The following is a 57377-nucleotide window of genomic DNA, read 5'->3' on the forward strand; positions in this document are numbered from 1 at the left end:
TCATATTAACCAAGGTCCAATATGGAAAGGCGCCAACATTGTTCTTGGTTCTAAAATAAAGCTGATGCTCTCTACGGTCATATCCATATTTCCGTATGATGATGAAACATGGATGCCCAGATGTGGTCTAAAAAGTTGGATGGAACCTTTGTAAATCAGATGCTACTGCAAGATCTTGTGCATCTCATACATTGACAACGTAACCAACAACGAAGTTCACAATATGATCCAAAGAGCCACGAGGACAAACGGAAACCTCCTTACCACTGTGAAGAAACGTAGACTGAATTGGTACGGTCATGTCTTACGATCGTCTGAACTGGCAATAGCAATATTGCAAGCACAGTAAGATGGCGCAAAAAAGGCGGCAGGCAGAAAAAGAGGTGGGAAGACAACGTTAAAGAGTAAACAGGCATGGTGGTTCGGATATTTCCGAAGACGAGTGGAAAACAGGGAAAGATGGAGAAAATTGGTGGTGAAGTCATCTGTGGTACCGCAACGACCTCTTGTGTTATGGGATTGATGATGATGATGATGATGATGATGATGATGATGATGATGATATTGAACAGAAATAAATTAGTCGTTGATCAAATCCCTTTTTATACACAATTTCACTTGTTATAGATTTGAATGATTCCAACCGAAAATTTCAATCGAATCGTAAACAATATTAGGCATTGAATGTACTGCACTCAAATGCTACCAAACCATTATTGCTAAAAACTCACTATCATGGACAAAATTGAAGCACACATATATAAATAAAATATAAATAACAATGTACAGTTTCAACTTATTCGAATCGACAGGAATTGGGAATATCTGACAGGCACACACTGAAATCCTATTAACCATCACCCATCATCCGGGTGACCTCTGACTTCTAATTGGTTAATTATTTATCTGACATAGATGGCGGCGAAGAACAACCGTATTAAGACAGAATCCATGGTGAATGTTCTTTCGCCACAATATACTAATTTATATCACTTGTGCCATGAGTAAAAAGTAATATCACCCTCAGGCAAGGATAATCTTACAGCTAAGGATAAAGCATTAATCAGTTCCAACTGATCTAGGCTTCACTGTACAGTAAATATCCATTTTTCTTGTTTGAGGTGATGCTGCTTTCCATTCATGCCAGGTAAGACACGAGTGTTCTGTTCTGACAGTGAATAATGCTACAAATTGGTTGTTACGAATGATATAATGTCATGGATGAATAGAAGAATGATTATACTTGTCGTCTGGATATCACATCGTTGTTCGAAATAAGTTTCATATTTAGCATCGAGTGGGTGAAGATTTTATCTTTCATTTTGGATCAGACTTTTGTCCACGAAACTGTGTCCAACTAAACCCCAATATTGAATGTACTGATTTGCATGTAGTCTCCAATGTTTCAGTGTACCAGTGGCCTGTAATGATGCAACATGTTAACAGTTTTTTCATTTATCACAAAAATACATTCCAAAATGTCATTTACCGAATTCGCTATAATTCCAAATTAATTAATGATTTAGTTGAAGAAGTATTGATGAGAACTTTGCAATTCTACTGAATAGTTTAAATAATTAAATCTACCGATAATAAAAGACGAACAGAACAATAAAACCAATTCCGCATGGGATGTTGAGATAGTATTGCGTAATGTTTCAAGTAAGCAACATCGATATCAAAAACTGAGATACAATATTAGAACCAGGATATAGGTCAGCTAGCTTTCTAAAGTATTGACAGTTGTCACTAAGTTTCGGAATTACCAAGTGAAAAGCCAAAGTCGGTGACTCAGATTCAGATAACCACGTTTACTGAGCCTAATATTTAATCTATACTCATAGCGAAGTATTAGCCAATAATTAGTTTGATAAAAAATAAATGTCACTAATCACTTACACTACGAACTTGATTTAAGATTAAGTTGAATTACTAAATACAAATATACATATCATATAATTATGGAGAAAGAAGCCAACGCACATTACAAATTAAATATACAAAACATCTGCCATCAGTCATATAAGATAAATATTAAAAAGAGTGAGAGAAAAATGTTGCCTTAGGAACAATGAAATATATATGCACAGTGACTGATAAAAAGTACACACAAAGTGTGACATATGCAGAACAAGGACTATTTAATTTTTGGCACAGAGGAGGTAAGCTACCATTGCTAATGAGAGGGTATACAGAAATACACAAATCTAGAAATGGATTATTATCCAGGAAGAAGGAAAATATGACTTGATGCAAACCATCTCCACAGTAGCGGTATCTTGTTTCAGGTGACCCTTATAGTTCGTTCCACATAGCATCATGACTTTTATCCTATCTGCACATCAGTAAATTTTCAGGTTAGTGTCGTCACATGCAGCTAAAAGTACCTCATTCGTTTCAAACGATATATTTAAAACCATGATGTTCTTTCATCTAATGACGCTGACTTCAAAATTTACTGAATTATATATGGTAAAGTTCACGATTATGTGTGAAACGAACTATAATTATCTAAATAATTGCGAAACAATCCTCTTTGGTATGGCGCAATCTATAACTTAACTTCCCGGATAACTTCCACTACGACAACAACAATAAGAAGCTATTTACATTAATAAGAATGGTGGTAGAATGTGCATATGCATATACCAGGATCCAACGATATGTCAGCACAATAGTTTGTACGTATCGCTGTTTATCGCTGTAAAAATGTACGTACGAAGAGAAGCCTGTGAAAATAAACCCTTTCAACTAAATGTACGTCAGCACAATAGAAGCGTTATGGAGGCAATTAACGATATATCCCTAAAAATGTAGATGCTGAGAATTTACAAAATAATAGAACATGGGAAACGAAACCAATGCAAACGTTCCAATCCCACTATCCGCTGAAAAAATTAAAAAAGTACTATGAAGAGAAACCTTCCAACGGTTTTCAATACAATTTAGTACCGTTTAACTCATTTGTTTTATCCACGAATAATCTGTCATAATCTCAATCACCTACTAATTCACTCTTTCTATTTGTTCCGTTACAACATGAACACCACATATCTCACTGCTGACTTTACGGTTACTGTCACTTCTACTGCCTATAAAATTTCAGCCACGACATATTTCCCTCATTCACCATACCAGGTAGTTTCCAAAGCCTTTTATTTTCATTCACACCATTATTTATTATACGCCGTAAGCGTGATATGGCCACGTTGCCCTCGTTCATGTAAACCAACAATACGTCAACGTAGCCTGCAAATATTTTGCACGTACCGAATTTGTATGCTAATGTCAGAATAGATAGTATCAGTGGGAAGAGCTAAATTAGTTAGTCACATAATGTGAACCACCTGCATAATCCAAAGGGAAAAGAGAGGAAATTTGAAAATATAACTAGTGCTTTTATTGAAGATAATCACGCCAAAGATGATGCGCTATTCGTTTTGAAAACGTTACAAGCAGAACAAGATTCTGATGTCGAAGATATCAATGAAGGCATTTAAAATCAGAGCCAAGTTTGGAATTGGTAATAAAAGTATCTTCAAAAGAAAGAAAACAAGAAAAACAACGCTTGTAACCAAAGGTCTCAAAACTCCCCGGCAAACTCTGTATGATCTGGTAAATAGAAAGATATATGATTGTACTGATGGACGATTACTTAAACGTTTACCCCAAATAAAAGATGTCGGAAGATATTTATACTGTATACCATTTTACTGAAGAAGAGAACCATTACTGTGACCTGAGCGGCTACGTATCTAAATGGTCCCTGGAGCGTAATTATGAACCTATATCTTCCAGCATTCGCCTTCTCTTCGGAGCGACATCATACCCCAGCGACATCATACCAAGAAACACGAAAGCTCCAGGCAATGATGACGCTTTCCAAAACAAAGATAAAGATGCTGATAGAATGAGCACAATATTTGCACAGCTAGAGACACCGAATGCGTATTCTAAAGAAAAATCGTTCCAGTTGGAAACGGGCTAGATCATATCGAAACAAAGAGAGAAAATGAGATTCAGATAATAAAGACTTAATTGAAAAATAAACAAAGAAACTTCAAGAAGCTGTCGCTCTATATGTACCAAAGAGAGGAAAAACTAATGAATGATAACCTGGAAATGTTTTTCGGATGTCGCCAATGGTACTACCGGAAAACCAGATAAAAGGAATCACTAAACATATACATCAACATCTGGATGCGATCCAGGAAATAATAGATTACAATGAGTGAAAGGTAGATACAATTTGTACAAGACAAAGCATTTACACGATCAGGCTAAATGAGAAAGTGGAAGAAACATAGACTTGCAACTGAAAAGTAAATCAGGAATTTTTAACATACAAAGAGGGTAGATAAAATACCTCTTCTATTATATATATATATATATATATATATATATATATATATATATATATATATATATATATATATATATATATATATATATATATATCGACTAAATGTTCCTGACGAAGATTATAATTTGGTGATGAACAATCCATCATTTAGAGGTTCTGGGATAAAATGGATATCAAACAGAAGGAGGAGAGAGGACTACCAATCTGATGTCCTAATTTTATATATATATATATATATATATATATATATATATATATATATAACGTTTCGGCTCTTAAATTTATTTCCCTAGAAAAAAACAATTTAAAAATAAGAAAAAGAATTTACGGGCTTACGAATCAAATCCAAGAAAAAATACAAGAATAATCCAAGAATTAAAAAATAGAAGTCCTAATAATAAAAAGCCTTAATGAAACTGTTTTCGAATCCCGATGTAATTCAAAATGGAAGGCGATGACGTATGCTGTGATCAGCGTCTCATTGATGTGTCAACAGTTATTTGTTGAATCACAGAAAATAATATTCCAGTTTTTGAATTCTGTGCAATTTCGATAACTGTCCTTGTCCAAGAATTAATTTAGGGAACAAGTATTTCCAAGGAAAAATAATCTCTTGTTATCCAAATAATTTGAAGAAAAGTTCAACTGGTCACAGAAAAGCACCTTAAAGTGTCAAAGGTTTAAAGCCCGACTGCCCAAATTCTCTATAGAAAACAGTTATACACTAATGTGAGACGCTAAACAGACTTCCGTATGAGGGTCACATAATCATGTTTCTAGAACAAGATAGAAGCTTTTTACATTCCTAACAGCATGTATGGCTTTGACTAAAACCAATGATTTTTAATCTGGGAAAGAATAAAAAAAAATAAAAATGTTGCTTACTTCCACTCTTACTTATTCTGAATCAAGGTCAGGAACTAGGTCATTATTAGATTCAAAGTTTCTATCATTACTGTTTACGAAAATCAGGTCAAACTGAACTGTACACACATGCAAACTGAGGTTTCATTGCTTCGCATGATGTACTGCGTATTGGAGGTTGAGTGAAATAAAGCTATTCTCATTTGTCAGTTTCAATGTTTACTTGCAAGATCTAAATTAGTGTGAGGAATTCTGTGAATCTTGGAGTCAATATACTTCAGTTTTCGACGTGGTTGCAATTGAGATGCATCAACAATACGTTACTGAGGTTGTCAGTATATTCAACAATACTGTCAGTAATAAATTACCCAATTGGTTTTAGGTAGCTGCTGTCGTAGAAGGGCATATTCTGCATCACTAGATTTTCCGATACGTATCAGGTAGATACATGGATTGCATTTAGGTAAATTAAATAGGAACAGTAAAAATAAATATATCTGGGTAAGGTTTTCGCTATTCCTTGAGACATATTCATTTTCGGGTTAATAGTAAGATCCATATAGGTGGTAGAGGTTTCCGTGAAATGCTTTGACTCATATATCTGTTGACTAGAAGATAGTAAACTTTCCATTCCACATATGTTTAGTTTAGACATGAAAACATAATTCTCATTTAAATTACCATTCATAATAATGCAAATGACATTTTTTCCTTAGACATTTCGATTGAATATATTCGATGAGACCCTATATTTAATTGCCGATGGAATGTATCGATTAATACTGATGTAGACTTGCAAATATATATATTTATACCAATTCTAAGCTGTTGATGTTTGTATCGTTTGTTCTAAGCGAATGTACGGTTTCATTTACACACACAGTTTCTTCTCTCCCATGAGTATGTCATTATCATCTGCATGCTTCCTAGTATCCTTTCAGCCGAATATCATAATTACGTAAGTTGTCACTTGGTCAAGACCTAGTGAACTTGAATACATTTAACTCTGCAAACAGTATCTCTGTCTTTTCAACAATATTTTGAAAGTTAAGAAAACAATAGGTATATTTCTCTCAAACTTGAGTACTTCCGAATTACGGCTGTTCTCTGATATTGATACATGAGACAAATGCTGTTTGGGTTGATTAGTTCACAATCATCTGTCCGTAATAGTAATTATATAAAAATATAAAACCATTTTTGAGAATTTCCTTTCGAATAAAATATATAATATTGTGCACAGTAGAGCGAACAGAGATACATTGGATTATGGACGTCGAAAGCACACTTGAGTTTCGACTCATTAGTACTGAGCTATGCAACGGAAATATCAAAACAAATAAGTTTTATAAATTCAACAATTTATTTCACTAGAATACAAATTGAAATTTTAAAAGGAACTTACAGTATTGTAAATTAAATTCCAAATAATCGTACATGTTCCATAACATGTCTACAAATATAGAATATTCCGCATGAATTCCAGTAGCCTTAAACATGCTGATGTACCATTAATCTTGAATGAATTTATATGGAAATAGTCTTGATGTACCACAATGATATAATCCAGAATGTCTTTAAATGAATCCTCATTTATCCAAAATTAGAGTTTAGGTCCAAAAAATAAATGTTCACTTTATAGTTTCAATAAATAATTTAAATAAATGACTACTCTAAAAAATTATAAATGAACTCAATTAAGAGTGATTCCATGGACTGCTAATAAAACAGGAATGATTAAATTTATTTACCACAACCTTATATAAAAACCCATGACGAAAAATGACCATGATTTGGATCACAATTTCGCCTCCTGAACATTCTACGTTTGCAAATAAGACAAGATATCACTAAACATTTCAGTTATTACTTACAAACATGGCAAACGTCATCTAGACAAAAACAAATTAGATCCTAACTACGGACAGAGGCCAAGCACTCAATATAAATTAAATATAAATAACACATGAAATCATGGAATATACGTATAGGTGTATTATATGTAATTGAGAACAGCACTAACATAAATTTGATTTTAAACATTTTACACTCAGCTATGGAGATGGAAAATATTAAACGAGCATATGCATAAAGTGAAAACATAAATCACTTGATTGATTGAATAAGAACATTACTATTCATTACATTCATATTAATTTAAAATAAGAAATGAATTGTCACCATTAAGAACTTGTGCCAGTGTATTTGTTGCTTTGGAGTCCAAATCAAAACAATCATCAGTTTTATCATGTTTGAATTTATAAAACTCAAGAAGAAATACATAACTTGGGAAAAAACGTACACCAAATACCGTTGCATTTTCGGTCCTCATGTGACACATGCCGAGGTCAAACCATCCTATACATGTAAATTCGTTTCTAATATTGGCACCAGAAGCCATACCGGTTGTTGTCCTTTACTACAATTTACACAGTAAACATACAAAGCAAACTTAAACTGCATCAATGTACTCCTTCGTTATACAACTGCATAATCTAAAGAATGTTCTACCGTTCCTATTCTACTTCAATAACATTACCGGTCTGATACTGTATTATTGACAAATAAATTCGTTCTGGGAGCTAAATTCAATACGGAGAGGAGATAGCTTAATCTTTGGCTGCTTACGATTTAAACATAAATATCAAAGCGCTAATCTGTTATCGTACAGAATTTGTTTAGATTGTCGTATTTGAGTTGGGATGCTTTTTGATATATGATTGTCCGTGGGAAGAATACATTATTGATATATGTGTGTTATCTTTGTAAAGATATTTTACCGACTGCTTAATTTATAAGATATCATTTCTGGCAGGAATCAGGTTCCAAAATGAAATTCAGGAAAGAAAATGCTGTCATTTTATAGAGCATATGTAGCTTATATTTATGTTAAAGTTCTTTCAGGGTTTTATAACCCGTCTCTTAAATTACCAAAAATTTGTTTACAATTACTAGTGTGCCCATGTAAATATTCTTGCAGCCTCATTCTTTACTTCGTCTGGACTATTCTTTTCTCCCTATTAGAACTGATACATACAATCTCTGCATACTCCAGAAATGATCTTGTGTATACTTTTCAGGGATTTTCATTGATAGTAGATCCATCTTACATTTTCAATTTCGTTAAGTTTTCAGTCGTATTCAAACTACATAAACATTATTCGTATGTACTTAGACCGGCGACTACTGTCTAAGAAAACTTAACCGAGATGTGTATGTAAACATGCTTTATTAAGTTAATTATTATCAGTTAGAAAAGAAAGCTGATGAGGTAGACTCGTCTTCCTCTATATTTTTATTGTTTCCATTTTATTACTGTTCAAGTCAATGAGCCATGTTTCGGACGAGGAAACAATAAGATAGCAGTTGGAAATCACGCAGTTCATGAAACATTAGGGACCTAGGTTTACATCCAACGATACCTAATACATCCATTCTTTTAACCTGATCAGATCTTTCTCACAAGGATGAAACTACTCTGATATATTATAGTGCAGTATAAAAATATACATAAAAGAGTAAAAGTCTATCTTGAAGTGGAAAATGCAGATATATTTATGCTTAATATAATATTTACAATAAAACAAGGTTCTTATCAAACGTTTAATAAAGGATAATGAAATAATGAGATACCATTAATAGATGAAACTGGGGAATTCTTTTATGGGCAATCTTATGTATGTTTATTTGTTGAAATTTAGAATATAGACCGTTCTTTATTGTCTCTTCAATGGCACCTATAGGAACCTTTCAGTCATATGAAAGAATGCATGAAAAGCAATATCGACCACACACACACACACACACACACACACACACACACGCACACACACACACGGGCGCATATATATACATGAAGGCCGAAACATTGTGTAGGATAAATTGCATGTCTTCATAATCCAACACTAATCAGCAACTAACAGCCTTGAGACTCAGCCTAGAGAAAGTCAAATCGATTAATACATACATATATAATAAAAAAATCAACGATTTGTGATTTAATTACAATCATTAGCATGAAATACTTGATCTGGAAATATATTCTTGAACAAGGTTGAAACTTACATATTACTGCCACTTGTATGGTATCTGGCTATGCCAGGACACAACACTTTTGCGTTCTGCCGTCATGCGACAAATGGAATCTCTATCAGCTGAGGCCTGAAGCTGAATCTTTATAAGGCATCCTAGTGTCGTTGTCATTTATGTCCATTGAAACGGCTTGACCTAATGATATTGTCATGAAAAAGATTTGTTCGGTAACGATCTACAAACAATTTTGCAGTTAAACAGACATCGTGATTTTGTTATAACCATCTGGTTCCTTTGAATTTCCGAACCTGTAATCAATTAATGCAAACTAAGTCGTAGGATGTCAATGACGCTTACTTATACTTACTACTCTGTCGCACACGTCTTCAATTAATACATACATTAATGGCACTGAGCCACTGAACTTTGAAATTAACGCCTTAAGAGGAAATACTATACAAACTATTCCATGATCTATCTATCTATCTATAATATATATATATATATATATATATATATATATATATATATATATATATATATATATATATATATATACATAAGTAGTTCGGAAATTAATTTAGACTTATCCTCCTTGCACGTGTCTTGCATTTGAGCAGAATTTATGTCAAGATGCGTACTTGTTGTAGGCAATTGTCGTCTTGAATTCTTTTCGTGTATTTTTATCAATCGCCTCCACCCCCAATTCCGTGCCTCCGTATATCATTGTCACTTCAATTTTTCTGCTGTATCCACCAGTCGTGTTGGGCATTTCAACGATTAGGGTTCCCAGTTTTGTGCATCCTTCGTCAGTGACATAGATCGGATTTTGTGATTCAGACTGATATATCTCAATTTTAGCATTGGTTTGATGTTCTTGATGTGGATGGGCTATCATTGCTGGCTGTTCCACATTCAGTGACACTATCTGATCTCTTTTTACATGAACGTCGAATATATCGCTACACCAATACGTGCCATCTGCCCTTCGTGTCTTTTTGTTCTCATCGTGCTTTGAAGGATCGAACGGATTCAGTACACATACACCGTACGTAAATCGACAGATCCTGCTCTTGAAGATGTCAGGATTATGACCATACAGAACGGCTCCTCTCAAAACGGCGTAAAAAGGATTTGTCGGTACAAATATACGCCTTCCTGACAAACCTTCCTGGATCTTTTCACGCACGATTGGTGCCTCCGCAAAACCTCCCACCAACACAATTTTCCTGATATCTTGCACTGATGTCTCACGAAATACCGCCTGAAGATGTTTGACTATCAAGACCATCGTCTCGCCAAATAATTCTTTGGCAATAACTTCTGGTTTGAAGAACAAGCCCGTCCTTTGCTTGTCAAAGTATTTAGAATACTTGGTTGGGTTAACTTTGATGTGATCTTTAACTTCATCCCAGATGTCGTCCGGTAGGGGAAGTTTGATCCATTCTTCACCTCGTGGTGTTTCCACCTGTATATTAACTTTCTGTTGCTCGAATTCTTGCTCCATTTTCAAGAGATCAGCTCGTTTGCAGTTTTCAAAAACTGAATTCCCATCTTCCGTTTGAAAGACATCTCTGATCAATTGGGAAAAGGAGTCATTTATTCTCTGCCCACCCCACGGTCCGCCATTTGCTCTCTTAATCTGCTTCAGACAACCATTATCAATAACTTCAACCGCAGTTATATCAACTGTGCCACCTTCAATAGAAGAGAATATGTCATAAGTTATAGTCTTCTTTTCTTACATACGATAGTAGTAAGGTGGGATACCCTGGCGACAAGGGGACTTTAATGTTAAAATAGGGGGGTTGTACCCTGGCGACAATGGGGAATGGGGACTGTTGGAAAGAATATCGTCCAATATTTCACATCAGTGCATTGGAATCTGGCATAAGCCTTTACCCAGCCTTCCCACGATGAGTCATATTTAGTTTAATGTGGGTTATAAAATAACACTTTAATATGCTATGATTTTCGTATGCTTTTACTTATTACTGAGAACATTTTTCTGTTTCATGTATCACTAGAAGTAGCACTCGAATTTTTTGATAGTGTTTACATTTACCAACCTCCCAAATCTACAACCATGAATTTGTCTCCTACATCCCCCAGAGAATCCATACTGGCCTTCTCTTGTGGAGAGAGGTACATACAGTGAACGGCTGCAGCTTCTGGTTCTAGTGCCAAGATCAGCCGGTCGTCTGGGATTCCGGCCTGCAGGTAAGAATAAAAACAAGTAATGCTAGTTCCAGACCGAAAATTGTATTCTTGCTACTAATATCAAAATAAATCATGTGTAATTAAAAATCAATTTTACACACACACACACACACACACACACAGAGTGCTATGCATATTTAATTTATATTGTGTAATCACAAACACACACACACACAGACATCTGAGTTCAAGACCTGACATTATGTACAAGTTAGTGGGTTTTAACGTTTAAAATTTATAACGTTTTAGTTCAAGTGAAATATGTATATAAAGGGTTCGGTTAATTATTATTCATTCCTGTTTAATATTAGTCTTTGGGAATATATGAACGAGTTTATAGTTGGGTTCATATATTGCTGAAATGAATTATTTGAATGATTCTTTGGAATATCTAAGTGCTCACTGACATTGGATTAACACCTTATTTGAAATTATTGTGAATTGATTCAAATTTATTCTGGATTGCATCATTTGTTTATCAGGACATTCTAGACTACTGGAATTCTGTCGGAACATTCTATGCTTTTGGACTTGTGATGGGACATCGTGGGTTATTTTGGATTTAATTCACAACACTGTAAGTATCTCTTAAATTTTCGTTTGGTATTCTAGGGAAATAAACTATTTTCACAGTACGTGTTTGTTTTGCTTTGCTCGCTTACATAGTTTAAAAGTCGTAAGAATATATATATATATATATATATATATATATATATATATATGTGTGTGTGTGTGTGTGTGTGTGTGTGTGTGTGTGTGTGTGAAAATATAACATTACCCATCATGCCACACGATGACTGTGTGTCTACAAAAAATTGTATCTGTAGCAATTAAACTGAGTACATTGAACGCTAGAACAAATAAACAAACAACCTTACATTTCAGACATGGAAATTAATCTTTAATAAAGAAATTTGACCAGACGTATTCCGCGTCTCTCTGAAATGATTTCCCCTTACCTCCCTGACAATAATGATAAACTAGCTGTGATGCATTACTGAATCGGACTTGCATTTCTTTCAGATAGGGTCAAATAGTTTACATAATGACCATAATGTAATTTTCTGTATTAGATTCTACCACTTTCTTAAGTTGGATATATTTATGTGAAGGTTAGGTGAATTGTCGAAAACGGGGTGGCGGCGAGCGTGTTGTGCCAAAGAATGGGTTTATTCTTCGAAAACGTCGATTCTGGAGTACGTGTGGTATTTAATAAAAAGAATATTATCTTTTTCCTACGTTAATATCGGATATATTTCATCTCATGGTACCAAAACCGATATATTTTAACTCGTGCCTTCTCTACTTCTTAAAATATCACGTTTTGGTACCACGCGATAAAATATATTCGGTATTAACGTGGAAACAATATCACACACACACACACACACACACACACACACACACTTAAACAATATAGCATTTCAAATGTGACCTTTGTATATAGCCCATAGCCCAAGTAGCTTCTTTGAAAACGAGATTTTTGCATGATAAAATAGAAATCAAAGTGGCAGTTGATCGAAAGGAAAATGGACTAAATCTTCCATTTCTCAAATTTGATTCAGAGAAAGAATCTCTCAGATAACTGGGTGTTAAGGCCGACGGGACAGATACATAAATGTTGAAACTATTGAATATGTAAATTATTACATATTTATGAGGACAGTCTTTGCTTACTGTTTTAGTTCAATCGTTTTGTAGAGTTGATGAACATTACTGGATATTTCACCTGTGTGATCTGGGAATGAATACCATTGTTTGTGTAATTGTCATTTTTTGACAGTGGAATGGAAACTATTCCTCTAGTATGAATACTTTTACATACCTAATATTTGAGTGATTATAAGCTCACATTCTGTAAAACTTAATCAACCGTCAATTTTTTAATTTTCATTTTTTGTAATTTGTATGTTGGTTTGTTTGTTTATATTGTTGCTGGCCTTGGGTTTGCACTCACAATCATACACTAGTCAGATAATGAAATAAACTATTGAAATATTGTAACTAATTTCAGTATCTATATACAGCAAGAACACCCATATATTATACACTGAATGTCTTGTATGACTGTCATTACACGGCTCCTCATTCAAACAATATTCAAGAGCATAGAGCTTAAAACTAACCCTTTGATACATTGATCGACCTTTCGAGCTAAGCCCTTGATACATTCATTGATCTATCGAGCTAACCCATTGATCAACCTTTCGTATCTGATCACTGCTCAATGACAATAAAAAATTAATATGAACAATCGAAAGAAGCCAAGGTTGTAATATGCCCCACGAGGTGATTAAAGCGAGATTCTCCACCTTGATATTCACACAAGGGCGTCCATGAAAAGCTGTTATTAAACTGATATATTACACGATATATCTTTAAATAACTTTGAAAATCTTAATTTTTTTAACACAACTTTACATTTTATTTGAGGTGTAAGGCTTGCTTCGAGAACAAGGACAGTTGTTTCTACTCAGCGTGATAATTGCAACCAACAAGTTGACTTGAAACACAATAAAGTATTTTAGCAATAACCTGGATGACTTTTCAGAGTTAGTTCGCAAATACAGGTGAAAAAACTCACTTTGACTGCTGATATTCTCATCGCGTTCTTTGCGTCATCATTCCAGATCGCAGGGATGGTTAGCACCCATCTAATATTTTCTTCTGGTATCGTCAGATTTCTAGAGTCTTTAAACTTTTTAAAGCAATCCTCCTTGAGACCTTCAATAAACTTTGACATGACGAATGTAATAGGTTCATGCCTTCCAAAGTAATCCTCTGCACTTCCCTTTTTGCCTTCGTCATCTTTGAAAGTCTGCAAAAATCAAAGTTATAGACATATCAAAGAACAAGTTAAACACCATGAGAAATTATAGCATGAGGTCGTAGCTCCTTGTCTCCTTTCTTTAATGCTTTGATATCTTGATCGATCTGGTCCCTCTATCCCCCAGCTCGCCTAATCAAATTACATTAGACTTCGACTTCCAAACATCAAATTTTTACGTTTCTTCTGCTGATATATTTAATTCTTATTTCTACATTGTCCATTTTCGTTGGTCAATTTCCGTAATGTCTTTCTTGAGGAGGGTAAATGCTCATCCTGTTTTATCACTGAAGCACATATTTGCGTATGAAATCGAAATCGAATCTATATTTTCACCAATTTGTCCAAGTCAGTTGTTTATGTTCGACGGACCAACAGAAAAGAGAATGGTTATTACTTAGTAGCCTCTTCTTTTGTTACTAAACGATCTTAGTTGCTGTCGCTATGTTGTTGCGGATGCTGATTTAGGCTTGAATGCATGCAAACACACACGTTTCCCACGTCGTCCTAGGAAAAATATACGTTCTATTTTAGTTTTTGTCTTTGTAACAAACAAATTTGTTTTACATGCATATGACCGATACAGTTAGCATAGGATACTGTAGCCAACATTGTTTTAGAGACTATGCCTAATTGTGCGGTGTACGCTCGAAAGTAGGATAAACGTTGTGTTAACATGAAGTCTGGGTCATATCTCTGTCACAATCCAGAATACAAAAATGCACAGGCCTTCTCCATAAACATATATTATGTAAACAGCAAACATAGATAACAGAATTCGGCATATTTAAAATTGATGTCAATGTGCATCATCCTTTGTTAAAGGAGTAACCGAGCCCCTCCCCATTAGACACAGATAAAGGATTAACTGATCCCCTCCCCACTAGACACAGTTAAAGAAGTAACCGAGGCCCTCCACATTAGATACAGTTAAAGGAATAACCGATCCCTTCCCAATTAGACACAGTTAAAAGGGTAACCGAGGCCCTTCCGATTAGACACAGTTTGTAACCGAGCCCCTCCCCATTAGACACAGTTAAAGGCGTAACCGAGCCCATCCCCATTAGACATAGTTAAAGGATTACCCTAGTCTCTTCCCTTAGACGTTGTGTTCTCAAGGGAATCTAGTGAAACTCCCGTTGGTGACTTAGTGTTACTTTTCGGGTATTTGTCTTATTATTTCATTTGTGACTGAATTTGAAGACACATTATTACTGACCTCGTCATATAGGATCATCTTGAAGTTCTTGAAGAAAAAGTAGTCACGTGCTTTGTTTTCGTCATGAAGTTTAAAGAACTTCATTTCTGCATTGTCTCCAATAGCAACACGCTCTTTGCCAATAACCTTGATAAGGACGCAAGTGGTCGTTTTGCTGGTGGTGTTGTTGGTAGTGCCCCATCTGTTATTCATCCAGATCTCATTGGGGTTAGTTTCAAAATTACCCCGAAACTGGCATGCATAACCCGAGTAGGTGCTACCTATGTCAAGGGCTATAACTACGTCCGGCTTCATCGTGAATTGAGTTGTAGGATTAACGGATCACTTCCAATGCAAGTATGGACTACATCTATGTCAATTACAAATGCAAGCTGCAACCTGCAAAATATACAATATTAAATTGGATTTATTTCCCTAAACCAGTCTTGTTCCATCATATCACGTAATTGTCGTGAAAGATATGTCCAGACATGATCATTTGATTATTATTATTATTATTATTATTATTATTAAGCCTTTTGTAAGCCTACCAATTAGCAGTAAAAATTAGATTTCAAATCAGAAATTTCTATAGAAATCGGCGCTATATATTTTGTGTGAGACATTTGGGGGGTGGGGGAGGCGAGTGATCTAAGGAGCTCGCTTTTACAGATTACTGACATCTCACCTCTGTCCGCGTTAGTTGGAATCTCGGGTTCGGCCAACGTGGGTATGCAAAAGGGCTTTCCTGTGTTCTTCCTGCACTAATTATACTGGTCACCATGTATAGCCTATTATGTGTTGAAAAATGGCGATAAACCCATAACAACAACATGTATTCTATTGCGATGTTATGTAAAACGTAAAACTTAACGTTCTTGGAATGTTTATTTTCAGCACTTTTTTCCTCAGTCTTTTAAACCTGTTTATGTCGAGTACACTATCAAGTCATTTGTATCATCCAAAATACGTTTTGAGTATTCCACGAAGTACTTTCTTTCTAATATACAATCTGCGAAATCACTTTAGTCAATGACTGTTTAACTCCTTTCCAATGACCCAAACTGCAGGCATTATCATTCATTTATTACCATGTCATACATGAAGAAATAAAAATAAAGAATTTAAAATCCAGGAACATTGTCTGATAACAATGATTTATATGCTATTCATTCACATAAGCATTCAAAATATTCAGAGGAAAAATGTTTTCTCTTTAAAATCAAGGACACGATTATCACTCTAAAAGTTAAATATATTAGTAAAACAACTGATGTCGGCTAAAATAGACATACAGAACAAAAGTCACTTAATTATTTTTCTATTAAGTTTTAAAATTAGCGCCAAAATTTCAAGATTCCAACAATACTCATTTGAAGCAATGGAAATTAAATTTTTGTACAGAAACATTTCTCAATGAAACCGTGCAGTGTGAGTGATACATTAAGTTAAGGAACGTGACAGTTCTAGAGACATGTTTTAGTAATATGATTTTTCGTAGTGCGTCCTACTACACTGAAATCAATGATTAGTCTTAACTGCTGCTATATCGTCGTTTCATCGGGCCCTGCTGTTTATCTTGGATTCGCTAGACGATATATGTTTTCATACAGAAAGACACAAGATCCCATGTTACCCAGAGTTATTAAACTCCAAAATGACATAATGACTATCAGCTAGAACATCATCTCATGTGGCTTGTACTTAAACGGGTCAAAGTTTATTGTCAACATGGGGTCCTCCTAAATACTTATTCTTTTTATAAGTTTCTTGAATAATTAGACCTGTGTTATTCATTGGGTATGGTGCAACTGTCACATACACGTCATTGTCTGTGCTTGCTCATGTTATTCTGCCATCGATAAGCATCCTTGATTATAATCCAATATACACTGGCTATCGTGTAGTTGTAACAAATACAAGTATGAACATTTCTTTGACTGAACATATTTGGTGTCAGATCTCAACTCATTGGTGCATGACGTAATAATCGTTTAGTAGTAATATTAATACCCCTCTCACCTTTGTCGACCTTTCGAGGTTATTACACGGGGTGTTATATTGAAATTTTATACTTTATTTAGTAAAGTATAGTTGCCAAGATGGCAGAATTTGTAATACGGCGTAGGTTAGTAGCTACAGTATGACAGTTCCAAGACCAATGACATTCGCGCTTTGATGTTCTCTAATCCCTATATAAGAAAATTAGAAACGCAGAACTGAAAATCACTGGGCTAGTACTACCTGTAGTATTTTGAAAATTAATAATAGTTACTAAGCAACACTGAAAAATAATTTGAGGCCATATGATATTTTTTTTAGGTCAATGACCCCTAACAATTGTGGTCTCGGTGGCAGAAATATCAGATATAGATACTTATTGTTAAACCCATGTACATTTTTGTCCGTGCCAAATTTCCATAGACACCTCTAATCCACAGACCCTATTTAACATAGGATTCACGTTTGGGTCTTAATGCCACCCCATCCCACATACACACACACACACACACTTTCGCGAAAGGTCTCTCTCGAATTCGCGTTATCGAGACTCGAGGTCGAGTAAAGCTTTCACATTATGGCCACAATGGATCTCCATGCACGCTATGGAAACGCTCGTTACAATGCAAATGCTTTGATTGTTTGGCTATCAAATTTAACGTGTCAACACATTAAAATGGTTTTTGACCAGCCATTTTGGATACCGAATACAATAATTTTTTTAAAAAAAAACCCTCAGTAAAACATCATATTAACAGGGATGAGTCTTATTTTAGATAGGCGATTCTGGTTAGATCTATCAACACTGTTGAAAATTAGACCCCAGAAAGGTCCATATCAGTATATAATATTATCCCCAGGTTGTTAAATGAATTGATTGCCTAACTGTTTTTCTCCATTAGATAAATCACGGTTCTGAGTACGAATTTTCTCCATTAGATAAATCACGGTTCTGAGTACGAATTTTCTCCATTAGATGAATCACGGTTCTGAGTAAAAAATTTCTCCATTAGATGAATCACGGTTCTCAGTACGAATTTTCTCCATTAGATAAATCACGGTTCTGAGTAAAAAATTCCTCCATTAGATGAATCACGGTTCTGAGTACGAATTTTCTCCATTAGATAAATCACGGTTCTGAGTACAAATTTTCTCCATTAGATAAATCACGGTTCTGAGTACAAATTTGATTTCTATCAGATGCAGTATTAGACTATTTTCGACCTTTAACAAATAAAGAAAATTTAACCCTTCTTGATGACACAGTAAACTCTCGTTATACATCAGATAATATGATCCACACCCAGTTCGCAGATCACAGTGACTGTTGAGGACATATGTTAAGTGGGGTTTTTAAATCAGAAAGTGAAGGTTTACTTTTAAATATAATTCAGAAATGAGCTAAATTATGTTCCACAGACAAAGAAAACGTCATCAGTGTTAGATACATCCATTTATCCCGAATATATTCATCCATAATAACAATGTACTTATTTTGCACTGGATTCAGTACACTGTAAAGTGTACTCTGCGAATTGCACTACACGTATTTGCTTCTACGTAACTGAGTTCATAACTAGTTTCAATTACACGAATTGTCCATCAGTTAATATTAAATTATTTGAAACATTCTTCACATTAAGAATCCATTTAATGTGACCAAAATAAAACACTTTCCGCAAGAACCGTTACTCTTTATTTACTGTTCAGAGTGTATTCATTGCCGGAATCTTGTTCTTAAATTCACACCCGCATTGAGTACTGTCATGCGAAGGCTAAAGATTTAATTCCAGGTTAGTCCAATGTATTACATTAAAGGAATTGCACCATATTCTTTATTAAACCGTCATTTATTTCAAGACGTTTCCTTTGTAATTCTAAAAAGCGACTAAATTTACATTTGTTTTACAACAGGGGTTATATAAAAAATAAACAATATTTTTTTCTACTGTTAAATATTGTGTTCCCACCAGAAGTAGATGGGGCTAGTAGGCTTGTGCCATTTTAGCCCGGTCTAGCACATAACATTCAACAGTGCAAACACTGCAGCCTATATAACTACGGCATGTAATACTAAATGCTCCACATAAAATTACTTAATACATATTGTATAATGTAGTTTCAGCGGCATGTGTTCAAAATGGACCAATTAAGTCAGCGCTGGTTCTCCATACTTGACTTTGGCTTTCATATTTTTAACTTTTAAACCGGGAAGTAAATTCTCTCTATTATAACAAAATTCACGGCACAAACTGTGCATACATACACACGTACCCATATATATATATATATATATATATATATATATATATATATATATATATATATATATATATATGAGTCACCAAACTGTATAACTGACGCGCGCGGTGGTGGACGTCTTCCATGGGTAAAAAGTTCATTGACGGCTAAAAATCAAAGTAATGACAAGGGTGGATACTACATCAATAACTCAATAGGTAGACATGGGATACAGAATTAATAGGCAAACTGGTAAAAATGAAAATCTTACGACACTTACCTTTTGTTACTTTTCAATGGATATTTTCTATATGAGCTTGATCAACAACCAGGGAAGTAAATTATCATAATAGTAAACAAATGTCACACGACGACGTGTGCAACAATAACTCAATACCGTATCGGATCCCTTGACACATTGACAATCTAACTATATTGCGTGCTATCCACCACCGCTCTTCTTTATTTTCCATCGTGATACCGGTCTATAGCTTTTTCTCTCACTCATCATCCATGCTTTAAACTGTTGATACCTCTCCATTATTTGCTATTCCGTGTAAAACATTTTTTCTTAACTTTTGATTTTAAACTTGGTAACATGATTACTCTCATATGATTTCGTTTAGTGTTAATGTTTTCAGAATTGTCCACTGTGTCCCTGACGATGAATTTGCATAAAGCACGGACCATTATCAGTTCTCATGCCATTTTCAAATTATTTCAGCATAATATTATGTATAGGTTATCAACCGAGTACTTAAACATATTGGTCTGAGGTATTGTGGGGCAGGATGGCCAAGCTTGAGAGGACATTCCTTCGCCACATGAACGAAGGAAACATTTTTAATATTCAGTGAGAAACCTTTTTCATTATATACTTTAAAACAAACATCTTTATCAGTATGTTATATTATAGGAATAAAACAATGAAAACAAAAGAATATATTTCGTTCAATTAATGGATGGAACCTGAACACCGCGCAGTCATACGCGCTACTTTAAGGCAATGGAGGCACGTCCATATATAGTGTATGATACTGAAAGAAATTAACTTTGTTCAAGAAGATAGAATGTTGTGTATCACGCCCGCCCTCCCCCCCCCCCAAAAAAATGCAACGAAATAATCAATGGTAATTGATGACACCAGTATGATACGATGAGCCAGAAAAATTCAGCTTGATGGTACTGGGATTATCTCGGTGCTGCTAATATTGTGGCAGTTAAATTTGAGTGTGCAGTGAGCATCATGATAGTTGCCAATATACTGTGTGGTCCTTCCATTTTAAATAATATTTCAAACAAAGGATATAAATTCATTTTGGAGTCGCATTTTTCAGCTAATGAAAGATCACCGAGAAATGTCGCTTTTTGACGATGTCTAGTTGACTGTCAGTTTTCTAGAACGTTTCTACAACTTCGCCACCTCTGCCCACCAACCTATCCACGTTGTTTGCTTAACAGTAAGCAATCAACGTGGGACCTTTGTTCATCCACGATCCATCAAGCCAATATAATATGTAGCATCAATTGTGATTGGTTTGATTATTTCAACTAGCCTTGTTCCTTCAGCTAATGTTTGCCAACAGGAGAAACTGTCACATGTTCAGCAATTCCCTTTTTTCAAAATATTATTCGGGAAGAGTGCTACAACATTATAGGTATGAACTGTGTCAAGCTAAAGAAGAGAAATATCTCTTCCATATGTGGGATTGTTGACAAAAGACTAAACTTCATGAGTCTTGTTTAATGGAGGGTTCACCCCGAGGGATGGTAATCTAAACTGTGATTACTTAATCAGATAATGAGTTGAAGACACATGAAGGTTTGTGTGCCCTTTTACCTAGAGCAATCAACCAACACTCAAATTCAGAATTATATGTAGATAATTCAGTCACCCTGCTGCAGGTACGCTGAAAGTCAATCTTTTGACTGTGTTTATCAATACAAAATGTATAAGTTCCATTATTATTTTCAAGTTAGACATGTTTAACAATAGTGAAAACTTTTGCGACCGATCACGTTGGAAAAAAAGTTTTCAGTGGTTTCCGCTCATTAAATTTAGTTGCTCCCGAGCAACTGTGTGCACATATGTTTGTGCATATGTGCCATGTGAAACCAAAACAGGACACTAACATTACGCCGTCGGTTCGTATTAGGCACCAACTGAGACTCATATGGGAAATCCTATATTACAATTGACTAAAACTGTTGTTTTATTGATAGTTACAACAAATCCCCTTTGCTTATATCACTAGGTTCTTCTTCCATCATGTCTTCTAATATTCAAGGATCACTTCTAGAGAATTGTCAAATTCTGCATACAAGATGAAGTTCACTATTTTGCACAGAGCTACTGCAAACTGAAGTTCCCCATGAAGTTGGTCCGATTATATAGTTTGGAAATGTCCCTCGTCGTTGCTTTAGTCTGGACCGATATCAAATCCGCACAAAGCATATTATTCTGCATAATTGTCTTACAAAATAATGTGGCGCTATTGGTACGTAAGTCTCCAGTAGGTTCAGTCGGTGTTAAGTAAAGTTTCAAGTAATGTTCATGGGCAAGGTTGGGTTCAAAAGGTCTGGTATACAAGGTATGGCCATCTCAGATGACTTCTATCTTGGACACGTTAAAGTGTTCGAACTCAAAAGGAGTTTGATTGATAAATCTGTTCATGGCAGCATTGCTGGCGATACCAGTGAGCAAGCGTTTTTGTTGCTGTCCTTGGAAAACATATCTTCGATCTTGGATCGGAGTCCATATGCAGTGGAGAAGGTTTTGACTTCCATGACTTATAATCGTCATAAAGGATACTTGGCTGTGACTCAGCTCATTTTGACTGATGTGGTTTCCAACTTTAGATAAGACCTATACACTGTGCACGTAAAATCTGGCGTCTTTCGATGTTCGTTTGTACTCGTTAGCATTAGGCATCAAATGAAACATGATATTACTTGAATTTAGTTTTAGGCGTACAGCCACATCACTCAACAAATGGTTGTCTTGCACATGTCGAAATGAAAATGTTGCGCCATTTCTAAGCTGCGTCTTAGTTTGATTTTCTTTTGATGATTGTTAAATCCATCATTATAGTCAGATTCTGTCACCTTTGTTTCATTGAAGGCAGCCAATGTATCAGGTTTTTATATCACGTAGGCATCTATATATGTGTTCTTTGCTTCTTTTCTGTACGTCAAGAGACTCTCTCTCTCTCTCTCTCTCAAAAACAAAGCTTGTTAGTCCAATATGTTGAAAACGTTGTAATATGTTTTATCATGAAAATGCCACAGATTTAAAGTTTCTACTGTTTGTAAAATGTTTGTGGTCAGAACGAACTGGAACGCGTACAAGGCTGAAAAAGGCTACATGTTGTGGCAATGTTTTATAAAACCTTGAAATCATTATCGTGTCTCCCCGTATGTCTGTTACATTTTTCCACATGCAGACATGTAGCATCATGTCCCGCCCAGTCACATTATCCTGACACCGGGAGGTAGGGGGCAGTCCTATCACTATCCTCTTAATGCCAAACTGAATTGCAAAATTTCAAGAGATGGATATTCGTAATAGCAGGTTAAATAAATTTAAATCTTAATACCTTTTGGTATTTTAAGGAAGAAAATTAAATTAATCTTCATTGTACCCACTATCACACAAATTTATTTGTCTGTCTGTACCAACCATCATAGTAAGTGCTCAACATACAAGTATTTCTCATTCTAAACGACCTTCATAATTCCTATAATTACCTAAAATATTTAATCCATGTGCTTCTTTGTGCCACTCTTGCAAGTCACTATCCATCAACTATTCTCTAAACTGCACAATCAATAAGTCAACATCGCCAATATCTAGTTATATCCACATTTAAATCAAAACCATATTTACAAGGCAACTGTCAATACAAGTTATCCAAATTCACACTCATTATCATCAAGTGCATTTACCATAAAATAATATATATATATATATATATATATATATATATATATATATATATATATATATATATATAGAGAGAGAGAGAGAGAGAGAGAGAGAGAGAGAGAGAGAGAGAGATAGGTATATGCATCAATTTACATCCAGTATATTAGCGATACATATATTATATTCTCTTTATTCATTTAGGGTTCTCATGTTTTTAAAGACCGTTTTTCAAGAGACAGATACAATTTATAGAACTGTTCGTGGAATTGTTCAACAGATTTATATTCTTGTATTCCAAAACTTCACACGAACGGGCTAGATAAGAACATTAAATAATGTTAACACGGTGAAGGAGATCCAAATTTTTGTTCTATTAATGTCTGTATTGGGATCAGAGCATAAAAAAGCTTTTAAAACATATCATACTGACAGATATCGCTGTGTCTGGGAAGTACCAGTTTAATAGTATGTCTGTTTTCGTAAACCATTGGGCAAATACATTCAGAAAAATATACATTATTCATAGAAAGCAAAGTCTAAATATTATGTTAATGAAGATTAAGACTTAAAATTAAATTGTGTAGGCAGAAAATTATTGTTATGTTGTGGAATTAGCAAGACGAACTGTAAGGCCAAAGTTAGTTTCTGACTTCACCAATTATTTTTGAAAATATAAGAACAAAAAGCACCGAAGCATATACTATTTAACCAGTACCTAACGTCTCTACAAGTACGTGGGCGAATAATAAAACCTTACATTTACAATCCCATCAATCGACCGTTGTAACGATGCCATAAAGCGAGTGGTTACAGCACGAAAACCCCTCGTTCCAAACATATATGCCTTCACTTGTATTTGTCGATTCTGTCGGAAAGAAGGGTTTAGTTCATATACTAACTTTAAAGGAACAATGTCTGTAATTTTATGCATTTCGGTTAAATCAGCCTCTGTGATGCTGCATGAAGACAATCGCTTATGTTAGCAAATTCTTCACTTAATTTTGCAAGTTAGACAGAAACTATTCGGAAGGTCATGAACTCTGATGTCACGTGGCGTGAGCTTTTGCTCGGCCATTTTTGGGAATGGATTGCTTCAGGCGACAATCTCGTAATTTCTCGCAACCCCAGAGAACAAATTTGGGTCAGTTCTTTAATATTTAGTCTTTATGGAGCAAATTAAGCATTCTACGTACCCCAAACTTTAAATAAACGGTCGCCCAAACGTTTGAGAAAAGCCGCTATATTTAATCATATATTGGTAAGTATTGCATTCCTTTCGGTTTGAACCTGGTACCCTTTCGCACCCCAGCGATGTAACCATCGTGGATCAGATCTTCAGTGTTATAGATGAACAGAGGAGATCTGATTTTATTTAGATTTTATCTTCTTTGTCCTTTTATTTATTATATATCTTACTTAAGGGGGAGGGGAGTGACTCTTACGGGCGACTTTTCTTACCCGACCTCCCCCGGGTTATTTTATGAGATTTTAATCACTAGTCCCCTTTTATGTGGAATAAATCAGTGTGTGCACGTGTCGTATGTTCTTAAGGACTCTTGGTAATAGACAATTCAATACAGGTTGGAGGGGATGTTACTCGGATTGTGACGAAATGACTACAAATGATAGTACTAGTTATGTCCCATTTCTTTCTGTTAAGTATCATGCACCGTTTAGCAATGAGTGCGTGAAATAATAAATTTTAATAAAAACAATTCCATACCTTTATGTCCACAGACTTTGATGCAATATACTGCAATATGGGGAGACCACTCAGGTGGCCTAGTGGTTAGAACGTCCGCCTCGGATGCGGGAAACCGCGGGTTCGAACTCCGGCTGAGTTGTACAAAAGACTTATAAAAAATTGTACTAACACCTGCCTCGAAAGGCGTTCAGCATTAAGACGTTAGTATTAGGACTGTTTGGCTTGGTGCCAGGATAATGTGACTGCGTGGGATATCATGCTACTCGTCTGCGCCAAGATGCTCCAGTGCTAGGCATCACTTTAAACTGCCACAATGCAGACATCGTAGCGATATGACTGGCAAATGGTTAAAGCTACATTAAAAATCCATATCACACACACACACACACACACACACACACACACGCACGCGCGCGCGCGCACAATATGGAGACTGTATGTTGTGAAAATGAAATATCACAGACACTTTTGAATCATCCATTCAGTGGCAAAGAGAAGTGGGTTTTCAATATAACATGGAGAAATTGAACATGAGCTGTTTTTCTGCACATGCTGTTTGCTGATATGATGGATTCAAGTCAGCTTTAAACAACCTTGATAGTAGTTCCGAAAGCAAGGAGCGAAGCCTGTTTTGGTCATATGCAGTAGTTTATGATGAAGACAACAATACAGTTCTCCATGTATTTTAATAATAATAATAATTTATAATAATAATAATAATAATAATAATAACAACGATAATAATGGCATTATGTTTTAGTCACAAACATTATGATGTTCACCAAAATGAAGAGTGTGGACTATTCATATTTTCTGTTCTCTTTTCTTACTGCACATGCTGAATGATCTATTGTACTACAATTGGTAATTCAGTTTTCTATACTCTTTTACTGGGTAATTATTTAGTCTTGAGTTACATTCTCTAACCACTTTCATGGTATCATAATAATGGGTTCAAGACAAAAAAATGTTACGAAATCTAAAACTTTAGTCTAATATTTTCCTTTTATGAAGACCACCAGCCACATTAAGCTGCCTCCTTGTATGACGGTTTCTAAATTATCTTTGCAAAAGACTACACTGTACAACCATAGGAACTAATTTATCCAGTGTTCAAATGTCATACACAAAAGAACATAAATAACTAGTAATTTCAAGCACAGTAAAATGTTACTAAATCACCGCTGACATGTACATAGCTAATTGTACAAATAAGTGTAAACTCTTTATGTGGCCTATTTGACACACCGTACAATCCAGTGTAGAAAAGCGCATGGCTGTGTACATGCATACATGTTATATTCAATGTCATTGAGCATGTTTATTTAACATTCACGATTAATGACAATATTGACATTCACCGGAATCGTACGAGGTACTGTCCTGTAAAGTATGCAACTGCGTGTATATCATACCTGATCAGTTTGTAATATTGTTAAAATTTATGTTTTCCCTATTTTGACTCACGCTGTTGCTTTGTGCGAAGTGCCTTCTCAAGCACTAGCGGAAACATATACCATAACAAAAATAGTACTAGCAATTAAATTTAATATACATCCCATGTATGCATACATAACAGGTTTATTATCACAAGTAGTTAATGGCAAGTACTTTATTATCCTCAAAGGGGTCCCTTTATCTAACGAATCAAACACTTGCGTGGATTCATCTCGAAGTCCTTTGTTTTCCATTAATTTAAAAGGACTTCGCAACAATAATCGTTGTCAGCTGGACTTTCTAAGAACGCGCCAGGACTATTAATACTTTTCGTCTAATAATTCAATGAATCTAAAATATCCCAAATTCACATTTGCATCACAAATTCACAACTGCAGGCAACCTGACAACTGCATGGCTTCTCCTTCTTAGGATTCGGCAGAGTAAAGTCAGTATTTAAATACCGTGAAATACAAATCACAACTCAAACACCAAAAACAGGGAGTTATTTTTCGACTCTATCCCTTCGTAAGTCGCACTACGGTTTTGAGCCTCATTTCACATTTTGATTGTAAACCATATTTACCATCATGACAACGATAAAACGCGTCTCCAGATAATGGAACAATCCCTTTTCAACTATTCCACTAAATAAAATATCGATTCCTATCACAATGATTTCACATGGAAATGCACTACCAATCAACACATTTAGATTTAAATAGGAGCTAAGTTACATTCCCACTTATCCGGCTCCATCTTCACTTATCTGACTCTATACCCACTTATCTAGCTCCATGCCCACTTATCCCGCTCAATGCCCACGTATCCGGCTCCATGCCCACTTATCCCGCTCCATGCCCACTTATTGGGCTCCACGCCCACTTATCCAGCTCCATGCCCACTTATCCCGCTCCATGCCCACTTATTGGGCTCCACGCCCACTTATCCAGCTCCATGCCCACTTATCCCGTTCCATGCCCACTTATCGTATCCATGCCCACGTATCCGGCTCCATGCCCAATTATCCCGCTCCATGCCCACTTATCCGGAATGACCTGAATTTAACTAGGAAAGTAAACCATGCCATCATGCAATTTCATCAACGCTGTACTGAGACGTTTATCCACATATATTGGCTAATTACTCGGGCTGACAAATATATCCCGAACACCGACTTCCGATAATCAAACAAGTAATCACACATATCTAATATATGTATAAAATAGGGACGTCAATAGAAATGGCGCATACCCTTGATTTACTACAATATCATTATCTGTAGATTGGTATTAAGAACTTAGTCTAATGATACCCGAATATGTCAGATTTGGCATATTAATATTTAGAGGTACATTCGGTGAAGGCTGAAATGAAAATAATTAAAATGTAAACAAGCAAATATGTCATTTTGTTGTATGTATTTTAGGAATGTTTAGTAATTTTCTTTGCTATTGTGAGTACTGACTAAAACTCTACTTTCAATAAAATGGAAAGTGGGATAGCCATTGACTTACAGGTATGCGTGTAATATGACTATCAGTCAAGGGAAAGGGTTGACTGAACGAAGACCAATATGGCAGCCCCCATTAACTGGCATCGTGATGTTTGCCACGTGCATTGTACGCAAGGCCCAGTGTATGCGAAGATGTAACCCTCTTTTGCATCTTTATTAGTCTTCATGCAACAAGATAATTACAATGCAATAGCCCAATACTATCTCAATGCCGTGATATACGTATACGTGATACTTGATTATACCGCAGGGACACATACAGTAGGCCACTTTGCATTGTCAATAGCCCGTAATCCTGTATTTCTCTTAGGGGACGGGCTTAAGTAAGTCATATTGCTTACCGTTAAGTTGCAGTCTAATATATTGTATTGTTACAACTATATGGCATTAAACTTATTTGACAGAAAGTAGCAAAACTACAACGTTAGTAAAATCAACAACAAATTATTTCTCTATAAGTTACAAAGTGACAATTTAAAAGGAATTTGCAGTATTGTGAATTAAATTCCAAATAATCATTAATGTCTTATCACAAGTCCAAAATATAGAATGTTCCGAAAGAATTTCAAAAGTCTTAAATGTCGTGATGTACCAATAGTTTTGATTAATCACAATGATATAATCCAGAATTTCTTTGAGTGTCTTTCACAATAGCCTCAATGAAGTGTTTTAGTGAGAAACGTCCATAAGCACTTTGTATTTCCAATGAATAGTTTAAATAAATGATACCATCATCAGTCCGGGGACATTATTGCACGGCAAAATTTTGCTACATTCTCCTTTCACGGATTTTCACCTGTGGCTTGCGATGATGGTTAAGATTAAGATGAGGAAAGAGTGAAATTTCAAGTGAGATTAAAAGAGAGAGATCAAGAGGGAGAGGGAGAGATCAAGAGGGAGAGGGAGAGATCAAATGAGCTACCAACACAAACTGAAAAGAAACAACGAGGAAGAGAAATCTTCTGAAACGCTAATATTTAAAAAATGGTCGGATTTATAACTTTATTATATACTGGTTACCCCCCCCCCCCATAATAAAGTATCAAGAATGATTTTATTATAAATATGCGAAGGAACTTCTAACTGTTTGGCCTTTGGGTCTCCCTATGATACTGCAACTTTGTTTAATTGGTATCACACAGCACTAGGAAAATCCAGTAATTCAAGTTCAGGGTTTTCATGAAGCTAAATTTCTTTTCCTCTCTAACTTCATATATTTCTACGTATTGTGATCCATTATGAAGAGAGAGAGAGAGAGAGAGAGAGAGAGAGAGAGCTTTGACTTCACAGCCTTTTGGGACGAATATATTTCGTCGGCGCTTTCATGGTCCAACACGTTTACATACACTTGAAAGCTAGTTTCAGTTGTTCGTGCATTAACTTCAGCTTTGGGATAATATTACTAAATGTCTAATGTTTGTACCAGGCAAGCGATTTGTTCCTTTCTCGCCAAATAAATAGAATCATAAATACGTTCACAGGCGAGACTCTGTACTCCGTGTTACACTTGCAAACTCTATGGTCAATGGCCGTCATGTGTGTCTGTTTCTCTGTCTGTGTCTGCGTGAATAATATTGATGGCAAATAGTTTTGTCCATGTTTACGACCATTCATCACAATATTACTAGATGACACCAGCTCATAGACAGATTCAAGTTTTGCGCTACTTATGATTGATTAATTTAAAGATTTCATTTTGAAATACTATAGGTTGTCCTATGGCTTTTTCACGGAACATTTAATATTGATTACGTTATTAGTATACAAATGATGTAAATATAGACCGCATGAATTCACTACGATTCACCTTGCCAGTACCAGTAAATAAATAAACAAATATAAAAAATAAATAAATAAATAAAACATTCTGTAATTCCTAAAGCTTCAGTGGTAAGAGTGTGTTTACTTAGGTTAATGTAGGAAACAAGACGTTTAAGCGTTAATTGTTAAACGAACAAAAACACAATATTCCTGTGTAATGAAATTTTCTTTGTCTTCGTTTTCTCTCGGTTCGGCTGCGATTCGACACCTGTAAAATTTATTTTGCCTACGGTGTCATGTGACTTTTGTCGTCAATATGAAACATTCACTTCCTGGTTAGACATTTGATATAGAGCAAGGTTAACAACCATGTAAGGTAACATCAGGTAATAATGTTTTAAATGCTTATTGTAACTACCATCCATATTATACATACATCACAGCAACATATGAAGGTTATATAGTGCCAAATCAAGTGTCCTTCCCAAGGTCAAAGACAGACAGCGGACCCGGGCCAGTCCGATCTTAGGATTAGAATCGGCATCCTAAAGGTTGAGACCCAGGTACACGAATCATCTAACACAAACATACTCGCACTCAAATCTGCTCAACCTGTGTCATCTAATAGAGAATTCTTATACCATACCCCCAACTCTGCTAATTGACTACTCTGAATAGCAGGTTTGAATGTATACTAAATTAATATTAGTATATATTTGCGTATGATACGCTCGGGTATATGCGCTTAAGACACACAAACACATACATTTTGTAAATTAATTGTATCACTAGAATCATTCGTGCCAAAATGCCATATTATTTATTACTTACGCCCAGCTGTGAACGAGTCATGCTCTCAGGTTAATGCCCCATTACAAATTTTAAACGAAAGAAAGGCAAACATTATGTATTATATGGTTGATAATGAGGTATTGAACTGTACCAGAGGGAGAAAGTTATATCGCCACAGTAGGGATATCAGTTTTGGAACTACTTTTTCCCATTTGGGAATTATATCTGCCCTTAACTATGTTATTCTCAATATGTATTTCCATTTTAGGCACATTAATATCTTCTTTTTCCTTTTCTTCTTCCTTTATCCCATCCAACTCCCCAAAAATAAAACCAGCATGAACAGATCTGAACCAGGCTCCATGCAAGTTAACTTGCAGTCATATATATATATATATATATATATATATATATATATATATATATATATATATATATATATATATAGTGAAAAGAAATCTAAGACGTTTTTAGTTTATACAAGGTAATATTTCACTCGTGGATACAATTTGTATCGTCATGAGTGGCAAAGCCAATATTAACAATACCATGTTCCCACTTTACGTTTCATGTTTCCTTTTATCTACTCAGAAAACGTAAATTTGTCATCTACTATTTTTTATTATTGCAAATTATTTATCACACAATAAACAGTCGAAGGTACATGGCTTACTTGTTTAAACATATATGTACGTCTATAGCTTAGTAATTATCACTTGCAGCTAATTTAGTAATGCCTTGATTTTATTAAGATTTTTACTCACTGACTCTCAACATCATATTTTCATAAAACACTTAATTTCTGGTGTTTCACTGCTTCAACGTAATAGATTTTCTATCTAAAATTTAAAATGCATGAATGCTTGCAAAGGTTTTTTTTTATGTCAGAAGTTTCACAATATATTTTCTTTGATGCCTTTTTCTTAAAAAAAATAGATTTGAAACGGTTGAAATTTAATAGGTTTTGTAATTTTAATGTTGTATTCCTACAAATTATTCAGTTTACCCAAATTGGTATTCTTCATGGATATGTTTTAAAATTTTCTGGTCTAAAAATCATTAATATCTCTTTCAGACAGACCAGTTGACATCTTGAATAAATGTATATTCAGTTTATTATAAATAACTGTGATTGTAAATGCAGTTGACATGTCAAGGTGACGCGGGACCTTACCTGGTCATTTAAGACCGTTCTCTGTACTGTATAAAGAAAGTGTGAGAGCTTTTAATTTGAGTCCAACGGCATTTTCATAAATACAATGTACCTGTATTATCGTGAACAACAGCAATATCAGCAATAACAATTTTCGACAAGGCACCTTTTGGTCTTAGTGAGAAAACATAAATAAAGTCAAAAACACGTGTCCTAATTATTTATTCTGGGACTTGATCATCTGCGTACAGTGCAGCAAATTGTATTTTTTGACATCCATGTGATTAATATTTTGTCATAAAAGACCTTATTTCGTTAAGATTTCAGCCGCGCATCGGCGCACAAATTCCATTGCTATCTCTCAAGGGGAATAATATGTTTTTATTAACTGAAACAAGTTTTTATTTGTTGGTAAGAATTAGTTTACTTGAAACTTTCTCTTCTTAAACCTTGACGCTCAGGACTTTGCATAGTAACTTGATTTTCAAAAGTATTATATTTTATATGTATATCTGTCCTTCTTTCTACATGACGCTAGAAATATGGTTACCACCAGAAGAACTCAAAGGTAAGGAAAACATGTAAGCCCATGAGAGACTGACATAATACGTGCATCAGAAAACAGACAATATTTTAAAAGGCCAGTATAATTTAATAATGTTCTGCCAAAACCGGTGTCGCTCTCGTGTACAATTCTTTATGCAATTTTTTTTTGATACTAGTATGTCTGACTGCTGTTTGCAGCATAGAGAAGTGGCATGTGGTAGACAGCATACCCAAGTCAAAAAAGAGACTAACAAGAAGCTCGCTTTTTGTCAGCTGTCACACCTACTGCCTATATTATCTACTTGTTTTGCAAGGTGAACGTTCGCTCAACCTTTTCATTTGTTGCATATATTCTTGAAGTATGATCTTCCAGTTAAGATGAACGTGTTTCAATTTCCAGTCCTAAGTGTTGTTTCTGGTTTATCAATGATTACCTCTGGGTTCGAGTATCAGGCTCAGCCAAGATGGGAAGGCTACCAGTTGCTTCCCGTGTGTCAGTGGTCCTTACCCAAATTACAATTATCAACGGCAACAACGTTTACCCAAACTTTAGAGGAACATTTTAAAGAACTTCATTATATCTTCTCTGTAATTTTATTTGGAGTGGAAAAGGTGATAGAAAGTGAAACAACGCATTCGTGTCAATGATTATCAAGACAGTGGATTAAAAATGCCATGCGTACTTTATTTTTGTACAGCAAATTATCTTGGTTGGGAAAAACGCTTTGCTCTTCTAAAAAATTCCTCTTGCAAACTTGTCATTTTCTATATGGTAGAAAAATCGGTTATAATTCTTAATATATACCAAGTGCCTGGAGAAAATCTATAGAAAATCAGCAAAAGATTGATGCCATAGTAAACAAAAGTACTTTGGTATTGTTACGAGTCTATGCTCTCAAATCAAGTAACAGAAAAGAGTGAAGACAACAAGCTTTGTAAAATTTAACAAATAATTTATTTCCATAGGATGCAAAGTGAATAATGAGAAAAAGATCTTACGGCTTTACGAATCAAATCCAAAAATAATCCATGAATTGACAAAACACAAGTCCTATCAATGAAAGGTTCTCAGTTCAGATCCCGATGAAAATCCAAGATGGAAGGCGATGATGTCTGTAATAACCTACGAAATGCAAATGTGTCAACAGTCTCTTGTTGAACCCAGTTTTGAATTCCGTGTAAATTCCAGTAAATGTCATTGTCCAAGAATGATATCAGATCACTTTTGTATTTCCAGGGAAAACAATCACTTGAATTCAATAATTTGAAGAAAAATAAAATTCAGCCCAAACTGGTCACACCACAGTACAACTTAACGTGTCGGATGTTTTAAGCCCGACTGGCAATCCTTTATCATATTATCAGTTATAAGATTAACTAAAACGCAAAACAAATTTCCGGATGGGGTTCAAAAATTCATTCTTTTTGGTAATATGATACGTAAGATGAGCATTTCAGCAACACGTCTTTGTTTTTCTGTAATGAACTTACATGACATTGTTACACTTATTTTGGACCGCTCAGGTAGCCTAGTGGTTAGAGCGTCTGCCTTACTGATGTAATTGTCAATCAAAATTCCATTTAAACCAAACTTTCAGTGTAGGTGAAAAAGAAAAGAACGAGATTGTATTTGTGAATGTCTTGTTGACGAAATAAAATAATGATACTAAGAAAAGAAGAAGAAACAAAAGAAGAAAAAAAGCGTCTGCCCCGGATGCGGGATATCGTGGGTTCGATCCACAGCAGAGTCATGCCAAAGACTTACAAAAATGGTACTAACAGCTGCCTCGCTTGGCGCTCAGCATGAAGAGGTTAGTGTTAGGACTGGACGGCCTGGTGTCAGGATAATGTGACTGGGTGGGATATCATGCTACATGTCTGAGGCACGATGCTCCAGTGCTAACATCACTATAAACTGCCAGTTGTAGACATCGTAGCGATATGACTGAAAAATTGTTAAAGCTACATTACAAATCCACATCACAAACACATACACTTTTTTGCGTCTCCAGTATTGAAAAACTACTCTGGGGACGTCCATTAATTATGTCAACAATTTTTAGGCAATTGTTTACCCCCCTCCCCCCCCCCTTGTCAACAACTGTCAAACTTTCAGTGACCCCCCTAATAAAATTTTACCCCCCCCCCCACAAACTAACAATATTTTATACGGCTGGCTTTTATGCTAAAAATATGCTAAAAATATAATTATGGAAATTAAAAGGTCTACAAATAAATTTTAATACAATTTTTTTACTTGTTTAACAGATTTCAAATTGACTATAACACTTTGAATTCATGAAAAAATCGAGAGTTTATATTCTAGCTTCTATCATCTTCCCATAGGGAAGCCAAATGTTCCTCAGTTGTTATAATGGGCATAGTGGCTGATATTTTGTAAAACAAAAAAAAACATTGTTGACGTCAATTTATCTTGAACTCCCCCTCCCCATGTCAACAATTGTCAGGCTTCTTCAAACCCCCTCCCCCCCATTTTGTTGACATAATTAATGGACGACCCCTCTTTAGACTATGTTGTTACTCTAAGATAAATGTAATATACAGCTTAATATAATTTCAAGTTCGTGCTAATACATGTTGTTTATATTCTATCCAATTAGGAGACCGCTCCGGTGTCCTGGTGGTTAGAACGTCCGTTTGTTGTTATGTTTTGCTGATAAATGTTTTTTTTGTCTGCAAAGTATGCATTTTACAGAAATATGTATTGTTTTAATACTGTACTGTAAATTTGTTTCTTTATCGGATTATGTTTTAATATTTTTTTAAAACTTGATTTAGTTGTGGTTTCTAAACTGTTTTCTATGTGTTTGAACTTGATGTTAATTTGTTTTTGTTTGCTACAATGTGTATTTCTAAAATGTTTTTAAAAATGGGATTTATGGTATTTTTTAAACTTTTAATTTTTTTAATTTTGTAATATTTAATTTAAATGTTTATTTGTTTCTGCGTTTTCCCTGTTTTTAACATAAAAATGCAATAATTAAAAAGGTTGTAGACAAATGCAGTATAGCAGTTTAAGATATTGTTGTTGTATGGTTTAACGCCATTTTTCAGCTCGCGATAGGCTATACATGGCGGCCAGTATTAATGGTGGAGGAAGAACCCGGGAAAACACCGGAAAGAACCACCTACCCACGAGAAGCTACTGGCAAGCTTTCTCACATACCCACATTAGCCGAATCCGAGACTCGAACCTATGCAGACAGAGGTGAGAAGGCAGTGATCCGTAACGGAGAGTGCTTAGTTTAAGATATTAATGTATTTAACTAAAAATTAAGACACCCAACATAATTCACTATAATAGTCTCAGTACATTATAAAAAGTAATGAAAATAAACAATAAAAGAACCTTAAACAAAAGATAAAAATCTAGACTTGAAAAACAAGAAAGTCATTAACGAAGAAGTATAAAACATTAATACGACAATATATTATTCATTAAGTAGCACGGGCTACAAATTAGAGATAAACAACAAGGAAACAAGTAAAGAAGGCATGGATAAACACGGTTTTGAAATGTTTCTCCTAGACATCTGTAGTTAAGGTGTGTTTTACGAAGATTACCAGCTTGAACTGGATGTTTGTTCACTTTGGCGTTCGGTGTATCTAGTAACATCATACAGATTACTTTAATATTGTTACATTTGTGAGTTTTACCGTGTGCATGAAGGACATCACCATTTATGTACCTTTAAACGTAAGATATTATTCTTATTACACATGTGTATTATCTGTTTAACATGGGCTTTTACAGATACAAATAGCTGTTAACTTCTTTTATTATCAGTCGTGATCGGCCATCTTGCCAATTGAGACCAAGCTGAAATGACGATGGAGCCGGACCTAGTAATTGCCATTGACATTGGTAGTACTTATTCAGGTTACGCATGTCAGTTTAGAGATAACTTTGAAAATAACCCCAGGGACATCTGGATGAATAACAGATGGGGGAGTACTAATACCACCCACAAAACGACCACCTGCGTCCTCATAAGGGTCGACAACAGTGAGGTGATAGCTATCGGAGACATTGCAGAGATGAAATTCTCAAAGATGTATGATGAAGATGAAACTCTTAATGAAGCGCGCAACTATTATTTCTTCAAGAACTTCAAGATGGTCCTCTACAACGAGGTTCGTTGAAGTCTATTTTTCCTTAGGAAAAACATTTTTATTATCATAATTTTATTATTATTATTATTATTATTATTATTATTATTATTATTATTATTTATTAATGCTCCTAGTTAAGTCTCCCCGTACTGTACAGTATATTAACTTTGTTAAATCTTATGTTTTGCTACAAACGATATTACACTGTCCTAATATGATCGCGATACATTATTTCGGTACCTTGACAAGTTCCCGTAGTAATATGACTTGCGGTTGGTTTATATTCTTTATGCTGGCTCTTGTTTTGTAAAATCTGCAAACAATGCATCATTTTTCCAAGACTTGTCACATTCAGTAAGGTAAATAAATAAATATATAATGTCTCAGCGTGCTAATTTTCATTTTACAGAAAGGTATGTCTCTTTAAGTTTCTACTTGTTTGTAATGTATCACTGTTCCCTGGCAAACATGACATTATCGTCAAACCTGCTTATGTAAATTACGTGTCATAAACTCGATAATACATCTCAGCGATAAATGCTTACCAATTGTTGCGTTTATACTTTTGTAATGGACACTTTCGTTATCAGTGTTGGCCACCCATATATCGCGTTTCTCCTACTATTCCAAAGGGAAAGAAATATCCTGAGTGGGCTCAAATATCCGCTTATGGTGTTGTAATTGTGACGCTATTGTTCTACGTGTTACTGGGCCTTAGTGGTTAGAGCGTCCATCTTGGATGCTGGAGGTTGCGGGTGTGAACCCAGACCGAGTCATATAAAAGACTTTTAAAAATGGCATTGCAGCTGCCTCGCTTGGCGCTCAGCATTAAGAGGTTCGTGTTAGGATTAGTCGGCCTGGTGTTAGGATAATTTGACTCGGTGGGACATCATGCTACATGTCTGCGGCATGACGCCTTAGTGCTAGACATCACTATAAATTGCCACACTGCAGAAATCGAAGCGTTATGGCTAGAACTGTTAAAACTACGTTAAAATATCTAACACACACACAAGTGTTGCACATTTGAGATACACTTTTACTTTTTAAAGGAAGCCCTTGCTTACGCTTATTGTTTCAAGCTATCTAACAACTGTTGACCCAAACAAGACCAAGCTGTAGACTTATAGAACTGCATTATATTTCAGAGACAAATTAAGTTTTAACGATTAATGAGTCCAATTTGAATGTACACTTTTGAGTTTTGTCTAGTTATAGTAATACTGAAAAAGACAAATATAACATAACAAGTATTCTGGTATTTATCTTAAGATGAACTAAGTTGATGTTAGAACATATTATTAATTTTAAAGTTTATTTTATGCAATTTTGATCCTTTGGAATTTTGACCTTGTTTTGTGAAAGCAAAACTGTTAGCATATTAAAGCAAAATGAACTAGAGGTAGGCCAGCATATTAAAGCAAAAAGCACTAGAGGTGGGCTAATACAATTGTATGGGCTTATTTGCATTTATATATACATGAACCGGATAGATCGTCAGCCGATTTTAGTAAGTTTGATTTGTTGTTTTCTTTTGTTTATCTAAATGAAATGTCTGATTTGTTCTTTAACTTTGACTTTTTTTGACAAAATGTTTGCTTACACTTGCCTTGCGAGCGAGATATTTAAAGATGTGAGTCAAATACGACCTTTGTTTATCATAGGCGGATCCTAAGATTAGATTGGGTCCTCTATTTGTATGTGTGTGTTTGGATTGTTAACCTATCTACTGAGCGGTCAGATTGGGTTCTTTTGTCCATGACGGAATGGTTCATTTGTTGTTGTTTTTTTTTTAGACTATGGAACGTTTTGGACCTTACTTATTTCGACACAAACTATAACTTTTATTAAATTTAAACATGAATCACTCGAGGCGCACACACAAATTTGCATATTTGTATTAATATTTAAATGAATCAATTGAATCTCTGGTCATTTTAATTATTATTTAAGTTTTCAAGATATTTCAGAATAATTTGTATTTATATTTGTAGATAATCTTATTTAGGTTTTTAAACATTGAGAAATTATTCAATTTAAAAAAAAAAACAACAACAACACTTTAGAACATTTTTCACGGAGACTTTTTTGACTAAAATGTTGGTGGTGCCTTTTAGCAAATACCGCCTGAGATAAATGCTGTTTGGCATACATGTTTACATGCATTTGAATATTACATCTTCAGATTTTCATGTCAATGTAGCAATTTTCATAAATTGTTTCAACAATTTTGAAATCATTGGACATATACTTTTTCTGTGCTGGAGCAGTTGGTTTCATTTTACATACAGAAATCAAATATATGTTGCATTAGTTTTTCCAAATTCTTTATACCTTAGCATGTAAGCAAGATATCTCAAGTCTCCCATTTAATTTCACTGAAAAAACTGCCCCGGCAAACCCCTCCATATAAAAGAGACCAGCTACTACATGGCAACATTTACGAGTCCCGTCTTTTGGATTGATGTGATTTTTTAAAGAATTCTATTGCGATAACATTTATCAATATGGGACAAAGTTCAGTAACCTTCTTGTGTGTCCTTTGTAGACAGGTCAACTATTATCTTTTCCCTTAACACTGTTATTAACTTCTTGAGTGACATTTCTCATCAGGAGATCGAAAAATTTGTTTAAGTTCACCAAAACTAAAGCTGGGTCAGGTTTGGTGAAATGAAATCAGAAATATCTTTGTCGAATAATTTCACCTTTTACTCATCCGGTGCTGCCCTTTGACCTTAAAATCAGTAACTTTCGTATATCACATTATTACAAAAGTTGTATTTCATTAATTCCTGCTAAATTTCTTCTATCCTTGTGCGAAGTACATGTGCTATAAATAAAGGTAGCTACTTTTCATTCGACAGTCGGTATATTGGAAGTTAATATTGCATAATGTAATCTTTTGCAGACTTTCACAGTGAATGATGGGAAAATAGGTTGCGCGGAGGATTACTTTTCAAGGCATATGCCGATTACATTTGTGATGTCAAAATTAATTGAGGGTCTAAAGAAAGATTGCCTTGAAAGATTTATAGAGAGAAGACACCTGACCATTCCAGAAGCAAGGATTAGATGGGTACTGACCATTCCTGCAATCTGGAATGACGATGCTAAGAACGCTATGCGGAAGTCTGCAACTATGGTAATTGGATAACGTTTTATATCAGAAAATAGACATACAAAAATTGCATAAACAGTGATTAAGACACAGCCAATAAAAAGTAAGCTGTTTTATTACCATATAATACATTGTTCAGAGAGTTTGTTCAGTAGTCACAATCTGACGAGCGTCAATACACAGAGTGTTGATGATTCTGTTGAGAGGCAATACATAAGAGGTCCGATAATTCAGCTGAGAGGCAATACATAGAGTCCGATAATTCTGTTGAGAGGCAATACATAGAGTGCCGATAACTCTGATGAGAGGAAATACAGAGTGCAAATAATTATGCTGAGAGGCAATGTAATGAGTGCTGATAATTCTGATGAGAGGCAATACACAGAGTGCCGATATTTCTGCTGAGAGGCAATAGAGTGAGTGCGATAATTCTGATGAGAGGCAATACACAGAGTACAGATAAATTCTGATGAGAAGCAATGATATATCTACAAACTGGGTCATTATATAAATCTCCATTACCTCAAAACAGTAACAAAAACAAAAGACTACATAACATAATAAGGAAATGGTATTTAGCCCTAGTGGAGAAAGTCGAAACAGTTTTGCAGAAATATATACTTAAATCATGAAAACAAATGACGAAACCAGGTGGGTAGACAAAACATACAAAACAACTTTAAATCTACCACCATTTTGCCCCCCCCACCCCACCCCCACCCCCCTCGAAAATGAAAGAAAAGGTCAACATGGCACATTCAACTATAGACAACTCACTCATAAATGTCTTCTAGTGCTTTCAGAGTCATTTGTACCTGTTCTACGTTCTAATGGATAGTAGCCCCAGTCGAGAACCTAAACCAGTTCCTGGAATACATGGCGTATGTCGTCCCAGAAATCTCCACGAACTACTACTTTTAGTCTACATATTTTTCGTTCTGGAAAAAGAATCGGAACCGGACGATTTTGGTTGGACATTGTTGCTATGACAATCCTTTGGTATAGTTGTGTTAGAGGCTCATATTGGTTTAACATTGGTTTTGGGTAGGAATGCAGCTTTTAATATTTATTGTAATATGAATCACGTCGCTTTCAGGTCACAACTTTGCAGGAAGCGGATATTGGGTGTTTAGATTTGACATAAAAAATTATTCTAGATAACAAACGTTCTCTATATCACATGAAAAATCTCATTAGATGATACAAATCATCATTTTTAAGATTATAAACTTCGAATGCAAAAGAACAATAAATTCTATAAAAATGTAAAATATAGAACAGTAAGCACCACACACAGAAAAAGGCATGTGATTTGTGTATAGTTCTTATGTTCGTGCTTATTTCATATTAGGTTTATGAAACTGGATCATATTCTTATCATTGACTGATTAATTACGATTGATATCATTCAAGTTGTTTCACAAAGTCCGTGTAATAAAATACTAATGCCGGGATAAACAGATTGTGTTTGATCCTTTGCCAATTTGACTGTTGAAACAATCATTTTGACACATTTGCTATTAAGCTTTTATTGTACCTGACGTCAAAATGTGATAAACTACGAGTGTGCATTAACATCATTATGACACCGTTTATTTTCAATGTCATACACATATACGTATAATTTAACAATGCAAATACTTTATTATAATAAGTTCATATTTTCAGGCGGGAATCCCAGACAATCAGCTCATATTGGCCTTAGAGCCTGAAGCAGCCGCAGTGCACTGCATGTATCTGTCTGCTCAAGAAAAATCTAGCATGGACGGTCTGGGGAATGTTGGAGATAGATTCATGGTCATAGATCTGGGAGGTTGGTATAAGTATAAAAAAAAAATGTTGGTAGTAATGCTTGTCAAAGGACACGTTTAGTTGTCTGCTGTGGACCGGTAGATATCTAAATAATTTAATTTGTGTAATTGTTACTCTCTTACCAGTTTTCTGTGGCGGAAACATGTCTCGCGCGCAAAAGCAAAATGCCTAAATCGTAATTGTATATGTTAATTTATGTAGGGCGTTATAGGATATACTTTGATTGTCAAATTAAACACACTTAAGTGGAACTGAAATTCTTAGTTAGTTAATGTTCATTCAGTGAGCTAAACAGGAGTACAAATGTTGTATAACCACAGGAATTTCTTGAGACATCGTTCAATGCGCAGGTTGATCATGGAGAGCAAGTATGAATTGATTAATATCGAATTGTACAATAAGGCAGCTAATTATTTGTGTCAGAATTGTGCCAGAGCTGCAGTTTGAATATAGATAAAAGTACATTACGTTTTGCAGTAGCTGCATGGAGGGTACAATTGCATGCTATATAACAGTCGATATGAAAACCTAAATTATTTTTTTCTGTTGAAGGTGGCACGGTTGATATAACAACTGTAGAAGTAATAAAGGACGGTTGTTTGAAGCAGATCCACAGGGCAAATGGTGGACCATGGGGTGGTCAGAGAATAAATGACTCTTTTTCTCACTTGATTCGAGATGTCTTCCTAACTGAAGAGGGTAATTCGGTTTTTGCCAGATGCAAAAAGGCTCAGCTCTTAAGAATGGAAGAAGAGTTTGAACAACATAAGGTAAATATAAAGGAAGATGCACAACGTGGGGAAGAATGGATCAAGCTGCCACTACCCGACGACGTGTGGGATGAAGTTAGAGACCATATTAAATTAAACCCTACTAGGTATACACAATACTTTAATAAGACGAGAAGTGGTTTGGAATTCAAACCGGAAGTTATTCCAAAACAGCTCTTTGGGGAGACATTAGATTTGATTGTGAAACATCTTCAATCAATATTTTGTGAGACATCAATGCAAGACATTGCGAATATTGTGTTGGTAGGAGGATTTGCCGAAGCACCCATCGTACGTGAGAAGATAATTGAAGCGCTTCCAGGAAAGCACATATTTATACCAATAAATCCGTTCTACGCTGTTTTAAAAGGGGCAGTGCTCTATGGCCACAATCCTAATATATTCAAGAGCAGAATTGCTCCCTTCACCTATGGGATCAAAACACGGTCAATGTTTGATTCGAAAATGCACGACGAGCATAAAAGAATAAGGGAACCTGACGATACATTTTGGTGCAAGGAGATCTTTGACGTTCATGTCAAGAGAGATCATGTTGTATCTTTGAACGAGGAACAGCCGACAATAATATACCATCCAGTGGACAAAGATCAAACTGTTGCTAATATTGAGATATTTCAATCTGAATTACAAAACCCAAAGTATGTCACGGACGAGAAATGCAAGAAACTAGGGACTCTTGTCATTGATATGCCTGACACTACTGGCGGATGTGACAGAGATGTTGCAGTGACAATGATGTATGGGGGAACAGAATTGGGCGTAAGGGCAATAGACAAAACCACGGGGAGGGAGTTCAAAACAACAATAGTCTATGACAACTATTCATCTTAATGTAAATGCTGCTTATGTGTGCCTATCGTTTGATTAATGATCTTGAAGATAACAGGAAATTAATAATCAAATCTTAATTGCTTATTCGTTTATTTTCAACATTAAGGGGAGAGTTACTGGCTAAACTCTCAGGTGGCGTGACTAACGGCGATGGATATACTTGAACTAGCTTGCCACTGTTGTTTCTCGAGTGATTTTTTCATGAAACATAACATTGTATTATATTATCCAGAATTAAAAACCTCTTAAATAAAGTGGCATGGTTCCAAACTGACCAGATTTACCGAGTTCATCTCTACCAATCTTAAAGATTTAGATGTCTTGAGTCTGATTATTCTAGGCAGATATGACGCATTGCCCATTAATTCTTGTCCAAAAATCTTTAGATAAATGTGTACTTTTATTATATATTTCATGATAAAATATTGAAATGTATGAGCAATTGCAAATTTATATCACTACATTGACGATATCACCTTGATCGCCACAGCGGCCATATCATGTTTGGAACTATTTATATCTAAGAATTGTGTTACTACTTTTTCTGAATTATCTTATCTTATGAGAGATTTTTTTGCAAACAGAACTATTTGGACAACGCAAACAAAATGACTCGTATTATTCCTTTATCATAGAAAAACGAAATAGATAAGACTGTTTTCCATAAACAGGTCGGTATATTCCTCTGCTACAAAAATATGGATAACCCTGAGTTTGTGGAAGTTTGTGATGAGTGTGTTCATGATCTCTTTTTCATGGTGATTTTCATTTGTTCGAAGATGACAGTATCACAGTAACATATTTTGAACGGTGACTCTAGAGTATGTTGAAAAGTTTATAAATTCACAAACAATATCAATACCAAGAGAAAAATAGAAGGCGATGTCATTCTTTTCTTATCTACCTGGAATCCGAATGTGATCTTAAACTGCCACATTGTATATGATCAAAAGAGCTCTCCGACCTTTTGTCTTATGTTTTGAATGCTACTGAACAAAGATCGTCATTTATTTTTAAGTATGCTCAGGGATAACATTTCAGTTTTCAGTTATCAAAGATTTTCAATTTTCCAAAGTTAGAGAAATCTTTAAATGCAAGCAAAATCAGCAGAAATCCATTGGAAAGGCAACAATTCAAAGCCAACATACCCCATCTCCGAAACATAATTTCATATCATGTGCAACGCCGGACTTCCATGTTCGCAAATTCCCTCTTCTCAGAGATCAATGTGGGTGGTGTCAGCCCTTCAGTTAGGAATGTGGACCGGCAGAGTAATTCATGCAATATGCTGTGCAAACCTCTCTCTTGAAAAAGATGAAAATGTTGATGAATACATTCATTTATCATATGAAAGGCTTACAAAAACAGGATCTTGCTCAAATGGAAGGGACATACTATCACCAGTCCAAAGGTTCATACTATGTCGGAAGTGCCAGGCCAAAATCCTGTAAAATTAAAAATCTCTTTCAGAAGAAATCATCAGCATATATGTCAGTCCTGATAGCTTTTTCCTTCTTGCAATTGAGCATGCTAGTCGCACCCGTGCAAAGCTAGAGTATGCAAGGCACTTTTGGATTCAATAAACTGTACGAAATCAGGCTCGAAATGAAGGACGAATATGGACTTACTAATAACAAGCTATTAAAAACGTACACATATATAGTGTTCTGAACTTAGAGCATATTTTCCTTTCAAATAATGAAAAGCTTTACAAGGAAAAAGTAGAAAAGATCTCGTATTATAAAATATAAACCAACTCCAATGCACATTTTTCATAGACATGTTGGTTCTAAGACGATTTTAATTTAAAACGTCCTAGTCCAAATAGATGAAAAAAGAACAATTGCTGCAATGGCCTCAAAAGCTAATCAGATCATGTAAGTATCAATGGATAAATATGTCTACCAAATTTCATTTCATTCGTCTAACTTAGGTAGTGTTTTTTTCCCCCAATAATTTTAACAGTGATATTAACCATAATTATAACAAAAAACAAATTGTGCTAAAGATTGGAAATTTGATGTGACGGAGTGAAAATATAAAGTCGTCTATTTATGACCCTGATTGCAGGCGTAAAATGTCATGACTATTAGTTTTATAATTGTTCTGCTATAGTCCTAAAATGTATCAGCTGTTGTTGTAGGGTTGAACGCCATTTTTCAGCACACAATAGGCTATACATGACGGCCAATATTAATGGTGGAGGAAGAACCCGGGACAAACCCCGGAAAGAACCACCGACCCACGAGAAGCTACTGGCAGGCTTTCTCACATACCCACATAAAATGTATTAATGACAGTCGTATGTGATGTAAATCAACAACAGAAAAATAATACGTCCCCTTCTGCTAGCGAAGTATGAGATAGCAATTTAAGATGCACTGAAATATTTGCCCGGTGTCTGAATTAATTGTAAGCATTGACTGCAGAAAATCTAACTTGCCAATTTCATAAGGTTCATGGTCTAATTTGTTAAATTGCTTGTTGTTTGTACTTTTACAGCCTGAGGAAGAATCTTGTTCAAAAGCTCACTGACGAAGTCATGCGCTCCAAACCAGAATATGCAAATTTTTGACGAAGTCATGCGCTCCAAACCAGAAAATGCAAATTTCTAGACACAACACAAACAGCTATATAAATCTCAATACCCTGCAGAGCAGAACTGCCTCTGTTGCCGATTCACCTAAGTACATTGCTACTGATGATATTCAGGACCTCCATTCTTATCTGTAAAAGGCTGAAATATACGAAGACCAAATTCACATGTTCAACAATATCATAGTAAGTGCGGGAACCTACTTTTCATTTTCGTAATGAACAAAACAGCCTGCGATCTGATCCTTTTGTAACCGCTCCAGTGGCCTAGTGGTTAGAGCGTCCGTCTAGGATGCGGGAGGCCGTGGGTTCGATCCCCAGGCGAGTCCTATCAAAGACTTACAAAAATGGTACTAACAGCTGCCTCGCTTGGCGCTCAGCATTAAGAGGTTAGTGTTAGGACTGGACGGCCTGGTGTCAGGATAATGTGACTGGGTGGGACATCATGCTACTTGTCTGTGGCATGATGCCCCAGTAATAGACATCACTATAAACGGCCACACTGCAGACATCATAGCGATATGACAGAATTTTTTTAAAGCTACGCTTTAAAATTATCCAAGTCACACACACTGAACCTTTTGTACAAATTTACAAGCAAACAGTTCATTAGTCGTCCACGGGACTGCTCGGCAGCTGGGCAACGTTATTATACAGATACCATCTATACGTTAGTGACAGCGCAACATGACCAAGGATCAGAATTATCTGCGATGAAAGTGGCAACGAATTAAATTAGCACCTACTATAAAGTGATGCAGTAAAACGAAATTAAGTGTTGAAGTTGTTGTTGGACTTAACCCATATTCAAATTCGTATTGCTGAGTTTCGACTTCGAGGCATCATAAACGTCTACCTACAATTCGTGCATTGTCTTTATACGCAGATTTTGACGTCATGCATACCCTGTTATTAGTTTCTAATATTTATTGGATTACAATTGTTGAGTTAGAAATATAATATTTTTCTTCTTCTTCATGTATGTACAGTATCTTCAATCAGTGTTATGTTTAAGTTTGCGGTAATCAATCGGCTGTTTGAGTAATGCGCATTTGACACGTATTCCTTTCTTGTTATTTCTCATATTCATCATCAAATATACAATTAAAAGAAAATATACCTTTTAGTGGATGAAATCGTGAAATTTTAAGGTTCCTATTGTGTTCGAGACCACTTCGGATGCCTAAGTGTTTAGAGCGCCCGCCATGGATGCGAAATGTCGCGGGTTCGAACCCAGGTCGAGTCACACCAAAGAATTATAAAAATGGTACTTACAGCTGCCTCGCCTGGTGCTCAGCATTAGCATGTTTGTTATTGGACTGGTCGGACTGGGGCCAGGATATTGTGATATGTCCGCGGCATGATGCCCCTGTGCAAGACAATAATAATAAGCAGCCACACTGCCGACATCGTAGCGATACAATTGGAAACTTGTTAAAGCTTGGTTAAAATCCAAATCACACACACATGCACACACATATTAATTGAGAATTATTTTATAATTTCCACAAAAAAACCTTAGATATCATCCATGTAGATGATGTCATTAAATCAATACCTGTTAAATTCAGTGTGTTAGACTAGTCCGATCTTATTAACTTAAATTATGGTGTTTCACTAATTTGTGCGTTACTAACTTAAGATCACGGTGCGGTACCAATCTGACTTATTACCAACCTAAGATCATAGTGTTATACTAAACGGACCTATTACCAATGTATTACCATAGTGTCATATCAGTCTGACGTATTACCAACCTAAGATCATAGTGTTATGCTAAACGGACCTATTACCAATGTATTACCAGAGCGTTATAAGAATATGACGTATTACCAACATAAGATCATAGTGCTATACTAATCGTGGGGCCCTGAGTGACCGAGTGGTCTAAAGCGCTCTCCGTTACGGATCACTGCTATCTCACCTCTGTCTCCGTGGGTTCGTGTCTAGGATTCGGCTAATGTGGGTATGTGAGAAAGCTTGCCAGTAGCTTCTCGTGGGTCGGTGATTTTTCCCGGGGTTTTCCTGGGTTCTTCCTCCACCATTAGTACTGGCCGCCATACATATCCTATCGTGTGCTGAAAATGGCGTTAAACCCCACAAAAACAACAACAACTATATTAATCGGACATATTACCAATGTATTACTATAGTGTTATACCAGTCTGACATATTACCAACCTAAGTTCATGTTTTATACCAATGGGACCCATTCCCAATGCATTACCATAGTGTCATACCGATCCGACATATTACCAACCTAAGATCATCGTGTTATACCAGTAATGCTTATCACCATTTTATTCTCAGTGTTATAGTAATCTCGCGTATTACCGACTTAATGTCAGTCTTATACCAATCTGACGTATTACCAACCCAAGATCATAGTGTTTTACTAATCTCACGTATTACCGATTTATTGTATTGTCATATTATTATACCAATCTGACGTATTACCAACCAAAGATCATAGTATTAATCTCAAGTAATACCGATTAATTACCAGTTTAACGTTAATGAGATATTTTAATCATCATAATAATGTTTCTCGCTCTCAGGAAAATGGGTTATGTAACCTTTGTTTAGATTCCAACAATGTCTGCTTGTAACAGAAGTATGTGTTATTGTCGTTGGTTAAAAATGGAATCGTCATAAAATGTTAACATCATAGTTATACACATAATATAGCCTTAGTTAGAGGAGTTCTCTAATGGTCTTAAGAAATGTTTCATAGTTCCAGGGATAATGTACCATAAGGCACTTAAAATTCAATTGTCATTTTTTATTTTAAAAAGACACCAAAATTGGGAACATGTTTTAAGGAAGAAAAGCAAACATTAATCACAGAATGTCAGAAGGCAACAAATCACTGACTGATGGCCACGTGGTATCGAGGTCAATACGATCATCCGCGTTTAAACAGCATATGAACGACGTTTTGTTTTGCTTTTTCTGTTGCTGAGATTAACAATGATGACGAATGTGATAAGAAATATCTCTGGAGACTGGTCAAAACTACTTAACCTAAAGCAAACAAACCATAACATGCGTTGAAATTGAATATAATGAGTCATTCTATAGCAATCAAAGAGCTGTTCCCGATGTATTAACATTATTGTGAAAACGTAGATACGTACAAAATAGGTTCCAATTTCGATGAAAGCTTCAGCAAAATAATCTCATAAAAATCAAGGGCTATATAATTTGTCGATAAAGTGAAATCAGAATGAAACCTTTAATGTGGAAGCTAAAGCTTCCGATTTGAATAAAATTAAAATGTTTACTTTTGATGTGGAAATTCTAACTAAATCACTACAAATGGTCTTAAAGGGATAAGATACGTTATTCAACAACGAATAAGTAAATCAACACTGAATGCAGAAAATACATATATTAGCCTTTGGATGTGGCCAGTCTTGAAATTTGTTGCCTTTAGTACATGTCCTACTTAATTTAGGTACCACGGTTGCTCATTAATATGCGTGCCAGACTTGCGACCAGATTGGTACGACAACTGTATGGCATGTCTCCGGGCAAGGCGAATTGCGTTTGGAAGATAAAACCTTTTGGTGTCTTGATATACGATCAAGCATTAAAGCAAACAATTGCTTTTGCAAAATTACAAATTTTAGAAATATTTAATAACTTGTTATGGCCAGATTTCAAAGAAGGACGTCGACTGAAGTCGCTATATCAAAAGAGAATATTTTCTTCCAGAGTGGAGTGTATCGATTTGAACAGTTCGTGCTTGATAATCAAACTGTGAATACCTGCAACCAGTCAATGGGTAAATAGCCTTGATTCAACTAACGTTTGTTACAGACATGGTCAAAGGCAAGTTGTTAATATTCTGCTTTGTAAACATCACTGGTAATGAATGAGAACGTTTAACAAGGAGTATGAAAGGATGGGATGAATGTAATACATGTTTTTTCTTAAAAAAATTCATAGAATGTTGTTCAATCCACAGCTTGACATTTATTGTAACAGGTATAATTCATCAATCGTTGGACATAATTAATGGAATCTGTTAGAGATTTAATAGATGAAGATGTAACTCTTGAAAATTCCGTATTGTCAGCTTCATATGTTATAGAGTTAGGTTACCATATCTGACCTATTCTGAATCGTCAAAACAGCAAACTTTTGTATAACTAGCAGCACAGACGACACAGTTTGATGCAGCAGTGAAACAACTGCCTCCTTCATGTAAGGGGGCGCTCACCAATTAATATGTAGTTTAGAGAGAGTGACGTATGTAAGGTGAAGTAGTTTACATTTAAAACATGCACAATGGAGAGAATGTTGGCATACCTATATGCTACAGTAATGTAATGTGGATGATATTTCTTTGGATATTGTACTTTTGGAAATTGTACATGATTTAAGCACACTGCTAACTAAAATGACTGCTCCCTTGTGTTAAAAAATCAGCCAGAATTAGTCTAAAGTACACTATACATAGCAGCTATTAAAATAGGGAAAATGAATTTTGCCAGACTAGACAATACCAGTTTCTGAAAGTACAATGAATGAATTACCAAATATGTAAAATGTATAAAAAGTTATCGGCTCTTTTTTATACAATTTACCTCTGAAGTTCAGGAAATGAAAATGACCAAGTAGAGCTAGCACTTTTTTGAAAGGTTCACATTTGAAGTAAGGCCAAACTGTATACTCTGTAACCCATAGTACACCCATCAATCATACATCAAAATAAAGGGAATTAAAGGTTCTTTTAATTATACCTAAGATATACAAGGTCTTTTTTAAATAGCCAGTATAACCAGTCAGGAAAGCCGGGGAAATTCTTTTTCTTTAAAATCTTAACTATGCAAAATGCGAAACTGTATAGCGCCACCTAAATGAACCTTTTAGGGAATTCCAGTATTTTCCTGTTTTATTAATGTATAACGTTCTCAATGTTAGACAAACATTTTTAAAATTGGATTTCGCCAATTGATAACACACCTGTTATCTTCACTGCGGTCGTACTGAGGAGCGTAATAGAAAGGGACCACTGTTTCTTCTTATACTCTTTTCCCACGTTGATAATGTATTCCTCCTTTCTTTACAATTGCTTAAACGTCGGATCGTTTGTGACCCTGTCACTCTTATGTAGGAATAATGCTGATTTAAACATGTATTCTTAGAAACAGTGTATGTAACTATATTGCAAAGAGAGAGAGAGAGAGAGAGAGAGAGAGAGAGATATGCACGAATCATTTTAGAAAAACAGTTGTCTAGAAATAACCTTCATAACTATAAAGAGAACATCTTAATATCATTAATATATGTTAGTTCTGATTGTATTACAGACTTGAGTAAATATTATTTACAAGTGTGTTGTTGTTGTTGGGTTTAACGCCATTTTTTAGCACACGATAGGCTATACATGGCGGTCAGTGTGGAGCATCGCCGCGGTCGGGTGAAAAATTTGAAGTGTTACCTCGACAAGAGGAACTCAAAGAGGGAGATGATCTTGCTGAATATTGCTAAGGGGTCTGTGAAAGAAGTCACGGAAGAAGAGGCGGAAGGGATTATGAGGGCGTGGGTGGAGGAGAATAGGGACGTTGAACAATGGAAAAGTGAAATTAATGCCAGCGCTTCAACTACAACTGGGTGATACCAGTAGTAGTTTGACATCGGTAGGGCAATAGCTGCACGGTATCACGCTGCCTATGAAAACCTGTAAAGAGGCTAGGTGTACTGTAACGAGTGGCATCACTTTCGCATTCATAAGGTTATACAAGCACAACATCACTTTCTAAGGTAGATGTAGTAGTAATAGCGAAGTTCCCTTGACGTACTGAATCGCTGATGTCAAAGGGTGATCGTCGCTGCAATCGCAATGCACAGCATCGCACTCCGCTTGATCATCACTGAACTTGAACCCCTCGTTGGCTTGTGTCTGTGTGAAATGATTCATCTTTCTGGCTTGGCCTTTGTAGTATGTAGTCACAATGAAGTGTTATTCGTGGAAGTTTTACCACTTATATACTTGCCAATATTAGGTGTCCGTAAGGGAAAGTGAAGCGGTTGGGAAGCCGCACTCACTTCTGGTACACGATTTGATACAGTTTTTCTAAGGGTCGACTGACGATTTGGTGAGTGGATAAACGTACAATTTTGTGCTGTTCGAAGTTGGGCACTCTAAAAATCTTCATCCTCTACAGGCTGAAAAGCTTCTTTCAACGCACCAAAGTTCACCACTTGGTTCGTGCGATGATTCAACGTAAGTTCCTTCAGTTTACACTCGGTGTGCCATTCTCCTACTTTGTCCCGGTATTCGTAGCCGTAATTTTTGGGCCCTTTGCTAGAAAAACTTAGAATCTTGTTTTCTGTGTGCTCGTCGGTCAAGGTTCCTAAAGGGTCTCTTCGATCTTAGGATGAGGATGATCAGGGCGATGAATTTAGATGTAACTGTCCGTGTCAAAGTACAGGTGTAAGGCTTTGTACAATTTTAAGCCATCATGGGCTGTCACGCGTGCTGCAACAATGACGTTTCCAAATTCGTTGACCTGTAAAAACTCTAGTTCTTTGTAATTGACAAGGATCATATCTTGGCGGACTACGTTCACGTGTCCAGGTTACTTTTACTTCTATACATGAAATCAAGAACTTTTTTCACATTTGAGACATAAGTATTTTGATGACTTCTAATCGGTTAAGTGACAGTAATGAGGTTGAAATAATGGTGGGATGAAAGGTGGGTGGGATAGACACTGGAACAATTACATTTATAATAATCCGTCGACCGTTTTGCTTTCATTTTCCTTCTCTTCATTCGGTAGGCCTATATCATATAAAATAAGAAACTGGTACCTTACAGCAATCTACTCTCTCTCTCTCTCTCTTGTTATGTATAATTGATTTAATCTATATTTGATTTAATTTAATTGTTTGTCTGTTAGTTTTAAATTGATTTATTTCATTACATGTTATAGTAATGTAATTTTGTTTACTGGAATTTGACATTTTCTAGAAAAAATTTTGACCTGACTATTTTTCGTAAACACCTATTATTAGAACTTTGAATCTTAATGTTGACATAGTTCCTGGCCTTGATTCAGAGTCGGAGTAAACAACTTCTTTTTTTAATTTTTAATTCATTCTTAGTGTGGGATTGATAAGAGTGAAATCGAGGCTGACTCGGAGTACTTGATGTTAAGCCCTTGAAGCTTCAATCTTGTTAAAAAAGTGAGCACGTGACTCTTATACGGGTATCTATTTTGTGTCTTACTTAGACTGTTTTGTGGACACTTCCGTGCTCCTATGATAATAAGTATAACCTTTTGAGCCAATCATATTTAGGCGTTGACGCGTGTGCCGCATAGTTTACCTATTTTGAAAATAGAGTCCCATGTATACAATGTATGTGCAGTTAAGAAGACAATGTCTAATTCTTGCATGGAACAGGATTCCTAAAGTTGAATCGAGTTAATGGTAAGTAAAAAACTTACTTTTGCATCTACCGCTGTTCTGTAATTCAAGAAGGGATGCACCATAGAGTTGAAAACATTGTCCATATCGCTCTTGTCACCTGTTCTCACATGAGCACGGAAGTGTCCACAATGAAAAACTTCGCGTAAAGCGCACGTTTCGGAGCCCGTAACTTCAGTTTGGTACAACGCAGAAAAGTCAATATGGCTTGATGGATAGAAAAATATCTCAGAAGTAAAACAAGCCATATAGTATGGTCGTGTGCCTTTAAAGACGGAAATAGCAGAAGGAAATCGAGGGTCATGGGTGGAGCGAAGTATTTGGAAGTTCCGTACCTTCTCTCTCATATATTATGATAGAGAGGGTCCTATGTCAGAACAGGTCATGGGGGTAATCTAAGGTATTTTTGTCACTGTGTACGATTTTTTTCCTTTAGATGATTGTTTTTTGTTTGTTTTTTTACATCAAGCTCGCGTCGAGCACCTTTGTTTCGAATCATTTCCTTAGTTACTTCGTTATTTATATCACAACAAATTCAGAGTAGTTACATTTTCCATATTGATTACCGTTACTAGTATATACAATAAATTTACTAGCTAATAGTACATAGTACACCAATGGTTGGGTAATGTATGCTTTCAAGCGTATCGACAGTCTTTCGTTCACCGTCGTTTTAACCTATTCTGCTGTTGGAAGAAGATTATGGGATACTGGATAGTTGCATAAATGGTTTCAGTACACAAGGGCAATTTTTGAAACATATTTCAAAATGTACTTGTTTCATATAACCCACAAATGTTTAAAAATTATTATACAAATAAGGCAAGTCGGACTTGCCCACTTGGAGAGTAAACAAGATTAAATATAGCAACAACACAAATAAACACATCCCAAGTTATATCAATTTAACTTACAAGTCTGTGGCCTCAGCATACGACATCATGAACAAAACACGAGCATATACATATCTAATTCATTCCTTAAAATAGAATAATTAATTAACACGTTGCCGTACTGAACAATTTTCTAGTACAGGGTGACCAAATATGGCATATGGCGCGGGGATCTTTTGTGTGGCCTGCGTTCATACACTAATTAGTTCTATAATTATAATGTTAATCAACATGCACGGCCCACGAACATTACATTTTTGGTTCATGTGGCCCGTGGGGTTGAAGAAGATGGACCACCGTGTTCTAGTGTATACATGTTTATATTCACTGCATCATATTACCAATCATAAAATTATAATATAAATCTTATTAATATGTAGTACGATAAATCAACCCCACAAATATGTGTTGATACTGCTGTGTGATGTTGTGGGTCTGATGTCATCTGTTCATTAAAGTGTGCAATTTTGCTGCATGCAAATCATTCCGGAACAAACCCGCGTACACTTTAGACACATACCGGTAATTAGTAACAGCCATGTCAAGCGCGAAATTCAAAATGGCCACAGGACAGATGGTTGTGGTATTCCAGGTGGATTTACAAGTCAACAAACATGATTTGCTCAGGAGATGTAATCTACATGTCACCAAAAGAACCCTTCAGCCGACGGTAGCTGCACAGCCACGATAAATACCGGTAAGTGTATAACATGTACACTGATGTGTGCAGCTAAATTTGAATGCCGATAACTGCAGCTTTTAATGAATAGTAGTCCTACAATGTAAGACATAGCACATGTTGTTTTTGATTAAGTGCTATGTCTTACTATCCAAAGAAAGGCCTTATATAGCGTGTTCCGATGTCATTAACATCGGAATGAGTAATCAAAGTTTTAGGAACATCTCACACACTTGGCAGCCTATATCGACACTTCCATTAATTTATTTGTAATTAATATACTTACTGTGCTGTCTTTATCCTGGCGGAATGAACATATGATACTAGCCAATGGACACATTTTCATGTTCCGTTGACATACATTTGAATTTGTTGCAATGCGACGGTAGTCGAGGTATGCTGAAGTAAGTTCAAAATAAATTATAAAATAAACAACACCAACACGTAGAATGTGTGACCGGTTTAGCTTTGATGCTTCATCAGACTGAATTCAAACTGAATTCAATATCACTGCTTACGTCATTAAATATGTTGTTTCTAAGTGATCAATGAAATAAACAATATGATATAAACAAGATGACGTCATAGCTTACATTTTTTACCTAATTATCTTATACATTAACGAATAATTTACATGGAGATATGCATATACAGCAAAGATTAATGATATCTTAATACATAAAAATATATAAAACTGGATCTTAAAGATACATATATCTCTACTGATAACTATATATAAAATTTAAGTAAGTTCAAGCAGATACTTGTTGGCGATATGCTTCTTCAACGAAACGAACCGTTGCTTACAGTTCCAATAGGCAAAATATATTTTTATTCGTTTGGTTAAAGAATAATATTTCAACTTAACCCGATTTCGGCATTCCCGGCTTTCATCGCTTTCCAGCCAACTGAAATGTAGGCCAACGAACAGGTCCATTTTTTTTGGTGAGAATTTGAATTTATTAGAGAAAAGACATCATAGTAAGTAAAGTCTGACTAAAACATTATGACTTTACTTTGTAGAAAAGCGTCGTTATTTTAGTTGTCAGTTTTGTGAAATATACCTGAAAATTTGACTTTCGTAACGATGTTAGTCGACATCAAAACACGCTACACAGCGCTGTCAGTTGGGCTGTAAGACCTTGACACCCACAACATAAATATCAGTGTCAAGGTCTTACATGTAGGACTAAATGAATAGGTGATATCAGCCCCTCACCCGAAGACCAATATCATCACGGGTGAAGGGCTTATTTATCGGCCTAATTAATATGAAATTTGGACATGATCAAAACATATGTACGAGAAATGCGGGCATTTAAAGTATCAACGTATTAGCAATCAAATAGTGAATTTGCGGCGTATGCGGTTTTGAAAATCAATCTGATAATAGCGGGCTGATTCAAACAAATTAATAGTATATATATATATATATATATATATATATATATATATATATATATATATATATATATAGGTTTATACACGGGATCGCAGAAATTACCATGCGACAAGAAGTGCGTTCGTTGCAATATACCATATCTAAAATTATGCTGTCATGGTATTTTCATTTGTCACTGTTCGTTGGTATATTTCTGTATTCTTTGTCTTGGTTTTTTCCCCGTGTGTACTCGGAGCCACGATTTCTGACTGTTCATCTGATCATGTCATGTATTTACTGTCTGTAAAAATGAAGCTTCTTTTTGTACAGTTTTAGTCTTTGTTCGATAGTTTGTGCCACCCATTCCGTCTTTGAAATTGTCTCTGACTGTCAGCGAGCCATTTTTCTTCAGTCTCATTAATGCACTTCTCAAGTTAGTCCGAGTTTCCTCTGACCCTTGCCACTCCATTTTTGTTATTTGGACATTTATGTTGGGGGTGTAAATGTCCAAATATCAAAAATGGGGTGATAATGATCACAGGAAACTCAGACTATTCTCAAGTCTTTGAAATGTCCATCTTCCAATTCATTTAAATAATAACAACTTCTATCAGAGGCTTCGATTTCCACTCTACAATCTGCTTCAACGCATGGTTAACGGATTCGCAATTGTTACTGGTCCATTTGTCGTCAGTCAAATCCAGTCGTGCTGGTCCGTTTACTTTGGTTTGTAACTGATTTTTCAGTCTTGACTGAAAAGGGTCAATAAATTTTGAAGAAACTTCCTCATTTACAGTAAAATGAAATCTCAAAATATGGCCCAATATGTAGTATTAAATCAAAATGTTTGAACTTTGCGTCACATGTACAGTTACATAACTGGACTTGAGTTTAAGCATGAATTTAAGACTTTTATGTGATTGTTCTCTTTTCTTGAATGTCCAATAAAATCGTCTGTTCTTGTCAGACTTATGATACTTTCTGATAGTCACTTTTGTAATCACGTGTTGTAACACTGTTTGTTTCAACATTCTTGTCTACCCAGCTTTTTATGTCCTGTGATCTACACTAGAAAAGCAAAGGCAATGAAATTATGAATAAATGTGCGCTGTTATTCTA

The 57377-nt window shown here is 35.5% G+C and overlaps 2 protein-coding genes across 6 annotated transcripts; one reads left to right on the plus strand and one right to left on the minus strand.

The window, feature by feature from the left end:
- Nucleotides 1-6571: 6571 nt before the first annotated feature.
- LOC149775439 (heat shock 70 kDa protein 12A-like) lies at nucleotides 6572-20143 on the minus strand. Its single transcript, XM_089943617.1, has 5 exons — nucleotides 20027-20143; nucleotides 15526-15903; nucleotides 14064-14297; nucleotides 11329-11473; nucleotides 6572-10957 (listed from the first exon to the last, which is right to left on the minus strand). The coding sequence occupies exons 2-5, from the start codon at nucleotides 15817-15819 to the stop codon at nucleotides 9888-9890; spliced, it is 1743 nt and encodes a 580-aa protein (XP_089799743.1). The 5' UTR covers nucleotides 15820-15903; nucleotides 20027-20143; the 3' UTR covers nucleotides 6572-9887.
- A 10228-nt stretch (nucleotides 20144-30371) lies between these two features.
- LOC149775440 (heat shock 70 kDa protein 12A-like) lies at nucleotides 30372-44231 on the plus strand. Of its 5 annotated transcripts, none has more exons than XM_089943117.1 (6): nucleotides 30407-30476; nucleotides 32574-32675; nucleotides 36390-36736; nucleotides 39624-39857; nucleotides 41502-41646; nucleotides 42198-44231. In XM_089943117.1, exons 3-6 carry the CDS (start codon nucleotides 36428-36430, stop codon nucleotides 43265-43267), a joined length of 1758 nt encoding a protein of 585 aa, XP_089799243.1. In that variant the 5' UTR covers nucleotides 30407-30476; nucleotides 32574-32675; nucleotides 36390-36427; the 3' UTR covers nucleotides 43268-44231. The 5 variants fall into 5 exon arrangements, with proteins under 5 accessions (XP_089799242.1, XP_089799247.1, XP_089799243.1 ...); XM_089943118.1 differs by lacking the exon at nucleotides 30407-30476 and adding an exon at nucleotides 30483-30653; XM_089943116.1 differs by lacking the exon at nucleotides 32574-32675 and having other exon boundaries at nucleotides 30372-30476.
- The last annotated feature ends 13146 nt before the right edge of the window (nucleotides 44232-57377 follow it).

Source organism: Sinohyriopsis cumingii, chromosome 19 (genome assembly GCF_028554795.1).
Source record: "Sinohyriopsis cumingii isolate HCF-2022 chromosome 19, ASM2855479v2, whole genome shotgun sequence".
In the NCBI taxonomy this organism is placed as follows: Eukaryota; Metazoa; Mollusca; class Bivalvia; order Unionida; family Unionidae; genus Sinohyriopsis; species Sinohyriopsis cumingii.

Coding starts and splice junctions, on each gene's coding strand:
- LOC149775440 (XM_089943116.1), top strand. CDS start 36,428: ATGACGATGGAGCCGGACCTAGTAATTGCCATTGACATTGGTAGTACT. Junction 36,737..39,623: donor AGATGGTCCTCTACAACGAG/GTTCGTTGAAGT, acceptor AATCTTTTGCAG/ACTTTCACAGTGAATGATGG. Junction 39,858..41,501: donor TGCGGAAGTCTGCAACTATG/GTAATTGGATAA, acceptor TCATATTTTCAG/GCGGGAATCCCAGACAATCA.
- LOC149775439 (XM_089943617.1), bottom strand. CDS start 15,819: ATGAAGCCGGACGTAGTTATAGCCCTTGACATAGGTAGCACCTACTCG. Junction 11,474..14,063: donor TGAGAATATCAGCAGTCAAA/GTGAGTTTTTTC, acceptor TCTTACCTGCAG/GCCGGAATCCCAGACGACCG. Junction 10,958..11,328: donor CATGGTTGTAGATTTGGGAG/GTTGGTAAATGT, acceptor CTTCTATTGAAG/GTGGCACAGTTGATATAACT.